Here is a 64,549-nt window from a genome sequence, read left to right as displayed (position 1 = left end):
AAAAAAATTGTATGACATTCCTTGCACCACACAGGCCTTGAAAGATATTTTGTTTCAACGAACCCACTCTTTTCGACAACAAACGTGGACAGCTATGTGATCTCAGGAATATGTCTAACTTTGTTTTGCAAATGTCATTTGCCGACAATCGTTGGCGAGTTAAACACAATGAAAAGTGCCCTGTTACGTCCGAGCTTCCAAACGAAGGGCAGAGCTCGTACATCCATTCTACGAACAAATAAATGTAACGGTCGCTCGTCAAGAACCAGCGGTTGACCCCAAGGCCTTATTTGCTCTTCACTTGCGGTATGCTTTCTTTTAAAATCCCTTGGCTAGACGTTGTGGTGTCTGGTTAATCTCATCAAACGTGCGTGTAACTGTAATAACAATAATACACATGTCGATGGTCGTATACTGATGAACGTCTACGTAACCGTATGAAATTCCGTCTGACGTTTTGCAGTAGTTGCGTATTGAGTTCTTATTTTATCGTACGTCCTTGTTAAGTATTTCGTTTGCTAAGAACGGCTTGGTGGTTGAATGTCAAGTGCACCCTTTGTTATTGAACGCCGTTGTGGTTGGTTTATCGTAACCTTGTTCATTGTAATTTTTATTGTTGTACCAATTTGCCATTGAATTCAATATTACCTTGTAAAATTTGAATTGCTACACTCTTGAATAATAAAATTTAATAACGTAACGTTTTTATTGAAGGTAAAAAAAAAAAGAGACAGCCATTCACAGCTGAGCTTTGTCTGGGGGAGAATAATTGAATGTAGCCGAATAATACCTACGTATACTGTAGTTGATTTCGTGCTCGCATTTACAATTTCGCTGACAGTTATTAAAGTAAGTCAAGTGAAAAAAAAAAAAAAAGAAAAAAAAATCATGTAATCAAGAGGACTAAGCAACTTAAACATCGAATATTCTACATTGACGATCCTTTAGCTTTCGTTATCCTGCACCATCACCAAAGTCTTCAGACCTCGATTGGTCACACCTTCCTGAAACCCTCACGGAATCGGAAGCTTATGATCATCCCCTATCGATACAAGTACAGCATATGCGCGTACAACAATCGATGGCACAAAAAAGGCTACGAACGCTCCGATTTTATATTGCAGTGAAGATTGATTTTCAATTATTGTATACGATACTTGTTGCGGAGCATACGTCACAACAGTTGGTGTTGCAACTGCGAATTTCTCGCACTTTTATGGTATCAGCGTGGATTTACGTCAAAATATAAGAGATTGTAGCATCAGACGGTTGCATACATAGTCCAAATTTCACAACTGCTTTTCTTTGGAAAAAGTAAGCCAGGTACCTTAGATGGCAAAATGAAGTGTAGTGTACAGCATTGATATTACAGTTGCTGTGATCACTCACATTCTTACGAGACACGGCACCAACACACGTGCTGTACTACCCGTTATAGGAGTGATTGGACACTTTCATTTTTTTGTTCGTGCAAAGCTTGTCCTAAAGGACGGTTAGATGAGCAAGCACACATTCATAAAAGTATACAAAGTATGTCCTCGTTACACATGTATACCTATAGTCAACGAGTGGAAACGACAACTACATCGAATAAAAGTTCATAAAAAAAAAAACAAAAAATTAACATGAAACATCATATTACGGCCGTGACGTAAGGGAGGGCAAACGTATACATCCGGTGTATTTTAAAATAAAGGTACCACTGTAGCGAGGATTTATATTTCTATTAGTAATCCAAGAATGGCACGTCACGTTGCTATAAAGCTGTGCGCAAAGTCCGGCGGATCCACGTGTCTCAAGCTGAATCCGCTCAAGCTGAACAGGGAGTATATATAGGTAGTAAAACGCAAGTTTTGCCATACGAGTATGATCAATTATTTTTGCTTTATTTAATTTCCATATGACATATATACCGCACGAGTTTAAAGATCTTTACAATGCGGTTAGTAAATGTGTATTTTTGTGGTTGATTTTTTGTAATAATTTCATGGGTCAAGACGTACCGTATTAAAACCTACTTGAGAAATTTTTGCGTGTTCGTTGGGGTTTTTACATAATTTTTTTGTTCTAGAATAAACGTTTATTAAAAAAAGTCAACAAAAACAGTTTATAAAGTTGAGAAATATTTATCAATGACAGAATCGAAGTTTTAAAACGTAGTCGTAGAACTCAACAAGCTAGTTTGAATTATTACACGGCATGTAAAGTTTTCAAAGGTTCAAAGGTTGTTTGTATGGAAAATAATAAAATCAAAGCTAAAGTAAGCATCAAAATTTACTTTTTTTCAAATTTTACGGACCACTTTATAACCGATTCAACCAGCCCTAAAGACGGGGCAAGTTGTAACAGCTGTAACATGTTCGGTTTATTTTCTAAAAACTGTTGCAACTAACCCCTTGCTCCCCTGCACGTGCTCGGTCTACTTAAGTATAATTTCCGTCGATAACTCGTAATAATAATAATTTGAGACTGTGCTACAACAATCACTTTTAAACCATGTGAAATTCCGATAGCGGAATTAGAAATAAAAAATGACAAGTTTCTTGCTAAAGTTTTAGTTAACGCACATCAGGACAACGAATATACAATCTACGTCGCGACAGGTGCGCGTTAAAATTCAAATCTGACGTAAACAAGGTCGCCTCGTGATAAACTGTATTAACCCAGTGGCAATAGACGCTACGTTTGAGTACAATTAAATTAGAAGGGGGTTACTGCATCATAGGCAAGTGCCGTATAGTTATAAGTTTGCGCTTTGTCACGCAACAAGACGCCAAATACAACTCCAAGTCAAAGTACACTTTGACCATTAGAATTGCTTGTATTGCACCGTACATCGAAATTTGACACATCTGCCTCGGTGTATATAATGGAAATCACGACCATAAATGAGATATCGTACTTCTAAACCGTATAAGGACCTCAAGTTGTTTGCCGTTATGCCTTTTTCAGACGTGACCCTCCCATCTCCTGATGACTCGTTTCAACTTTCGAGTCGAGGCACACACGTGTACGGACCAACGTGACATGATAAAAAAAAACCTTGAAGCTACCCTCGACTTTGGGGGTTGATCCGCGGAAAAACACCCACACTCGTCGGGAAGTGCGAATCGAGGAAACGGCGCCATCTCCCTCCTCCTTCGAAAGCCACGACAAAAAGGGTGCATCGTATACGTTGCACCAAGAGGGTGTATGTATATATATATAGAGACTTACACATACACATCGCATGATTACATACATGTTTACACAATGTATAAAACCGGAGCGCGCTGGCGCATTCGCGAGTGCTTGTATATATATGCAGTATATATATAGGTAAACGGAGACGGGCCAAGGATCAATAAGCCGCCCTGCAACCGCCGCCACCGGATGGATGGATGTGACGTCACACTCGCCGCCCGAAAGACATAGACGCATCATGAGCAGCCTATTATGCGTATATATTCGCTGCTGTTTTATATATTTTTTTTTAATTTATTTTTTTTTTTTTTCATTGTTAATACGAGATTTGCATCATAGAGCGAGCAGTGGAAAGCTACGGAAAGATATAATATAGAACCCACCGGCGCCGAGTTGGCAAAGCTTACCGGTTATTACTATGCGGCGGCACTGTACGCTATACGTGGGCAGAGCAGTTGAACCGATCGATAGTAAGGGATATACGAGAGTTGCTTCGATTGCATATAATACACCCGTGCCTGTACTTGTGGATTTTTTTTTTTTTTTTTTTTTTTTTTTTTTTACACCGGTCGACAAGACCAAAGTAAGAGTGCTTCTATGGACAAAAGCTTCCGCTGTTTAGCCTCTCGAGATTTCGACGATTAAGGGGGAGAAAATGAAAGCGGCGTTTCAGAGGTTCGATAGGAGTTGCGCAGTGGAACCCCTTCGCATTGTCTCGAGCTGAAGCGACTCGTTGTGTTATCAAACAAACATTATCCGACCTTTTTTTTTTTTTTTTTTTGACGAAGCAATTTTTTTTAGAAAGATTCGTAGAATTCATTGCGAAGGTGTAGGTGTACATAGTATATAGTCACGAGGACAAGTCATGAGGCAATGTGCTGCTGTCGATCGATACAACGGAAGTCAAATGAGAGTGCAGACTCGCCTAACCTGGGTTTACACCGCTGGCTGATATCTAATCAACGTTTTGAGAGCTGCAGAATATTTTTCGAAATTTTAACAAACAAGTTGACTCATGTTTCTGGGTAAACTTATACTGTGTTCACTATTTTATCGGTGTCTCGTGGATCAATCGATGTATAACTACCCGTGTCGCGATACCGAAGTAACAATGCGACGTGACCACCAAACTTCATGAGATGGAAATTAGGTATAAATGTAAAGAACTGCCTCGTTTGATTGAATAATTTAAATTTAAATGATTCAACTTCAATAAAAACTTAAATAACACGATACTGTATGCGCGAGTGTCCTCGTGGTACGGCACCGCGTCTTCTGAAGGATCTAGAACAATCGTTTTTTTTCATTCGACACCCCCCCCCCCCAACCTTTCACTCGTCTTTTTTATTGCTTCGTTGAGTCTTTCAAGTATATGATGTGGGAAATGATAACATTTTAACTTTAATGTGTGTGTGGGGCATGGCAAATGTTTTTTGTGTGTATATATTTCGTTGCACGTATAGCAACCTTATCGTGACAACCAGGTTCCCGGTAGTACAAAATAAGCTCGTGGAGCAGTTGATCGACAAGTGGGTATTTTGTATTAGTGGGTAATAAATAATTATTATTTTTTCTAATGGCAATGATCATTCGTTTTGCTCTTTAGTTCTTTCGTTATCGTAGCCCCACTGATTTGCAAGGCCTCAAATGCTTATTTATTCGAGATTCTCCATTAAGGTTATTGCAATCTAAAGCTACTTTATATTAAAAATTGAAATTATATGCACACCGTGGCTTCACTTCGTAATGTCAGTAGAAACGATAGTGAAAATGATAATCGCAGGCACTTAAATGATAAAACCATCGTCCGTACTTATTTTTAATATTTGAAAATTTTTTTCATGGTACATCGTATGTAGCATCCTTAAAACGAGGCAAAAAAAATATGGGCTCACTTAAATTCTTTAATCGACATAACAAATCTTCTTGCGTGTACATTTGTTTGATTTGGTCAAATAGATACTGGAAAAAATTAAAAAAAGAAGTTACAAAAGTGTACTGCTGCAAAGGCTTATCATGAAAAATCTTAAACTCGAATATTAAATTTTACTTTTTCCTTCATAAAATGTAAAAATGCAGTTAAAACTATTGATAAAAAAATTAAGATAACATCAAAATAATATGTCCAATAGATAAATGTAATAATAAATACAACAATTTAAATTTGAATATTTTTTATCACTACAATGTACAAGGCACCGTATACTTGAATAGTTAAGCGTGTCACTTTGAGTAGCATATATTATGCGACTGACATGGTTGGTAGACGCTGGTCTGTAGTAATATACCAACAAAGGTCAGATAATAATTATTCATAATATGTATAACGGATATCGCAATTAAAGTTTTTTTTTTTGTAAATTGATAAACGTAAATGGATGATCTGCACCTATGATTATATGAATACGTTTAATTGTGTACATACAACCGCAATATATATTTTACACATGTTCAAAACGTCTAATGTTCGTTTTCTCTGCAAAAATCAAATATTAACATCACCCATTAAAAAAAAATTCTATTTTTCTTTTTATTAAAGTCGATTTATATTTAACATCATTTTTAAAAACAATCTCAGTGACATTTGAAAAAGAATAAACTCTTTAATCTGAAAAATGGATTTATAGACGCACAATTAAAAATTAAATAAAAAATTTGTGTACGTCGACAGTCATCATTTAATTCATAAAGGCACGGAGCACATAAAAGAGAGCGAAATATAGAGTACGCAGGTGCTGTCAATGAAACAGCAATAAAGTCGACCAAAGTCTGCATCTGAAAAATACTTGCGACATTTTGACGAACAGTCGTAAGAGAAAAATTGCAAGGGAGAAATAGAGCTGCCACAATATTGAAATATGTAGCGTTTGAAAAAAGCATCAACCCTCTAGGACTTTTTGACTGGTACCTTGCACATGCTGATGCTATAATTTAGCCAACGTATGATCGAGGCGACACTAAATCTCGCGAAAAAACTTCCTAAGTAATACAAATGAAATTATTAAGCTTGACTGTTCCACGTTACGAATATTTCGTATTTTTAGCATTAAATGAAAGTCGTTCGAGTTGTATTAACTGTGTGTGAATTATGTACATACCTATGAGTAAGTTAAGAAATGTATCCTGAACATTTCAAATCAAATGAACTTTCCCTAAAGGTAAAAAATAAATCAAATAGAAATTATTTTAATATCTTAAAAAAATACAGCTTTACACAATTTTTTCAACAGTAAAAAAAAATCTGCTTATAAAATTTAGGATTTTAAGGTAATTTACGGAAAGAAGGAAAAAAACTATAAAAATGACTGATAACACCTTAAACTGACATTATTCGGTTACTTAAAAACTATTTCTATTTTGCTGTAACTTATTTTTTCTGTCCTAAGCATTTGTATTAAATTTATTTCGTACGTTACAATATCATTAGTACAGTGATTTTTACTGGTCTAGCCTGTAAAAATTGAGGTTTACACCTAAAAAAGTCCCCGTACAATTGATGACCGACAGTATATAGCGCTTGAATAGTAGTGTTTATATTTTTTTCCTTCAATCGAACTAAGACTTCCAACATTGTGTTTTAGACATTTAAGTTGTAAGAAAAAGTTAAAACCTTGTAAATCAAATATATTTTTATCACTTTCATTATTTAATTTTAAATGTTTTTGAATGATGTATTAAAAATAATAAAAAGTGCTCAAAAATGGCGTAAAAATAAATTTTTCAGTTTCAAAGATAAAACTGGTCAACTTGAGTTATACCTGGTAGACAAAAAAAATTTGTAAATATCATTGAAATACAATGTTTTTTATACAGTATATTTTTGTTTATAAAAAAATCATAGCTTAAAAATTTAAATATAATAAGTCGCTTCTCTATAATACAAGAAAACAAATAATTTGGGCCTGCATGTAGTCGTCAAATGTTGAATATTATAATAGATTGTTACGTACGACTTCATATTATAGCTATGCATCTGTACGCCCCTCCTAGTTTGGGTTGTTGGTTAGCAAGTTATCATTATTCTTGATTGGCAGAAAATATTCACATGACTTACAAACCGGAAAATGACGTTAAATATTACTTGGAAATAGTTTTAAAAAATTTTTTATAATAGTTTTATGTCAATCAGATTGTAATAATACAATGATTTAATAAAGAATAACCTAAATTCTACATCCCATACTAAGCTGCTCTGCCTAGTATAATAGGTCGCTCTTGCAATTTCGATCTTTTTTTTTATTTCGCACCCGATATGTTACACATATTCTTATGTGAAAACTGTAATTTTTACGTCAAGTGCGCTATATTTGATTTAAACGCATACAAAAATATAAATATAGAAACGAAGCCAAATAAATAAATAAAAACTACAAGATGTTTATAAATTAATAACAAAATTACCGTTGGAAAAAAAGTTAATGTATATATTATTTATTATCATTATACGCACATTCTGTCATTTTTTTCAAAATACACATGAGCACTTACGAAGCAGTAAATATTTATCTTTAACTAAAATCTAGACTAAATCGAAATGTTAAATTTTTAAGAATAATTATGGAACTGTGTTATTCATTCATACATTTTTAAATTTTAATCTTTATCTTACCACCTGTGATTTCTTTCAGTTATGTCTGTTGTTGAGTAATTAATCTATGATTCGTTATACATTTAACTGTGTCTTTACTGTAATAACTTTACTTGATTACGACTTTTTTTTTTTTTTTTCATTCAAAACATGTAAAATTTTTCATAAATTGTAAAATTATGAACATTAAAAATAACAGTAAATCCAAGTTTATAGCGCCAAGTTCAGCTTCGTCAAAAACAAGACTACAAGGAAGAGCCATGTAGCGAAAATTACTGCTTCACGTACACGTACCATAAATTATCATTACGCTGTGCAGGCGCTAAAAGATGGTCACGAAGGTTCGCTTACGCTACACGCCTTCATACTTAGCCCGTCATAATTGGATATTTTTATTTCATGCACGTGTCCTTTAATGTATCGTATCTTCTATGGTGCGAATAAATTTTACGCTGACCTGGATGTTTCTATGAAATGTCCATACCTCACTTTTGGGACGCTTTTATTATTTTTAAAAACTAACCCGTGAGATTTAAAGATTTTTTGGACCTGCATTGCAAAAATGAAGATACATTTTTTATTTATGGTTAATTATTGGTTCTCAGTTTGAAAACCATTATTTTTTTTTATTTTTTACCCCACGCTCCTGTAAATTTTAGTCACTTATATTATCTAAAATAATTATTGTAAATGTAGAGGTACAAAATTCGGAACAGAATTTAATAAATGTATTTTTAATTTTCTTGAACAAAGTGATTAAAAAATTATTAGCGATTCGTATTGTGTAAAAACATACAAGTAGACTTTTATATGTTTTTTTTTTTTAATAATCTCATCAAGCTGCTCTCCTTAAATATTAAATTAATGATGGAATCCACTTTTCGAGCTTAAGAGCTAATTTAGACGTGTCCCCTGGTTTTGTTACGATAAAGCAAGTAATCAATAATCGAGGTCAAAGGTCTCTACACTGTAGAGCGTATTGATTTATTAATTGCAAGAATGTCCGTCCCGGGATTTTTTTCCATTATTTTACTCTTAAAAATTTAACTTGCCCTAACAAAAGTAACTGTAGCAATGTAATTTAATTAAATCTGTAATTTTGTATATGAGTATCTACAGAATATTCAAATTTCCTACACAACTTAAATTTTACCTAAGTTCTTTCTTTACTCCTGTCATTTATAAATATAACCATGATAAAAGTTATTTTTACAATTTTATGTCAATTTATTTTAATTTTTCGGGTAATTTTACAGATTTTACGACTGCGTCTAACCAATTATGACAACAATTTCTAAAGCTCTAATAGTACTGGGTTTAAACCATTTTTTATTCCTCATACCTAATGACTTCCAATTAACTTCTTGATTCATTCAATTGTAGACTGTTAATTTTTTCATTCAAGTCAAGACAAGTTTTAATTCACAAAGTATTCATTAAAAATGTTATCAAAACAAGTTTTATATCTTTAATATGGGTATCGTACTTTTAGTATGAAAAGATTAACTTTTTTTTCCAAATTAATATCCAACAGTGATTTTATTATTGAATTATACCCTACATGCAAAATAATTCGCTTTTTCGATCGATTTTGATGTTGTATAAATTATTGCAAAATCTTTCTGTTGCTGTATGGGTCCTTGTTTGGAAGTTATGTAATTTTGCAACTTATTTTGCTTATTTTCGTAAACAGGGTCAAAGAATATTTATTACATTTCACGTAAATTGAAGGAGCAAATCTTTTACATTTAATTCAACAATAAAATACCTGTTGGACTTTACAGTTAGGAAATCACTGTGATTTCGGAACAATTCATGGATACTATTTCATAAAATTTTAACTTCTCGATAGTAACACGAACAATCATTGTAAGTCAAGTTGCCATGTAAGGTTGTAGTCAAGTTATTTTTATAGGTCTGTGGCGCAAGTAAGAGCTATGATATGTCGTAGAAATATGCAAATCTAGTCTCTCTTATTCTTTATTAAATACCTACTCAAAATTAAGTCTTGCCTTGGGAATTTGATTAAATGCGGCAAAACTACAGTGCAGGGCATATACTTATCTATATCTATCCTCTGCGGGAAAGAGGCAGGGGCTGAAGATCACTACCGGGCAAATTTAACGAGACACTCGTCCACTTCGAAATCTCTTGCACAAGGAGGAAGCGGCAGGGTAGTGGTAGATTCGTAGAAATATCTATTTTTTTGTTTGTAATTTTCTAAGTTTTAATTTATACATTAAATATTTAAAATGTGTGATAGTCATTCGTATATGGCTGTAAATCATCAGAAATGTGCTCGGCTGCCCATCTCCAAAGCAGAAGACTATAATATTTATTTATGAATTAACTATGTGATATAATTTCTATTATGTTCATTATTATTATTATTTTTATTGTTATTATTATTATTATTATTATATTTCTTAGCTGCATTCTGAACATCTAGGTACATAGCTAACTTGTTTGAGAACATATTATTATCTCTCCCTTATATGAAATTTCTTCAGATTAATTTTCCACCCACAGTATTATATATTTATATGAATAATATATTATAATTCTAAACTTTTATTGATGACTGACAGAGGGTGAGACAGCGGAGGTCTCCCGCGCAATACAAATTTTTGTTTATCCTTAACATAATCTCTGAACCATGGTAACTATTGTGAGATCTGAACAATGGTATATGGCATATATATATGTTAAATTTATTAAAAATACATGTAATTATATAAAATGATAAAGCTATAGACAAATATCAGTAATTTTACGTTAAAATATGAAAATAATAATAATAATAATAATAATAATAATGTTATTATAAATGTCTTTTTATACTTTTAAAAAATAATGTTAGGAATTCATAGTTATTTGCAGACGGATGTTTCTGATGAAATGATTACAATATACTATTTGTAATTGTTAGATGTATTAGCGACGACAAATATGATGTATGCACACTGTATGTAATACTAATGCACAATCCAGGAAATTAAAAAATTTGTTCAGAATGTGGAGTAATAGTTTTCAATAGATGGCACACAGCAATGTACACAAAAAGTGAGTATTTTAAAAATAAATTTTTTACAAAAAGCTTTTTTGACAATCAATATAAGAACTGAAAAATTCAAATATTCCTTTTTATAAAAACACAGATGGTAAGGGATTGTGCATCATACGAAATTTAAAAGAAAAATAATCATTTATAAAAAAATGTATACGGATTTTGTTTATTTTGTTTATTAATACATTACACAAACTTTTTTTTATTCGATATGCTTTTATCTCCTGAACACTATATATAAACAATGGTTATTTCCTTAATTTTCAACAATTAATTGTTATTAACAAACATTAATAACAAATAGTAACATTGATAATTTTTGATCACAAAAAAAATTCATAGCTTGCTTTGATACATTTTGAACAAAAAACTAATTGCAATGTACACAACTCAAGTTTTGGAGTGAATAACTCTTGAAGTTTGGGAAAATACGTTTTTTATAATTATCAATCACGTATTGCTTAGCTGTTACAGCATTATTTTTAATCCACCGGAGCTTAAAGTTTTTGTTACACATTATTAATAACGAAAAACCGGTTTTACAGACGTTTTTAAATTATTTTCAGATAGATTTTGTAAAAAAAATTCGTAAAAGAAGTATATAAATTTATTTTAACTACTTTTCTTGCAATTATCGCGCAAAAAAATTGGTAGAAATTTTTTTTTAAAAGATTAAACCTAAGCCTTTGGCTGCCTACACTATTTAGCTGATGGAAAAGTGAAACTTTTTCAGAATTTGGTTTTTAGAACTCGTCTACACTAGACGGGATTCAAACCCACGACTTCCATAGTTTTTTCGTTTTTTTTGCATTATATAATTCAACTCATAAAAACAATAAAAAACGTAAAAATTAATAATCTGTAATAAAAGAAAAATATTTAAGGGAAAAAATTTTTCTCGCATAAAAAAATGAATATGGTACTTAATGTACCTGCTCTCACTTCCTCGATAACTACATATTTATAAAATGACATGCAGTCGATGTCAGCTCGATGAATCCTGGCTGAGAACACAGTATTTCCATTACTCGCCCGATGAGTCATGCAAAACAATTCATAGATACCTATATCTTAAGGGTATACTTAAATAGTCCATCAACTATGGCACTATTATCCTATAAGTTTTTTTGTCAGCTTGTATATGACTAAGTATGTGGCAATAATATGCTGTTTTATACTTAATTTTATAATCAAAGTGAAAATTAAACACAAAATAATTATCAAGAAAACCATAAATAATTTTTTGTACTGCTCAACGTCTCTCCCTGCTTATTATTCTCTAATATAATATCAAAGAAACTTAAAAAACTCGCAGCTCGCTACCACTAAATGTATCAACTCCCCAATTTACACCAATGAAAATGATAAAAATAAGCCAGAACTGTCGCATAGACAGTAGATTCGTTCACCTTACAATCCAGGGACGGTCGGGGACGGTGTGAGCGAGTCGAAGACGAAAGTGAACAAGTGCTCTTCTCCGATCGTCCCTGATCGTCCCTGACCGTACGCGATGCGCAGTTGTACACGTTAGGTTAGATTAATGCAAAAAGTAAACAAACTTGTTTGTATTTGCACTTCTTTATTTACAAACTATTGTTTACATACAGCATTAATCTAACCTAACGTGTACAACTGCGCATCGCGTACGGTCAGGGACGATCGCGGACGATCGGAGAAGAGCACTTGTTCACTTTCGTCTCCGACTCGCTCACACCGTCCCCGACCGTCCCTGGATTGTAAGGTGAACGAATCTAGTATAACGCGCCAGCCGTCTTTGATTTGACAGGTCATGTATATAGTCACAACAACAATAGTAGCAGAAGCATATCAACGATTGAGAAGGGAGGGGGGGGTATGCAGACACAGGCTTTGTTTACCATGTCCTTGTTGGTCTAAGCAAAGGCAGAACCGTAGGCACCGGACGCGGTGGTCATCACTAAATGGGAAGGGCGGGATATTTTCAAGACGAATTTGCAGTAATAACCCTTTGACACTTACCTGAGAAGATTACACGCCGAGTGGGCTCCCAGGAGGACGCGAAAACAGCTGAAGCATCCTCGGCCATACTGGTGGTCCGCGTTCCGCAGTGTTCCCTTTAACACGACCTTTCCCCTACTGTTCATGCGAACTTGGAACGAACATTGTACGCCGCGAAATTACAAGATCAACCGATACGCTGATCTATATTTAAACTGATACTCATACTTGAACGGAATAATGATTCCTTTTTTCCATTAGCTTTCAATCAAGACTCCATGTACACGCAGCCTTAATCAATGTAAAATGTAAAATCTTTAAGACAAAGCAAAAAAATAATTCTAAAAAATCTAATGAAAGAAAAAATTAATACATGACGAGTTTCTCTTGGATGTTTCAAGCCTTGTATTTACCACTGCGTTACAGTTATAATCACAGACCTGGTTTCATATAAAACAAAGGGTGCTTTGGAGTATCTTAAGAAACTAATGTAATGCATATCATAGATACAAAAGTTGTGATTCTAATCTCGCGCTGCGATTCGTGCAATTGCAGAATTAAATGCTCCAAAAATCTGACAACTCTGGATGTCTAGCAACAAGCAGCTTTTTTGTAACGAGCACTAATATCATTCCAGTTGGCAATGTCAAAGATTGCTTTCACGTAGTCTGGTCGCACATTTTTGTACTGTAAGTAATAAGCGTGTTCCCACACATCGATACCAAACAGTGGGATCAATCCTGTCGTTGCTTGAAGCGGATCCTGATTGGCACAGGTGGCTATATGCAGTTGCTTATCTTTTTGATTGTAACCAAGCCAGCCCCAGCCAGAGCCTTGAATCGCAACCGTTGCCTCCGACAGTCTCTTTTTCATCTCTTCCAAACTACAAAAGTCCTTTTCTATCTGGCTCAAGAGAGCAGCTGTTGACGAAAAATACAAGGTTAATACTTTACAAAAAATAGGAAAAAAAAATGGAGAATTTTCCAATTTCCTAGGAAATCTTAACAAACGTATAGGTAACAGTTTAAAGCAGAGAAAGCCGAGGTATATTAAAAACCAACCATCTGGCTTGCTCGAGTTGGGTGAAAGATTTTGCCAGAAGATGCTGTGATTCAGGTGGCCACCTCCGTTGAACTTGATAGCAGGTGCCAAAGCAATCTGAGCACTGACATCACCCTTGGCAACGGCTTCCTTCAGCTTTTCCTCGGCAACGTTAAGATTGTTTACATAGGTGGCATGATGTTTGGAGTGATGGAGCTGCATGATTTCAGCACAGATGATGGGCTCCAGGGCCTTGTAGTCGTATGGCAGCTCTGGCAGGCAGTGCTTTGCTCTGATGGCAGTGTCCTTGCATATTCTGAAAATAAGCAGATCTGTCTGAGACTTGAGATTGAAAAATCCATCACAGTGGATGTATAATTCAAAAACTACGCGAAGGTTATGAATTACATAATAACCGGGAGAGAGGCAGCAGGGTAGTTTTCTTTGACTTTAGTTTTCCAAATATACGAGATGGTTGGATTAACAAACGTAAGGAAGGTCGCACTTACCGAGATCCAGTGACAAGGGCTCTTCTTGCCAGGAACATAATGGGAGTATTGTGTTTTCGATTGACGTTTAAAGTGGAAAAAAATGAAACAAAACAAAGTCACCGGGACCGGGTAGTAAAGTCTCTGTTTACTGTCGTTACTGCGCGCTTACTGCTACATATGCAGAATTAATCATTTCGCGCGCGACTTTATCAACGGTGATATTAAGAAGTGCGCAGTGCTGAAATTGTGTACCGCTTATATATTGCGCGATAGTTGCACTTTATACTTCATCCAATTAAGTACAAGTTATCTCAAAGACCATAAGTAATTAAGTATAGATAAACTTAATATGTAAACATACGGATTAAATTTTTTTTTTTTCAAGATTTGAAATTGGTAATTTTAGGTTTGTTCAACCTACACTTGAGCCCAGATGCTTGAGTTCGGAAATATTTGTGCATATTTCTTTCTGGTGAAGAGTTATTGGGTTATTGGGAAGAGTAATTATGTAGTTACTAAAAGCCAGCCGCAGTATAAATCAACGGATAGAAAACAAAAAGTTCTTTAACAATGTGCCACTTGCGGCAAGATAAAAATTTATCTTCTACTCGAAATTTGACCTTTAGAAAAATGAATCAATGGTCGATTTTCTCAAGTACTGAGAAGATAAATTTTAATCTTTTCGCAAATGGCACCCTTCTGAACACATTTGTATGTTCTATCCGTTAGTCAAAATTGCGGCCGGTTTATAAAATCGATTACATGGTGCAACTTTACTTACCACTTAACTCTTCAATAGAATGAAATATGACAATAATATTTTGAATCTCTGCAAATCAGGATATTTATCAATTCATGTGAGAGTGGCGGCTGGTTTAGATTTTTGACTACCCTCGGGCCTTAGCTCTTGGTCTAATAAGGAAATAACGGGAGTAAAAGAAATAACAACAGGAACAAGCGGAATAACGAATTAAAGCCTAGACTTTAAAAAAATTACGCCGACAGCCGCGACTGATATTTTTAAATAAGTGTACACTAATCAATAGTACATCAAACATCAATACGTTATTTTTTTCATTCCCGCTGTTCATCCATGGCCTCTCATTCTTATTCCCGTTATTTCCTTACTCACTCTTCACTCTTATTATGTCTGCGACATCTGGGGTCGTACCATGTAACTATTTTTCAAAAAAAGTTACATGGTACGGACCCTGCGTGTAATAGGTGGCCACCTGACCTGGCCAGTAGGCATACAAGAACTATAGACTACTCGTTCCCATGGTCCTACGTAAGAATGAGCAGTCTATTTCTTGTATGTTTATGGGTATAATCGGTATAATATTGAGAATTGAGACCCATAGAACGCATTATCCCCTAGCACGTCGTTTCTAAGGAGGTGTGCAGTTATAACAGCAGAGAGTTACGGGATTAGTTTTTAGAGAGCGCAAAAATGGCGACGAAACCAAGAGGTCGGTAGACGATTAGTGCCCCAGGATTATCGACGCTAACTACTCTATAGGTGTGGGACTAAAGATTTTCCCGTACCCTGTCCTTTAAATAGTCCCGAGAGACGTTATCTCTCGAGTAACGAAAAAACAAGGGACATTCATCAGCTATACAGTACTTGCAAGGGTAAGTTCGACGAGAGTCTCTAATAAAATCTCGCGTGGCTTTTCGGCTCGCGTTTTTAAGCTGGAGCTGGAGCTGAATTGTTACATATAACAATATAACCTCTTACGAATATGTAAGTTCGTACGGAATCTCGGGAAACAGGAGGTAGTGACGGTGGTGGTATAGTACAATTGCGAGCCTCCTTCGTGTCTATCTATAATATATTCTACGTATAAATACGTTTATGTGTGTGTGCTGTTTATATCTTTATATGTAATTATGTACATCTTGCACATACATACCATTTCATACAGGTGTGTGTATGTATGAATGGCTGCTGTGGTGCTGTGCTGTGTGCAACTGTGTGCAGTTTTATGTTTTATTGCTGGTGCTGTTACTGCTGTTACTGCTGTTGCAGTGCTGTACCCTCTATATATGCATATGTACGCATTTGCCGGCATGGCTACCGTGCGTCGTGCGTGTGTAGCGACTTTCTCCTCTTCTTTGTCGTTTGTCGGCTTTACTTACTAATCAAGTGCATTAGTAGGTATGAAATTATATGGTACGATTCGCCATTGTAAGTGATAAACATTGATAAGGGAGCTCTAGTGGTATTTCTTAGGGTTTTCGTCCCGAAACTCCGGATGACAACCTCTGCGTGGTGTGCTCCGTTTTGAAGATGCTGACAGTTATTGAGGTAGTTGCCATTTAAATTACGGCAAGGATCTTATAAGTTATGTAAGTGTCTTTTATTCACGCTCCTATGTCTGTACTTTTTAATTTTTTGGCCGACAAAGTTTGTCTCGGATCTACAAATCCTATAGTATGCAGGAAGCGCTCCTGCGAAGGGACTACCCTCGAAAAAATATATATCTATACCTCTAAAGGTATACAACACAAACCTGTACATAAACTCGCGTGCTTGTATGAATTTTTTACGTTTCGTTTTCATGACTGTACTTATCTGGATAGTAATAATGTTATACACAATTATTGCCTCATAGGTAGGTATAGTTATGTGTTTGCATTATTATGTATGTATACGCATGTGTATGAGTACCATGGCAGCGTAGTCGAAAAAATCATGCATTTTTTGCTGTACTGTACGCCTATGAGAAGCCGTGTAAGCGCGCGTCCCTTTTCTTCTCGTTTTCTTTTTGTACTTTTCTCTCATTCATTTTAATCCAAGCAACGCTAGTTATCTATCTACACGTTGCGTCCCCTTTTATCACCTCTACCTACTGATAATTTGTTTCCAACGCAGAACTAGTTGGGGTTTGCATACCCAGTGTGTAACAGTATAACTTATTTAAGCTTTGTATTTTTGCGAAGTTAAGCTCTGTTTCACTAAGCTTTCGACATAATTATGATAGTGTTTACGTTTAATAAGTGATGGTTCGTTTTTCACTGAAACATGCCAATCCAGCTGCTTATTGTTTTCTTGGTAAGTAGCTGGAAATAGTTTGAAAGTTATTTCATCTTATTTCATATGAGTCAGGTAAATTTTAGCACAATTTATTGGTTAAATAATTAGTCAAATGCATTGAGCTTACGACATCATACCAAACAGAAAAAGCTATGCCGACTAAAACTACAAATTATAGCCAAGAGTCAGAATAAATCATAAAAATTCGATTACTAGTGCTGGTTATGTTTATCACCGTTTAAATATTGAACTCCTATTTACTCAAAAGTAGAGCAGTACTTTAAACTTTTTTTTCAATATTAAAAAATGTTTAACATCCTGAAGATTCAGAATATTATTTAGACACTGTGGTAAGTAAATAAGTTATGACATATTTCTATCTTCTAACATAGTTGTATTCTGGTTATAAATACTTTAACACTAAAACAGTAAAAAAGTAGTGTTAAGCATCTTAAAGTACATTAGGTAAAACTCTAGTAATTCTTGGCTTCCAAAACGAATCCGATAAAACCATCAACTGATCTGCTTATCTCCTCTTTAATTATGGTTGTTGTGTAACACAGTGTACTCAATATATCAACCACATGTATAGTTACATCCCCAACATATAGAATTATACGACAGATAACTGATTTACAGTTTTCAACAGTGTTCAATTACTGCTGTTATTAAATTTAAAAAATTTCTTGGTAAGTAAAATCCCTCTTACATTTTTACATAAAAAACTTACAGGCTTTCTTTCACAGGTTAGAAACTTAGTATATTTCAGTTTCTTTTTAATCAAAAGAAACGTTTGTTACACTGTAATCTCTAATGACTCTTCTTAGAGATACGTTTATCTGTTCATAATGGAAGTATTATCATTCTGTAGTTACTTTGAAATAATACTGAAAATTACATTTATTAAAGACATTTTAGGTAAAATTAATTTCAATGGGGCTGTTCTGTTACCTTTTAGCAAAGTGAAGATGTTACAACAAGACATTATGATAGTTTTCTTAAAACTATTTTAAACGTAAACATTGTAATAGTTAAAAAATATTGTGAGTGAAATATTTTAAATACATCCCAAATATTCCCTAGTTTTTCATGTTTAAAGGATATTTTGAAAAATTTCTATTATGTTACATATATTATAACTGCTATTTAGGTAGTGGGTAGTTGCATTAATTTTCAATTTAATATGAAATCATAAAAGTTATTAACAAGTCTCTTAATTTTTGAATATTAAAATGGACTGTTATTTGTAAAATAAGTTCAAGTAATTAGTGCAAAATATTTTTAAACAATTCTAATAACGCAATATGTTATAAATATATTAAAAACTATTTTTTTTCTAGGGAACAAAGTTTTTCATTCGTTGGTTTGGAATAAAAATGATACATTGTTAAAGATTATTACTTAGTTAAATGGTTCTAAAGCAATGTAATGTATGACTAGATATTTTCATTATAAATGGAATATGCTGCACATATTTTATTAAGTTACATTTTTTTTTGTTCTTGATAAAACAAAAATTTATAATCTTTAGTACATAATTTTAAATAAATTAATACATATAAGCAACAAATTGTATATCTATATTGAATATTCATACTTACTTTTGATGATTACTTTTGCACGTTTGTGTTCTTAGAATTTGTTTTTTTCAATGTGGCACTAAAGATTTCAGTCTTGCATATTCTATAAAAACACGGTGTTTTTTAATAATATAATTTTGTTTAAAGTTACAGAATGATGTTAAACTAATCATTTGTACTTGACAACTCATTTCTCTAATATTTTATGCAAAGAAAAAAATTTTTTCATTTTGGTTTTGGTCAGCTCCTGTAGAATATCGTAAATTCTCTGTAGCCAGTAAAAATAGTATTCTATTCCTGTAAAATTGTAGTGGCATTGATTTTTTTCTTTTTGCCGAACATCTCATGAACATTTGCTAAGTAGGAAGAGTACTGTGACAAGTACACTAGATGAAGCGAGTTTATTTTATCAAAATTATCTCTGTGAACGATGGCTTTTTATGTTTTTATAAAATGCCACACAGTTAAAGTTTGAAATTTATACCTAGGACTACCATGAGGAAGATGAGCACATTTTTTGATTGACGATCACATGACTGGACTAAATCAGTATTCATCTTTGGATGAGTTTTTGAACCTCAGGCTTAAAATAAGTATTATTTAATAAACTTGGTGATTTGTTTTTGTGATTGCATAAAGATATATCACCCTGCGTTTTCCATAATACTCTCATTAGCCATGTAAAGCGTTTTTATGAAGCGAGAGAACCGAATTTCGATTTTACCTTAGACAAGTCGCGTTGCAAGTAACATCAAATTGGCTATGCTCAAACATTAACAATATGATATTAATTATTTGCAGAGTTGTACATTGTGTGTCAGCATCTCAATTTGTTATTGAATGTTTTCCAGAGAGCAAAGGAACACTGTGCTGTGGTAATAGTTGCTCATCAAACAGAAGACAGGGACAATCGCCATGCAGAACTTTGACGACCTTGACATCGAGGGCCGCAACTCCTCCCACAACTCTGAAGAACAACGAGAAAAGGTAAGGTGTCTCACAAAAGTGGATTAGGTTGTAAATAGTTAAAATTTTTTTTATTTTGTCTTTTTTTTTTTTTTTCTGTTTCGTACTTTTTGTGAAACAATATTGGCACATGCTAGTGCATCAGCAACTAGCTTACAAATCGTCCGTTACTTTTATTTCTATTAAAACGGTTGTTACAATCTTTTCTGCCTTTGGAAGTTCTTTGTTTTGATTCTTTTAATCAAAGTGAAAATAGTACAGAGGCAAAATGGTTGCACAGTTAACTGCCTGGTAGTGAGGTGAGAGAATATAATTGGCCTTATTTTTAATGCCGCGCGATTCATAGTGATTGTGATATAATGATGCATACAAATAAGTTAGTGGGATTCGATTAAAAGTGCTTGGGAAAAGTCGGTCAGCCCACCCTGCGATGAATACCAGCAAATACTTGCTCTACCCCCTGCAAGCTTTTTTTTCATGATTACCATGCGAAATAGTACAAGTGATTCGTTACAATTTTTTTAACGAGTTGCAAAAATCAATTCGTTTGATTTATTAAGTAGTTCAGTTTTGTTTATGTATTTGGATTTTGAATACCAAAGTTGTGATTTTTGTGCATCCGTATGTTGCTGTATAACTGTATGGACGTATTTTTTTTTTCCTACAGGAAGAGAATGATAGAAAGAGATTGATGAGAACCAGCGTGACAGCTGAAGATGGCAATCTTAGACCAGTATACTCAGAGACAGAAGATGGTGATGTTTGGTGCCATATTTGCAACATTGCTCTGTTTGGAGCTCATAAGCTTCTCAGTCATAACATTTGTAATCGGCACAAAATAAAGCTTGAAGAGTGGCCTTATCCAGTGCTACTGTGGTCCAAGTGTGCAGATATAGTGAAAAAGAAGAAGCCCAGCTTAGAAGACGTTGCTCCTGGAGAGCCAATTCCTCCGGGTATGGAGGATCAGATATCGAGGACAACGACCATTCAAAAGAGTCTGGATCGACACAGGAGCTCGCCTCTCGTTGGGCTCGAGTATCTTCTGGAATTGATGGATCCAGACAGTTCTGAACCCAGTTACACGTGCACATTGTGTGACAAGCGGGGCGATCCTCGCACGGTAATGGCTCACATTACCAGTTACAATCACCGCATGACGTACTTGAACCGTCACTTTCCCACGATTTCAAGGGCGATATCGAATCTTCCTCATACCGTTAATTTTAAGCGAGGAGCTAACGAAATTTCAGTGTTAGTTGCCAAAAAAATTGAACAACACTTCGGCAGATTGCAGCCGCAATTGGTGGACAAGGCGAGCTTCGACAAAAACAAAGTGCAAATTATCAAGAGAATATTCCAAGATTATCATTTTAAGTAAGTTAACTTCATTATGCTGTTCATTCATTCATTAATTTTATTTTTCTTTGATTAACGAATTAACTATTTTTGATAGCTTGATTTAATTTTTTTTCTTACCAAACTTTTTTGTTTAATTTTTTTTTTTAATCAATAAAATTATTCTATCAATGTAACTAATAAAAATTTTATTATGTAGAGAAACTCAAGACATTACTTTTATGGAAGTTTATGATGTTCGTTGGACAACGAACTTTGAAGAAAAAATGGCAGAGATGACCGTTAAAGGTTAGTAAATGTATTTTATGAAAACTAGTATTTTCCTTAATATAATACATTCACGGTAATAATCTTTTTAAATTATATTCATGTGTGTGAAGAACAAGAAGAAAAAGATGAAATTTTAAAAAAGGATGCAGTTAAGGAAACGGAAAAAATTAAAGAATCAGTGAAAACAATTGATCCAAAATCAACAGATAAACAATCGTAAGTTTATTCATATATCTAATATTTATGTACAAAAATGTTTATATTCATGTTTCACTTTAAAATTTGTTGGTGATTTCCGTACGTGATATTATTTTGTTTCGCTTTCCTAAAGAGGAAGCTTTGCAATATATGTAAAACCAAATGTTGAACTAACATACTTAATCGTTTTAGTCTTGAAATCCTAAAATGTCACTCTTCTATACGTGTCTGATAAAGTAAATGTGTGCATGTATGTTGAGGTAAATTATGCATAAAAAAGTTTTCGATTTTCTTGTACCTTGAGGTAAATTTTTGTTTATATTTAAACACAGCTTAAAGAATTCACAATTAAAAATTATTTCAAACTAAAAATTGAAAGATTGCTGTAAAAAACAGAAAGTATTTTTTTGTGAATTGGTTCAAACTATTTGACATTAATACAAATTCACTGTGTTAAATTACAGTTAGTTGAAAAAATAATATGATAGAGATTTCATATAGTTTATAGTCATATCACTTTTAAGGTCTCATTGGGAGTATTCTATTTTTTATTATGTTACAATTAACTTTCTCATAAAGCTCTGTCGTACCCTTTATTAGCTTCATAAAGTTTTGCACAATGTGTTATATCAAATTACAGAGTTTTTATCCTTAGTTTCCTTTAAGATTGGTTAGTTTTGTACGTACAATACTTATTTTTTGCTAACGAACATACTATATCTTGTTAAATTGTTATATTTTGGTCAATTATGTGAATTATTTATTTAAAAAACTTTAAATATGAACACTCATAGAAGTTGATATATTACGCTCCTAGTAAGCGAGGTTAAGGATGTTTTAGATTTAAAGTGAACAAACGCGGTTAACGTGAAATTTAATATACTAGAAGGCCAGATATTCGCGACCCCCTCCTCTGGTTGAGTATCACTGAAATCACGTACTTCAGTATATGATTTCAGTGTCACTCAACTCGTCGGAGGGGTCGGAAATATATTGCCGTTTAGTGTAAATTTCTTAGCCTCCAAACGTGGTGCACACATACTGTTTTTCTGCATACCCTCGTCGAAAGAACTGATTAAGGTTAAAGTACGTATTATGGATACAAATTTCGATTGTTACGTTTCATCCACCAATATTAAATAAAAAAATAGTCATATGTCCATAATTTTTGGTTTTAATAGAAGCGCTATGCTCTTCTGAACAAATTGTTATTTTTGAAATGAAATTTAGATGTAAAAAAATAATTTTATAAGCAAATATTGACACGATCAAAATGTCCATAACTATGGAATAGTTAAAAAGTTGTGTCCATATTTATGAGACACAAGTCCCAATTATGAAATTTACATGTTAATTAAATGGGCTCGTGCGTTTCATAAATAGGAACATCACATATTGCAGGTTATGTTTCAAACTGTCCGTATTATGAAAACCGGATTCGTAATAATGTATTTTTCAATATAATAATGTTTGAAATTGTTTACTATTTTTGTTAATTTGATACGGTAGTATTATAGAGATTCTTCAGTATATTTTATTTTTATTATTAGAATTTTCATGATTATTTATTCTTGAGTTTTCATAATAGGGACATGTTTCACGAATAGGTACTTTTACCTTATCTGTTTCGTAGGGCAGATATGAAGCACTTTCGACAGGAGATTGCATAAAATGCATTAGATTTCACGTTAACCACTAGGTTTCGCTTCGGGCGTTCACTCACGTGAAATCTGCGACATTCTTAACCTCGCTCACTACACGGAGGATTATTGTCCTAATAAAAGTCGATTCTTAAAATAGCGTCCTCGTTAATTAATGTGTTGTAACCAAAAAGTACGATGTATGACACAAACATTTCAAGTGCATGCAGCATCATAAAATTAAGGTGTATGTAAACGGTTATATTGCGTGCATACACTGCTAATCTCGATGTCACAATACATACACCAAAGTTTTCAGTGAACGCTCTTGCATTCACTGAAATTTCCAGTGTACGTTGAAGCGGTCACCCAAGTTGAGATTTTGTATCCATATACCATGATACAATGATACGTTAATAAAGTTATTGATACACGGGAAGTTTTTAGAAAGGGTTTGACTTTTCAATAAGTTGCAAGGTACAAAGTTTTAATGATGCGTTTGTGCAACCAGGAACGTTTGATACTCACAACCATATGATACGAGCCACATAACCTGTAAAGTGTCAACTTATAAATATCCTACACGGCACCTTAAGTTTCACCGAGATTTTGGATGCATCCTGCGTCGTACATCGAAAATCTCGGTGTACGCTGTGTCGTACATCGAGAATTTCGATGTACGATATATTTACACGCAAAGTGACCGTGCACACGCACCTTAATTTTTTGTTATCAGTGTACCTTAAAAATAACGTGTCATACATCATACTTTATTGTTCATACATGCTTATTGACGATGCTCTTTTATTGTTCATCGAAGTTTTCAGTGCTTGCATGTGAGAACAGTGATTATTTAGGACAATAATCCTCCGTGTAGATGCGTAATATACTATTTACTACATACCCCCGCTGAAAGTATATGTTGTCTGCGTTTCCTGTATCTGTACAACATAACCTATAAAAAATGTGTCCACACCTCGGCCAGACTACCGCTTGTTGCGCTTCGTTGGAACACAACCATGACTACATTTTACTTTCTGGTATAGGTTCATAAGATTAAAAATAAATATACCTTACGTATAACTTAACTTTTTATTAACTTTAATCAAATAAAATTCCTTGTCTTGTTTTCTTGTTTAAATAGGCAAACAAATGAAAGAGTATCACCCCAAATCGTTTCATTAAATTAATTTAAATATTTCAATTTGGTGCAATTAATATTTTGTTGACGGGTGAAATTTTTCTTTTTTCCGTAAAGAGAATCAAAAAATATGCTGCTCTTTATAAGAACTCGTGCTAGAATTTAATCTTTCGGCAAGAGTTTTCTCGCATTTGTCAGATGATCTTGTCCGAAATTCTGTGGGAAAATGTAAATATACATTCGGTTGAATACTTAAAATCTACTGATTTTTGCTTTATTGTGAAATTGTTCAACTCAGACTTTGTGATAAAAATACCTATTTGCAAAAAATGCAATGTTATTTCTTGACGTTCATTTGCTTCACAAATAATAAAAAAAATAACAATAATAATTATAATCTTTCATAAAATGACGCTCACTTCCATATTTCTTGATAACATAAGAATCCAATTAAAAGGTAGAATAGTTTATAGTTATAGGATATGAAATATATATCACATACATGTTGTCTTCCTTCGAGCATAACGATGGTATTGCTAGCCCAGACTCAGTGCACATAAGCAAATATACACAGGGAGCAAAAACTATTTCAATAACCTTTAAAAACTTTTTTTTTCGCGTCAAAAGTAAAAAGGTCAACGTACCGTAAAAACTTGTGAAAGTTTATCTAATGCAGATTAAACCTTCATTTTCACACTTACTCGACAAGCTGATTTACTGATTTACGTCTACTACATCTATACATTTAGGTAATATAGGTATAGTGGCCAAGAGTCACTGAGAGCGTAATTTTCTTGCGTCTTATTGTTAATTTCAGCGCTATTGTACTATTGTGCAAAAAGATTAGCTAGTGCAACATCTAAACTCGTGTAATTAACATAATTTTAATTAAAAAACTGAATTTGTACACTCAACGTCTCTACTCGTAGGAAAGTGAGGTCTGGCATACAAATCGCTCACTTACTCGTAGCTAACCAGCACATATCCATGTCACATTACAACTGTTGTTTGCGGTCAAGGTTCCATAAAGTGCCATACCAAGTTAAAGAATCATACTTTTTAAAGAAAAAATTTTTTAACTAAACTTTTTATAAGCATTCTGCAGCGTAAAGAAGTGAAACGACGGTTGCTATATATGCATTTAATCATTTTGGGAACCTTCAACGAATTTTTTGTAAATGTGTAATTGAATACGAAACTCATTTTATTTTATTTTTTTACTTACCGTTTTCGAGTAAAACTATACATAACAGCTACTTAATCAACAATTTGATTCTTAAATCTCAGTTTTTATAACGTTTAAATCATTTGAATGGCAGTGATGAACCAACAAACTTTGATTAAGTTATCGAAGTATCTAAAAATATGTTCTATAAATTATATAAAAGATCGTGTTCATCTTAAGGTTATAAAAATTGAAAACTTCTTTTTAATGTGCATGCAAGTGTATAAATGCACAGAAATTTCAATCCTTTTTTATTAGAATTTCTCGATTTTCAAAAAATGGTCCCTTTATTTTTTTTTAAAGTTATATAATACTATTAATTTTTGTATTATATGTAGATGAAGGTTTATAAAAAATACATTTGGTTTTTAAATAGTAGGAATCGATTGAGCCACTTCAAAGCTATTAACAAAAAGACTTCTTTATAATAATTAAGCACCAAAAACTAAGCCTATAAAAAATTTTTTCAAAAGTGTTTAAGAAGGTTATCTACCTTTGGTGGAAGATGCAAAAAAAATTCGACTATTTGCTTCTTTTAAGTTAAAATTGCGCACGCATGACCTATACGTAACATTTAATATTTGAAAACATTTATTAATAACATTTTTTATAGAAACCCAATTGATTTGAATGTTTCTCATACACAATAACTATGTTCTAGTTTTACTATCGATCGTAATTAGGTCAAAATATGGCTGTTCATTTTATTTAAATTTTCAAGTTGAAAATAATAGTCGATTTTCATAAGAATATAAGAATAAGATCAAAGTTTACAAAATTTGTTTTATTAATTTCTCAGTTCAGAGACATCCTAAGGTCTTGAAGCTTTGCATTAATATTTTTTTAGTTTTGTGATTGGTTAAAACTAATCACGTAGTTCTCAAAGCGATGAAATAAAATTATAGTATTTTGAGAAATTGTTAAAAAAGTGAATTAAATTCCTAAGTGAAATGATGATAAAAATAGTACCTTACGTGCAAAGTAAAAAAATCTTGTCCGAAAGGCGGGGTATGTTCTGTTTGTTTGTGCCCAAGGTACGAACGATATTTTTCTTTTACTCATGGCAATACAAAATATGTTTTAAATACAAATTTTTTTGAACCATTGAAAATTGTTTGTTATCAGTTCAGGTATTTAAAAAAAATTGTTTTATGCACTTTTAAGCCTATTAAGTTTGATAAAATGTCTTCTATAACAACTGAAAATCAGTTGAACCAAAAATGAAAAAATCCCAAAAGTGAAAACTTAAATATATCATGAGACCACCTACGAATATATTTAAAGAACATCACATTAAAATTGGTATTAGAGATAAAAATTGTTTACAATAACGGTAAGTCAGATTTTTAAGAATCTATGCACTAATGAGTAAGCAGCAGTTTTTTTACTATGCAAACCATAATATAAATATGGTTTGTCGTTTTCCACGTGTAAGGATACATTTTTAATCTAATTTTAATTATATTGTGAATCATAAATTATCATAAAAGTGAACTTCTAAAGTGATAAAGTTAAAGAAACTGATATGCTGTCTTTTAAGTGCCCTAATATTTTGCAAAGGTGGAGATTCTTAGCTACTATTTAGAAAGTTGAAAAGTAAGTGTGCTCATAACATTAGATATTTTATCATGACTGAAAAAGTAACAAAGCTCTGTAATAAGAAATCACGTAACGAACGTGAACTCAATTGCAATTACTAAAAAAATTTCTATGGATGGTAGATCAATATTTTTATACCTCCGAAAAGACAGAAAAAATGTAAGGATGTAAAATCATCATATCTTCATCCTCCTAGTTTTCATATTTAGTATGATACATCAGTAATCACGTGGTATTTAGATTTACAATGCAGTAGGTTTTCAAAAATGCGGTAACTTTGGCACTATTTCATCATTAAATGGCACCAATGCACTTGCACGTAGTAAATTCGCTGTGAATACAATTTTTTCCTTCAACTGAAAACCCGCCATGTGCAAACACTTGCACCATCTAACGGCTGAATTTTGAGCCCAGTGGCTCCAATATATATATATATAGGATGATTTCGTTTATAAATAATGTTTCTAATATTATATCTAGATCTCTCTCATTGATCAACAATATTAATAATAATCGTTAAAGACTTACCGGTAAAGTGACTCCAGAGGGCGATGCCATAATGTAGTTGGAATCATAGCTTTGCAGTAGAGCAGTAAATTTTTAGATCTAACTTGCAAGTACATGCGTAATTCTTTGTAAAACATCACCAAAAAAATTATTTATTATATCTTGAGTTAAATGTTCTCTCATGATTTTCGTGAAATCTCGATAATTACCTTTGTTTCAGTGGAAAAAAAAATCTCTATAATTGTATGGCATGTCATTAATTTAATAAACAACAGTTTTTCAAAATTTTTGATACCCAAATTTTTTTTCGTACGGTATTGTTTTAATGCTTTTTAAGAGTACGTATATGTACATAATTTCATATAAAATTATTGACGCTAAAGTTTTGATTGTTAATTTGAACTAAATTTTTACATGTGAATTTTAAATAATTAACAGTTCTATACTGGGTGTAACATTTAGTAATCTTACTATACGTATGGATATCAAATTTGAATCTGGTTTATTGTAAACCCGGAAGAGAACTACTGGATAAAAAAAGTAGATTAACATTTATCTCCACACATTTGACATGAAACGTGTCAAACAAAACCCATATAATGTAAGTAACGAAAATTCATACAAATTAGGAGAAAAGTAACCCAGTAATTTAAGATTAAACAAACCAAATAGCATAACTTTTTATTATATCTATTTAATAAATGTATTTTGCTTTAATTTTTCCTGCAATGTAATGCAATTGATTTTTGAAAAATCTTGCCAAATAATACACGCTCGATCTATTTCGACTAATCACACAATGAATAAAAAGGCTTCAGTCACGTGATAATCAATCTTTTGAGATATGATTATTGAACCTAAAAAAGATTGCTTAATTTTTGCGAATTTTGGATAATTGTTCTCATTAAGTATCATATAAGTACTAACGAGTTCAATCTAAAAGTTAATTGCGCAGAGCTATGCCCCAACGAAATATGGCACCATCCATGGGACCGGAATAGCCGTACTTGGACGGTTTGAGACTTTTTTAACTTTTCTGACCTTGGCTAAGATACTGTTTATATTTTGAATTTTTTTTCCATATTTTGCGCTATTGGTAATAAAATAGTTTTTGCCATTGTCAAAATCACGAATGTTCTTCGATGCATATTATGTTGTACTCTCGACCCAGAAATTTTGGAATAAACGACAGAAAGTAAACATTGCATACGCTACACGGGAAAAAGAATGGTATCGACTCCCTACTGTTTGCCTCCTGAGCCCAAGGCGATTTTGCACCTCGCCTTCGGTCCAGGAAGCAATTATTCATCCAGGAGGGAATGCCGTTCTTTCTTCCAATCGTGGCTTAATATACGACAGTGACAGTTGTATAGAAATTGAAATATTTTTGAGTGTGCGAAGCACACCGAATCTGTCAAGTTATCCATTAAACATTTAGCTACATGCTCCGTGTATACATACGTATACGTAGACACCAGTTAATAATTTTTTTCATCAATACTAAGATACTTTTTAAGAAGCTTATCACCTTTATTATCATGCATCTCTAACTTTTCAACATGAGATTTTTCTTTAATAAGTTGTAAAACAGATTTATCTCTCTATGTTGCTTGTGTACGTGTAAACTACATTGCATGTGTTAGTAGCTTAATCTCTCTAACACATTCTACTACCGCATGCTATGTAGTTCACGCGTTCAAGCAACGAAAAGAGATAAATCTGTTTTACAACTTACGATGAAAAAATCTCAAGTTAAAAATATATTATCAAGTCAAAAAGGTAAGAGATTCTAATTCGTCATGAGACGCGTGGGAGATGTTTTAGTTCCAGTTATTGCCGTATGGTGCTTCTTTACATTGTCGAATGGCGCTAAATTTTCGCGTTTTTCTTTTGAACACGCAAAATGATAGAGGTTTTAGTTTCAACTTTAGCCACTTCATTTACTTTTGTAAGGACTCTTCGGCGCTAGTAGCCGCGTCTCATGACGAATAGAAGTGATCAGCTTATTATAGAATACATTTTCTCGTAACCACGCGGGAACCTCAAGTCACAAGTTAGCACTAGTATTGCACGTGCATGGAGCATATTAAAAAGGTTCACTGTACCTTATTTAGGGGGTTTAATTGAAATCGATTTAAGATTAAAGATCGCAGTCTCGTACAACTCACGGTTGTATATTAAATTAATAAAAATTATAAAAATTAATTCAGTTAAAGTAGAATTATAATTACTTATAAATATATTTGTGTGTATTAAATAAGAATAATAATAAAAAAATAAAAAATTACCCTTTGATCAATGGAAATATTGATTGGACAGTTTAACTTGGTGGTTACGCATAACTCGGTCACTCTTATAAATGATTTGTCTGTTGAAAATTTTGAAAGATTTTTCGAAAGTTAAATGTAAAGAGTTATCGCGTGTAGGCGTGGACCCTTGCCGTTAAATTCGTAACACTAATTGTCAATACTTAAATATGCACTGTTAAAAGGACGTAGGAAAATTAGGTTATGTCAAGCAAAAATGACTGCTATGTCGAATCTTTTCTTCAAAGGTTTTTGCCGCACAGTGTGCGGAAAAGGTGTGTGGAAAAGGTTTTGCCACACACCGGAAAAAATTTTGCTACACACTGGAAATGAAAATTCAAACCTATTTTGTACCTATTTTCCTCACACATTGCGAAAAAACTTGTACGCAACTCGTGCGGGACGATTTCCCGCACTCGTGGCCGGTGATGGTAACTCGTACCCCTCGTGCTACGTACTCGTGTGCTCAACTGGTACTCGTGTGAGTCAATCACTACTCGTGCGGGAAATTGTCTTTTCCGCCCTTGTTACGTAAATAACTATTATCAGTTTTTATTGGACACTTTCAATTGGGATAGTTTCCAACGAGTGAAGGGAGGAGGGGCTAAAACCAGCTTAAACTTGGGAACGTATAGTTTACCCAATAACCCCTGACAAAGAAAAGTACTTAACTTTTCGCATGATGGTTTCCTTCGTTTTTGGCTTAGAAAGCAATTTTCAAGAAGGAAACATGACAACACTTTTCTGATAAGTAGTAAATGCGATTCTTACCTGATAAATTATGTTGCACCCTCCGACTTGTAATGAAGAAAAAAAACAAGGTTGTCAAAGAATTTTTCTTCACGCTTTGTAGAAAAAAAAAATTTCATCTCTCGGTGTAAGATTGACAAAAAAACGTATACAATCCATGGGATGAAGTAAATAAAAAGCCTCAGATTCTTGTCAAATGCCAATGATCTGAACCTTTTTTTATTTTTTCACCCTCAGCGAGTAACGCACTATATTTCACTGTATGAAGGAAAAAAACTATTCGCTCTGTGCAAGTGTGGTGCTGCACAATTTTTTTTCCCTCTTTTACTCGAAATAAAAGTACGTTTAAAAGTGACACCCGCTCTTCTCTCCAATCTGATGCACGGAGTAAATACGCGACTCCCAGATGATTGCCATCGTTGCCTTCAGCTTGAGCAGCAGTCAACACCCGGGATGGAACTCCGTACTTTCGCCCGTCGTGGCGTAGTAAACTATATTTTTCAGTTTTTAGATCAAATTTTCTACACCTTACTTACTACACTTGAAATTGAAAAAAAAAACACCGCTCCACCATCCTCTTGAGTGAAAAAGTTTTTCAAGCCGACGTACTTGTCTTTTTGCTGTGTTTTAGTGGCTTCAAGATCCGCATCATGACCAAGGACAAGATCAACGCCAAGGCTGAGAAGAACCAGTCGGGAAAAGGCCCCGACAAGCCAGAGAACGACCTGGAGGACGTAAAGTCCCTGTCCTCCTTGTCGAGCATATCGAGCAGTCCGTCCCCCAAACGTTCCGGTTCCCGTTCGCCCGATCGAAACGCCCGCAACGCCAGCCGACCCACTGAGCACGTCAGCAAGACCGCGGCCCCGGCCCCGACGAAAACCACTTCGGAAACGGCAGCCTACCGTCCTCGGGGCCGCTCGCGGTCCGTCGAGCGCGACAAATGGTTCAAGTACCGGGACCAAGTGAAACGCGCCGAGGAGTCCCTGGAGCGCCAGCTCAAGTTCCACGAGAAGAACCCGGAGAAGCACCCGGCTTACCCGGACGAGTGGAAAAAGTTCTGGAACAGGCGGTACAAGGAGCTACAGGCCGAGGGCAAGGACCCCAGCAAGCACGACTTCAAGCCCGAGTGGATCGAGTTCTGGAACAAGCGTATGCGCGAGCTGCACGCCGATCAGCTCAAGGCGCGCAAGGAGGACATCAAGCGGAAGCTCGAGGTCGTAGGTGAGGAGCCGCCCCTCCCTCCGTCCACCTCCTCTTCTTCGCGCGCGGGCCAGACATCGTCGCGCAACAAACGCTCGCCCAATGGCATCTCCAAGAAGACCGACGGCGACGCCGAAGTCGAGTACGTCGGCACGCTTAAGAAGCCCAGCGGTGCCAGCGACCGGTACCACGAGTCGCGCTTTAGCTCGCGCAACTACGACCGCGAGCGAGAGCGCGACAGGGACCGCGACAAAGAGCGGGACAGAGAACGGGACAAGGAGCGCGACCGCGAGAGGGACAGGGAACGCGACCGAGAGAGAGACAGGGAACGCGACCGCGAAAGGGACCGTGACCGGGGCCGCGACAGGGACCGCGAGAGGGAGAGGGAGCGCGAGCGGGAAAGGGAGCGCGAGCGAGAGAGGGAGCGGGAGAGAGATCGAGAGAGGGAGAGAGATCGAGAAAGGGATCGTGAGTACCTGGGATACGTGCCACGAGGTTCCCGAACCGGCTACAAGTCCTCGTACTACCCGGTTCCGCCGCCGCCTCCCACGTCCTCGGCGTCGCGGGGTAGCCGGATGAGATACCACGCGTCGTCTTACTCGATGGTCGAGCGTGCCAAGTCTCCGAGCCCAGTGAAAGAGGACATGAACGAGGACCTGGAGATAATTGGCCTGCTGAGGCTGCTCACGGCTCTCGAGTCCCAGCTTGGCTCACTGGGCCCGAAGATCGTGGCGCTGCTGTCCAAGGCTTTGGCCGCCGAAAAGCTCAAGCCCAACTCGGCCGAGGAGCTGTTCTACGACGAGGAGGTGAGTGTGCTTTTCGAGACGGTCAAGGAGAAACTGAAGGGTCAGCTGTTTGCAGGTACGATATCGCATTTCGTTCATTCTTTTTTTTTTTTTTTTTTTCATTTCTTTGGTCGAATGTCATCATAGGTTGATGGTTTTTACCGTGTTCGCAGGAATGATCGAGAAAGTAGCCATACCTCCGACCAAGAACGCCATACAGAACATAGCGCGGTTACTTCACAATGCAACCGAGACGAAAAAGAAAATGGAAGAGGAGAAGAAGAGGCAAAAGGAGCTACTGGAAAAGTCGAGGTCGATGTCGAGCTTCATGTCGCGTCCCCTGTTCACTCGTGCGCTGAACATTGAGCCCATGGTGAAGTCCGAGCCAATGAGCGTCCCGGGAATCGGGACCGTCGACAAAGTAGCCATCGCTCAGAACATTGCGGCCGCACTCGTGGCTCAGGGAAGAACGAATGTGTCGCAAGAGGAGCTGGAGACGCTCATCAATGCCGTGGTTGGCATGGCCGAGGCTTCGAAAAACAGCGACAAACCGGTCACCACGGCTGACTTTGTCAAAGGCCTCACGGCTAACGCCAACAATACCAATAGCGTTGTCAATAGCAACAGCACCCCCGTGAGCAGTGGCACCTTTGTCGGTAGCAACAGCAACAACTCCAGCAACGACAACTCCTTGGGCATCAACGACAACTTCCGTGCCAAGACACCTGAGCCTGAGAAGATTGACAAACTTGACAAGTTTGAAAAAATCGGCAAGTTCGAGAAGTTTGACAAGTTTGACAAGTACGACAAGTTTGAAAAGTTCGACAAGCCAGTAGATCACGCAGTCAAGATGGAGAGCCTCTCGGACAACGATCTGAAGGCCCTGCTGCAAAACTTCAAGGAACTTAGCACTGATGAGCAGCACGGGCTGATTAACTTCCTGAAAAAGCTCGAGGCGACCGATCCCGCGCGAGTCGAGAAGCTACGGGCCTACGTGAACCTCGGCCCGGCGCCTAGTGCCTCGCCAGGGCTTCGTCCCATATCGCCGGAGGATCGCGAAGAGCCACCGTCTCGGCTCTCGCGGCGCAGTGCTTCGCCGTTCTCGATGCGCAAGGGCACCCACAATCCCTGCGACGACGAGGAAAAGTGGAAGCCGAAGCTTGACATGTTCGCCGACGAGGAGGAGGAGGAAAAGCGCAAGAAGGCCGACGAAAAGGCCAAGATAACGAAACTCGACCTGTCGGACGACGACGACGACTACACGTTCGAGGATATCTACAAAGCTGCTGATAAGAACGTCAATGAGCACGAGAGGGCGAATAAGAGGCCGTTTGGCCGCTCCAAATCCAAGTCGCCGCCCATATGGTCGAGCACGCGCTCGCGCTCCGCCTCACCGCCTTTCAAGAAGCCAGAGTACTCTAAATCCAACGACCCGAACGTCATACTCAACGACGCGAAGCAACTCATCGCCAACATAATGGGCGGCCTGCCGGGCAGAATCGTGCCCCAGACTCATATCTCTCCACTACCGGAAAGCACGCAGCTGGGCGTGACGAGTGCCACGAGCATCCCCCCAAGCAGCTACGGGCAGAGCTACGGTCTGAATCCGCCCCAGCCGAGCAGTGCCCAGTTGCCCTACACCAGCACCCAGTACCAGAGTTACCAGCCTCAGCAGCAGCAATCCTTTGCCAGTAGCTCCTCTGGCTTCCTCAAAAATGGCTACAACTTTAGCCAGAGCTTTGGCGGTCAGAGCCAGTACGCTGGCATATCGTCGAATCCGTATCCACCGTCTCAGCCGAGTTATACGGGATCGACGTCGTTCGGGGTTCCGGCGACGGGAGTTCGCGCTCCGACCTCGTACCCCCAACAGACGTCGATATCACAGTACGGCGGCTACCAGCAGCAGCCGCAACAGCAACAACAACAGCAGCAGCGTTTTTACTAGTGATGAGAGTAGTATTCAAGTAAATACGTGTATATTTAGTGAATATGTGTTTTCTCGAGTACAAATTGCAGGTTCCTGGGCTAAGGGACACTAGTGCGTGAGTCAGACTTGTACGTTCTTTTCTCCCTCAGGGATCGTCATTTGTTTCCAGCGATTATTTTTTACGAAAGCCGGTAGCGGCGCTTTATGGAACTCGTATGGGAACGCTCGATCAAGGTTGTTTATCGAATTTGTTTGAATCTTCGTGTACATAAAACTTAATTGTGTAGCTTTTCATGCATACATTGTATAGATTTTGCGCTAAAGCTGAATCTTTGAACAAGGCTCTTGTGACATATAATTTTTTTGTACAATAAAATGATTGTGGTGACCGTTTTTTAAGTTTCATTGTTGAGTTTTCTTCTTTTTTTTTTTTACTCTATAAATTATTATTGATTAGGAGAATACTCAAGTATTTCAATTTTGTATAAAAGTTACGAACTCGCTACGCTTTAGTCCGTGTTCTAAAAATAAATTTGACATTAATGGTAAAATGAACATTTACGTTAAACCATCGGAAGGGGGCCATCTGAATCTGCGGGGCTGCGTTGGTTTTTTTTTTTTTTTTTTTTTTTTTTTATCTTAAAGAAATTATTAGATAATACACCGTAAGTTGTAGGTATGCCAATATTTTGATGTAGTTATACTTATGTATATTAGGATATTGTCAGGAGTTTGCAAAGATTTGATACCTATGTTGCGTAGGATTCTATGGTCTTGGTCTCTTTTTTTTTAATCATCGATATGAATATGAAGTACTTGTAAAATAAAATTATGGATTTGAGAAATAAATAATTTTTTGTTTACTTCCTTTAGTTTTTAGTGAAAAAAATGTCTTCATGATCCATCAACTGGTAATAAATTGACAACAATCCACAACTAAGTATATGATTAGATTTAATTTTTATATTTTTTAACTTTATCTTAAATATTAAGATACTATTGTAAGATACGTCGATAATTCAATAAATTTACAAAACTTAATATAAAAATAGAGCGCCCAGTTATTTATCATCTTTTCCAGTCCTAAATATATAACATTTCTCATACTTCCAAACTTCCCTACCTTACTCAATATTACAGTATACAGGGTTCAAAAGCATTGTATGATCGACTTGAGCAGAAAACTTTTTTTTACTTACAAAAGATTTTGCTTTTTTTACAAAAGAAACCTTGTAGCTGTTGAAAATAAAGTTTTGTTTAATCATATTTTTTGTATTACAAGCAATCAATTTAGGTAATTTAGAAAATGTCTAAGTATGTGATAATGATATCTCAGAAGCTGCTAGACCAATTTTAATTAACCAAGGATTAAGATTTTTTTATTTATCCTTGAATTAGTTCAACGTAAATGTAGAGCTGTGTTTTATAAAGGTCCTTATAACGATTCTTAGACTTATAAAAAACGGTTTTTTGCGATTTTTTTAATTTAACATTTTTTTTCGATTTCAAAAATAATGGCAGCTATCATTATAAAGTATGATGATAACTTTTCCATTTTAAAACGACACTTACTGAACTTTTTTGCATTTGACGATTATCATAGGTATCACTTATGAGAAATTTTTGAATCTTGGATGTCCAAAATTGAGTAAAATATCGGAGCAGTACTAAATCGATAATAATTGACAAAACGCTACGTGTGTAGAAGGCCCGCCAGAAGAAGGGAATTCTTGCACATCTGGAATTGATTGATTGAGAATGCGTCAATGAATCTATGCTTCTGCTGGAATCATCTGCAAAGGTAATCGGTCGTTGACCAAATTGTCATAATATGCCGTATGATCTTAAAACAACTGATTCATCAGCGAACCCTGACATCGTGAAAACGTAAGTTTTTTCTAAGGAGTTGTTGCGTGGGATTCTGTGGTCTTGGAGTGCTCACTAAGTAAATTTATCTTTATCCTTTATCTTTTTTAAAGATGAAATTAAAACGTGTTGGGAGAATTATTTCATTTTTTTTAGTGATTTCATAATTTTTCAGTACACTAGTTATATATTAAACGCGCTTGGCTCGTTGTTCGTTATTGACACTTTTTTTGTAATACCATTTAAATATTTATATATTTTACATTTTAATTAATAAGTACACATTATGCTTATAAAAAAAAGTACACAATTCTTACATTGTTTCTCTCATTATTTCATCTTAGCAAATGACCGCACTACGTCTTATACAATTTTTATTTTGCCATCAATCATTAAATTCTCTTTTTTTTTTATTTATATAATAATATAACATTTTTGGTGATTTTAAAACATAACTGTTTTTATTGTTTAATAATCAATATTTCGACATTACTCTAATGGCCTTTTTAGGATAACACATCATTACGCTGTTGGGATAACAAGCAACTTTGTCCTACGCTCTTAGAAATTACACATTATGAAAGACTTGGAACATTATAAAAAAGAAACTACGAAGAGAAAACATAATTCACAGTCAATTAATCTTTTTTATTGTTTTTAAATTTTATTTACACGAAAAACAATGATTAAAAACATATTTTTCATACAAATGTTTACGTTGTATGTTAAAGATAATGGTATTCAGTTATATGATTCATACACTTTCGATAAAATATTTTTCGAACTGGCGACCAAATTTTGTCAAAACTTCAGGTAATACTTTTTTCAAAAATTAAATTTAACCAATTTTTCAACTTTCTTTGATTAGTAGAAGCATATAAATTTGATGATGTTGGTAAGAAATTTACAGACTCTCGATAATACGTTATTACCCAAGTTTGTTCTTCAATATTTTTGTTTCTGCCGACCAGATCGCGCGTTGATTAATATGGGTGTTGTAGAAACTTGACTAAATAATGGATTCCCGTATAAACATATGATAAAAGTGGACTGTTCATACAGAAAAAGTAAGCTTTCATCATACGTCCGTAGGTTCTCGTGTTTGCATCCCAATGAGGACGTTGGAGTAAAATAGCAGGATTATGTAAGAGGGAGATATCGATATCAACTTTAGGAGGCACAAGATATAATTCTGCATGTCACAGGAAGAGAAAGTGAACAAGAATAACCACTTTGTCGTAGGATTTTCTCGTCTGCCTCGTCAGTAGTCCGTGTAGTTGTGGATGACGAGGGGTATAGTGTTGGTATAGTGTTATCGAGGTAAGTTTCAGTAATGCATGCAACGTCGATGTTTTTTTGTCAGTAGTAGCAGGAGCGTTAGTATAAAGTTTCGCGTAGTGGATTCTGACCCTCTCATTGGAGCGTCTTAGGGACTCAATTATTTGATCGACTTTCTCCAACTGACTCGGAAAATCGTTTAACATCATATATCTTTTAAGTATTTTCTCCGTTTACTTCTGACTCGAACCTAATTGATTCAATTCTATTGGTTACTGTCATCAATTTGATCCATTTGTCTGCTTGTTTTTGTCTCTAATGCTTCAAAGGTTCTACTTAAATTTGAACATCTGGTGGAAAACTTTTCCTTGGACATCTGGATACGCTATATGATGCCACACTCAGATCCTACCACCATAGAAATACAAAGTTGTGCTTATCATTTTTATTTGAAATTAAATAGGTAAGTAGTAATTAATGGAATGCATGGGATAAGTTAAGCAAGTAGTGATTTGAGTTTTATGGGCAAGTTGGGTATCGAAAGACGAGTCAGGACTTTTATAGTCCCTGGAAAGTCTTATTTCGAGTTTCTCCTGTTTCCAAAGATTAATTGCAAATCCGACAGATATCTATGTAGCTTCTTCTTAAACCATTTTAAATATCTATGATTCAAATTAGTGGGGCTTTACCCCACCTCTTTGTTCCAATTCCGCTTCACGTGCCAATCCTTCTGAAAAAAAATTATTAATGTCATTATTTATATTACATTTATTACCACTGTTACTATTACTATTGTATTTTTGAGTCACAAATTCATAATTTAAAAGTTATTTGATACAGGGGGCTTTAGTAGCCACAGCCATACCTGCATGGTGTTTTCTAGGAAGTTACACTAAACTCGCCTTCACTCGAAGAATAACGAAAAATTAGTGGGAAAAAAAAAAAAAAAAAAAAAAAGTTTTCCCCAGTATTTATTAAATTTTGATGAGTTATGTGGTTTTCCCAAAAGAAATTACAGCTTTAATAACAAGCCTTAAAGTTATCTGGCACAGACGGAGTGAAACTTCGAATTTGACTTTTGGTTTTGTTAGAACTTTTCAGAAAGTAGTTGTTACTATATCAACAAATAGACAGTGAATCGATAAAATTTTAGATTATAAACAATTTTTCAAGTTTTTTTTCATCTCTTTTTACAATTTTTTCATAACTGCTCTTTTTATAATAATTTTATGGTATAAAGTAAAAAAGTTGAAATTTCTTTTAGATTTTGTGTTAAAAGACAAAACTTTGATCAATCAATATCTCGAATATTAGGCAGTATATCTTCTCTAAGCTTTGAAAAAACACTTTTCTGTGTATTTTTAACGAAATAAAAATTTTTCTTTAATTTTTTGGTCTTTCTGAACGTATACATAAACACTATACTTACTAATTATACAAATATATTTTTCAAAAATAACTAGTTTAAATGCCATATCATTATAAAGTGGTTCAATAATAATTTAAAAATATTCTTTGTAATAAAAACTTATGCGAAGTAGTATAACTAATGTAAGGGACATTTAAAAATTACTTGTATTTCTATTTCATCCTTACTTCCATCAAATGAGGTTTTTTGTCTAAAAATTTTTTTCTTTTGAAATAAAACAAATCAAGTAGACTTACTCTTGATTACATCTCTAAGATAAAGTTATTTCATTTTAATTTTTTTTGCAATTTAATGCAATTGATTTTTTTTTTAAATCATCGAACAATACACTCGATCTGTTTCAACCAATCACATAACTAATAAAAAAGTTTGAGTGACATGACAATCAATATTTTAAGATACGAGATATCTTAACCAGATACAAAATTATATAATACTACATTATGTATTTCCATATCAAAAGTACCAACTCATATTGCTAAAATACTACTGCAAAATTTTACTTTTCAACTTTGGGTGTTTTTTAAACTGACGATACTGCCACAGAGATGAGTAAGTAGGTATGACTGAATAAGGTATACTCGCCCTGGCGACGTGCGCCACCAGGTACGAAAACTACCATTCAACAAAAATTTATAACTTATTTCGCTACGAAATAAAAAAAAAATTTTGGAATAAACAATAAGATTGTCTAAGTATATTATATGTATCCCAATAGTCATAAATTCATCAGTTAGCGGTGCCTCAAATATAAATTAAGATTTACGATGGACTTATTTAAGTAACCAATGAAGCCATGAGCCGTTACACTCAAGTTAGCACGCAATAGAATATTAAAAAAAACAATTGTGTAAAATACCGAGGAATGCATATATTATTTAAGAAATCATTTATAAATAATAGATAATTTCATAAATACCTTAGTTCGTGCGAAGCTGAAGTACTATTAGAAAAACTTGAAAAGAAATCCACTCACTAAATGTAGCAATGCCTGCACAAGTACATGTGATTCCGATCAAAGAGTAAACTAGAAATGCAAAAATAAAGCATGGCGATAAAAATTATTGATTTTTAAAATAAATGTGCTTACAACAAAATAATATTGAATAATTAAATCGCTAACAGGAAAAGGCCTTTTTGCTATGTACTACAATACCATTGAATTCCTAACATTGTATAGGTCTCGAAAAACAACAACCATTAGTACACAGTTTACGTCTAGATAATATAGATTCGTTCACCTTACAATCCAGGGACGGTCGGGGACGGTGTGAGCGAGTCGGAGACAAAAGTGAACAAGTGCTCTTCTCCGATCGTCCGCGATCGTCCCTGACCGTACGCGATGCGCAGTTGTACACGTTAGGTTAGATTAATGCTGTATGTAAACAATAGTTTGTAAATAAAGAAGTGCAAATACAAACAAGTTTGTTTACTTTTTGCATTAATCTAACCTAACGTCAGCGATGGGATATAGTTCCGGCCAGCGATCTTAAAAGTGGCCACCGATCAAGCGCGCGAAATTTAAATATGGTACTTGCAAAAAAAATACTAGTAAAAATTAAATTATTGATCAAATGATAAAAGAAATACAATTGATAACGCAATAATTATCCAAGACGCATTCGAATCAACATTTCTCTTCTAAAATCTCAAATGCAAACATATATGAGTATACGCTGAGTATCGTAATGATAATAAATGTCATTGGTTGAATGGTATTACCAAAAACTTGACATTTTTTTAGTCAATACTGATAATTTGTTGACTCAATAATTTTGTTTAATAGTTTCTATTACAGTGTAGAACATAATTATCATTAAGAGCGGGTGCCTGTTTTACCATTAGTGCTACGCAGTATTATGAAGTTTATCGACCGTGCAGAAAGTACGGTCACATGAGTTTGCGTGCCATGGAATTCTCGCTTTCCGGTTTATCAATAAATTTCGCTTTATGAATAAGTTTATTACTATCACTCTTTCCTTGCTATTGCCATTATGTATTGCGTAATAATAGATCCTCACTAGTATTGTGTATGATTACAAGAAATAATAAAAATATTTTTAAAAAAATTAGTACATAAGCAATTCTGTCTTTATTGGAAAATAAGGTAAAAATATAAAGTATTGTTACAATAAAATACTGAAGCTACTTCTAAATTGATTTGAATCATAAACTCATTAATATAATGTGTAGTCAATAAAAATAATTCTTACTTTTGGTAGAATCCAAAGATCTGCCAATTAAACCTTATTTACTGTATGAAAAAAAAAATTTTCGAATAAATTGCTTACCACTAGCCTAGGATTTTACAGTAACATGTTATTAGTACAAGTTTATATATAATTAACATCATAACCTGTTTACAATATTTAAAATTTATTGATGATAATAATATACTATATTACAAGGTTCAGAAAATTCGTAAATACAATAAAAAATTTCCTGTATCTTCAATAACATTTGGGTTACCGGATTATTTATCCATTCGTAACACACTTGAGCTTCTTGTCTAATTTTTCTAGAAGAATAACTATCGTACTCGACCTTCAGCATATTTGTTTTTATAATATCTACCTTTCATGCATTTTGTTATCATTGATTCTGCCGGTTGAAAGGGGCCTCCTTTAAAAGTATTAATATGCTGTTGAGCTCGCAATGCTCCGTCAACTGTTTCGACTTTTAATAAATTCTTATTCTTGGTTTTGTAGTTATTCATTGCACTGAAATCTCGTTCTGTATCGACGCTTGAATGAGGGACAGATAGTGCCATTAAAGCTAGAGACGATATTCTTTCAAAAATATAAACATCATCGACATGCATAGATCTGATATACCACCAGAATTCATCGATTTTCATATCGTACACACGGACGCTAATGTCAATCGCTAACTCTGGAAGTAGATTCCACTCACTTTGAAGTTGTAAAAGATGCTCTTCGTCAACAATCATTTTTTTAAAATAATTTGTAAATCTAATAAGTGCATCTGGATCTTCGAGACGATACTGAATCGATAGAGCGTTCAGTGGTAACAAGCAAGTTACTGCACTATGTAGCTCATTATTAAAGTTGTTGAAGCGGTTTTTCATTTCTAAAGCGATAGACAAGATAAAATTAAATGAAGCTACGCAAAATGAACTCATATCGTTTGGTCTTGAAAGTACTTCGTGCCTAACGCCGTCACCCAACTGAAAATCTATGAAAGGTAAGTACTCCTTACAGTTAAATAAATTTAGTTTACCAGCTGGAGTTTCAACCACGTATTTCCGATTCATAATGGAGGAAACAATATTTTTATACGTTTTTTTTACGAAATAATTGGCTTCATGAAGTACTACGTCACTCCTTTGAAAAAATAAATTCAGAGAATTTAATTGGCCCAATGCATGCTGCAACATAAAAAAATACGACTTCATGTCAGGTTTGTCCATTGCAATTACTACTTTTGTAGCCAACTCATCGCCCTCATCAGCCAGTTGTTTTGCAAAATAATAGAGAGCTGGCCACTGCTCTATATCTCTATCGACAGATTCCTGCAATGAGAGCCAACGCGTTTCAATGTAACGTTTTATGGCGTGCTTTTTAACATTTAAAAGAGTTTGCACATTTTCAAAATCCCGCAATCTATTTGAATGTTTAACCATGGTATAAAAATTATTGATTAAATCAAATACATCTTTTGGTATTTCTTCCATCGCGTGTTTGAAACAAAGATGCGTGATATGAGATGGACACTGCACACTTTTAATGCCTGGAATCATTTCTTGCAAACGAGCTTTAACACCACTAACTTGGCCCATCATCGTTGAGCAACCGTCAGCTGCAAATGCAATTATATTTGTTATTGGGACCTCAAAATCAGAGAACGATTTTTCAATGCACTCGATTAAGCGTGATGCGTCAGCTTTGGCTTTTGCCCCGGGAATAAAAATCGGATACAGGTCCCACAGTTCTGATTTAATTCGCCTGCTTTGGGGATCCGCATATCTAACTCTTATGGCTAAAGATTTTTGTTTCGAGTAGTCCGTGCTTTCGTCGATAGAAATACCAAAATATATTTTTTGCAGTAATTTAGCGAGGTCCTCTTTAGCATTTTCACCAATTACATTGACGATTAAGTTTCGCGTCCTGGCAGGGCTCATGTGCAACTCAGATATAATTCCATCATTGACAATGTTTTGCATATCTTTAAGTACTTTAGGAGCCGCCTTAAACGGTATATTATTTCTAGCGATCAGTGCAGCGAATTTTAATTCAGCAATAGCTTTCTTCCTTATTATTTCGTTGTTAATTTTAAAGTCAGCTTTAGTGAACCGTGGTTTTTTTCCTAGTTTTTCTTCCAATTTTTTTAAATGCCTGGTTGACAGTGCGTGTTTTTTTATATTATAAAACTTGCCAGCTAGGCTTCTTTTACATAAATTGCAGCAAAATTTTTTGGTGTTCATTTTCTCAAATTCGAGCCAATCACAGAAAGCCGGCACAGATAACCATTCCTTTCTACCTTTCCGTTCTTTCGGTGATTTCAACTTTTTCACATTATCATCATCACGTATTTCCCGTACCTATATAAAACAAGGTATTCATTTGTAATACGAGTTATATATTTGTTTCATTTATTTATTGATTAACACATATACTGCTGTACCATTTATAGGTATAATACGTATTAAAATAAGGATTCCACTAACGGCGAACAAAGCATAGTTGATTAATACTATGTTACTAATGATAAAAAATTAAGTAATTAAAAAAAATACTAGTTATCCTACGGTCTTTGTAATAAGCCTTTAAAGTAATTTGAGAAAGAACTGGCTTTGATTCATTCTGGGAAAACAAGAGTCTATTATAGTATTAGGTCTACATTGATTTTTCAAATTTTGAGGCCTCTACATACTTTCAAAAAAGTAAGAATTAATTCCAAAAAAGCATTAAAAAGTTGTTAATAATAATTTTTTGTTTGATGATAGTTTTGTTGTATAAATTGATATTTTTTTTTTGTTTAATATCAGAACAAAAAAAAATTACTACAAAACATTAAAAGTCTACCAATAAAATTATTTTGCTATGATTTTTGGCAAACTTCTTGCTTGCATCGAAATTCAGGAAAGCTCTTTATTTTGATATGCTCGCACAAACTAAGCATTGATTGTATAAGTTACATTGTCACTGAAACGAAATTACGTAATATAAACTGGTTTAGTACATTTTACGTTGCAACAAGGGTACATATAAAACTATTATTTACTATATTTTTACTTTGAATTTATTAAAATTTACTGTATTTTCATGGTTGTCGGAAAGACACGCCAATGCCACGCGAAAATTCGAAGCCACAAAGTAGAGCATCAGCCTCTATAAGGAGAGCCTAGCTGGGTGGAGACGCATAGCTGGGGCGGAAAAAAAAACTCATCGACAACAAGAGCTTCAAGAAAATCGAGCTCGGTTGCCGATGCCACAGTTAAAAGGCCAGGATCCAGCCAGACCTATAGCCCTCGTCAAGGTCAACGTGAATGTCCAGGAATTAGAAGTGGTGCTGAACAAGACAGCGCGCTACACACAAACATAATAAAACAGCTGGCATATTACGGAACATTGGTCGCAGAGCGTCCTACGGTACTTCAGCAACGTAGCAAGATCGCCACTGGTAAGCGCCAGGAGATAAACTCGCTCTGAGTGGAGGTGAAGATGATAGTGCCTACGACGAGGCCAATGTATTAGCGCTTCGTTGGCAACCAGGCGTCCGTAGCTACTGGGTTGGACGACAAAAAAAGGGAGCTATAGGAGATGGTGAGATGGCCAACTTTAAGCGTAAGAGGACTTTGGTAGAGGATAGGCAGTTAAGCTAAAAAACTATAAGAGGATAATGCGACCTATAAGAGTCGCTCCTGAAACATCGACTAGAACAAAAGGACGAGTCATTTGTGAGACATTCTTAAAAGGTAAGAGAAATACTAGGCTTCGACTAACCGTGATATCAAGCCCTAGAAGGATCTGATACTGGCCTCGGAAGCTTACCTTGAAGAACTGGAAAACGAGTCCAGTCATAACAATTCTGAAGCAGGCGGGTTCTGAACCACGAGAGTCGTTGCTTACCTGGCCATGGCTAAATAAGTTACTCAGGGAAAATATAAAGTGTGCCTACAGAGTCGAGTTGCAGATGATGCTGGGCTACAAACGGGACAAAGGCCGACTCGAGACGACGTAGGGAAGACTCCGGTAGCTTGGATAAGCATTCAGAAGTAAGTATAAAACGATCTGGAGTATTCTCAGGTCACCCAGATCGAAGACGACGTCTGGAAGCCGACAAATGTACTTTTTTGCTCTAGGGCACAAAGTGATTACAAGCGTGCAAAGTGCGGCTCGAGTAGGCCAATTAATCTACGAAAAAGATGAAAAAAAAGTTGACCTCCAATGCCGAAAAGTTAAATGACAAAGTTGTAGATCTTAAAAAAACCTATCGATTGACGTGCGTTGAATATAATTTGAATGCGTAGTTGCTGAGAAAACTTGAAAAAACCATCGAAAATCGTCTTTTTTTAATTTGTTAATAACTTTTTTTCTTTTGAGATTTTAAAGTTGGTATTCGGTCAAATTATGAGTTTTTGGTTCACAAACCTTCAGTTGTTTTTTTAGCCAAAAATATTAAAAATTTTTCGAAATATCGCATTTTTTCGAAAAAAAACACCTTTCGTAAAAACTTCAATAGACGTCAGGAAATAATGCTGGAGCGATTTTTCAGGGCTTAATCTCTTCGTCTAGACTTATTCTATCATGCAATGTTTGTAGTAAGTAAAATTTTTTAATTTTTGATGCCGAAATCGGACTCCGAAAAAAGTACTTTTTTTTTCTATCGGTTTTTTACATTTTTTTTACGTATTTTGATAATTGCACGTATATAACTAACTGCAATGCATTGTACTTATTTTTTTTACGAATTAAAAAAAAAAAATTTTCATGATACGACCATGTGGAGCCAAGTTAGGTTTTTTTTTTTTTAAAAATCCCTATGCGACGGTGAAAAGCGTAGAACTCTGAAACTTGCACACTTTACTAACAAATACCCATTTTGCATTAAAAAAATTATTCGCAATCGTTAACTTTAGCGGAACGATGGGTATGATAACGTTACAGTTGAGCAGCTGCATGAGGGGAGAACATCTTTCTCTCACCACTCCGACTCCATTTCGGAGCCGTATCGGAGCGCCCGAGTAAGAGCAACCAGCCAGACACACCTCATACCAGCGGGCAGTCGATGCGCGACGCGCAAAAAGACTCAACTGTAACGTTATCATACCCATCGTTCCGCTAAAGTTAACGATTGCGAATAATTTTTTTAATGCAAAATGGGTATTTGTTAGTAAAGTGTGCAAGTTTCAGAGTTCTACGCTTTTCACCGTCGCATAGGGATTTTTAAAAAAAAAAAAACCTAACTTGGCTCCACATGGTCGTATCATGAAAATTTTTTTTTTTTAATTCGTAAAAAAATAAGTACAATGCATTGCAGTTAGTTAAATACGTGCAATTATCAAAATACGTAAAAAAAATGTAAAAAACCGATAGAAAAAAAAAAGTACTTTTTTCGGAGTCCGATTTCGGCATCAAAAATTAAAAAATTTTACTTACTACAAACATTGCATGATAGAATAAGTCTAGACGAAGAGATTAAGCCCTGAAAAATCGCTCCAGCATTATTTCCTGACGTCTATTGAAGTTTTTACGAAAGGTGTTTTTTTTCGAAAAAATGCGATATTTCGAAAAATTTTTAATATTTTTGGCTAAAAAAACAACTGAAGGTTTGTGAACCAAAAACTCATAATTTGACCGAATACCAACTTTAAAATCTCAAAAGAAAAAAAGTTATTAACAAATTAAAAAAAGACGATTTTCGATGGTTTTTTCAAGTTTTCTCAGCAACTACGCATTCAAATTATATTCAACGCACGTCAATCGATAGGTTTTTTTAAGATCTACAACTTTGTCATTTAACTTTTCGGCATTGGAGGTCAACTTTTTTTTCAAACGCGAAAAAAGTGATTTTCGGACTTTCACGAATTTTTTAGGTTAACTCAGCCACTGAATAACCGAAAAAACAAAACGCTATGTTTCTTGAATCATTTTCTTCTATATCAACGTATTTTTTGTTTTCTGTTAACACTAATGTCAAATTTAACATTGAGCCTTCGTAGATTAATTGGCCTATAAGGCTCATCCTGTAATCGCCTCGTGGTCTTACTCAACTTGTCTATTTCTACTACAATAACAGTTGGCCTTCCACAACCTGTCGACGTCTCTCTTATGTTATCTTTACAAAATAAGATTTGGCCATATGTATTGGCCATGCAGATGTTACTATGTGGATGCTTACACGAAAGCAGGCGATTTAAAGTCTCGTTCAAGAGCTATAAATAAAATTTTTTCTTCAATAGAGAAAAAATCTCTAAAACCAAAACCATTTCCAACCCCCTCCTCCCTGTCTAGATGGTTTTTCGTCGATATCTACGTCTCCAACGACGTGATCTTAGACGCTTTTTGTAATATTTCTAAAGACGTCTTTGGAGACGTCATTCATGACGTCTTTTAATACACCTTAAATTGGAATAGGGATAATTTAGGGTTAGGATGGTCATTGAGAAAAAGTGACGTATAGCAATTTTAACAGCAAAGGAGCAAGTACATCATAGTATTCCGCGATTTTCAAACGTACTGTCACGGACACCAAGCCGTGACATTAAGTACATAGGGTACAAATTACGACAGCAACCGGCGTTTTTCGTACATGCACGTAACTGGATCAGCTGACAGCGGCCGCCCGGGTAGTAATCTCTCGCCTTCCATGTATTTACCATTGGAGTTTTTTATAACTTTTTGTTTAGATTAATATTGTTAACTAATGTTTTATAAGGTACCTATTTTTTTCACACGCAACGGTCGTCCTCAAAACCATTATATCCATACCAACTTTTATTTACGTTTAAAATACGGTATTAACTTTAAAAATTGTGTCAAAATGAACTTTGCATATCCTAATCTTTATTATAAATGACACAGCAGTACATTGTTACTTATTTTACAATAAGATTATTAAAAAATACATACGCTACAGTTGCTGCTCTCATCACTACTGATTAAGTCGCCAATTAAGCTGGTTATTATGATTAGTAACGTAATTAAATACATTATAACGGTTTACGCAATGATCGAATAATTCAGAATTAATAACAAACTTCTTAATAATTCAATTTGTCTCAATTTATTCACTAAATCTTCCAAAAACGTGGAACAAAAGATTTTTAGCTGTACCTTCGACAAACAAAAGCAATAACCTATGAGCAACTGTGAAGGATGGATTGCGGATTATCTTATACCGACTGCAGATGTTTTGTTCCTAGTTTCAATGGAAATACTGCAGATGTGCAGATATTTGTGTTTTCCAGTAGAATTTTATTTTATTACTCTCCAACATGCATTCATACAAACCGGAACAAACATTTGATATTCTACAATGGATTACTGTGCATTTACTACAGGGTTCGATTTGTATTTACATTCCAATCGTTTCTAATCGTATCCCCAACAACAACTCCATCTCTCCGAGTATATTGTATAATATCTTATGGGTCTATATAATGTGTGTGTGTGTGTGTGTGTGAGAGAGTATACAACCTAAATATTTACATCAAAACTAGAAAAAAAAAAAAACATGTATTATCCTATAATCGGTATTATGTATGTATCTTGTTTGATCAAATTGCTACATATTATCTCTTTTCGCATCTGTGAATTTAATTTTGAATGCATGCATGCATGTATGTACATACATAAGATAGTACACAAATTTTGTGTACAGATGGCGTTTCAGTTAAGGATAAAGTTGGAAAACGATTGGGACACGAATACGAGTGAACCGAACGTTGTCACCGAATTCATGTTTATGTAGACTCTACCTAATGCCTTCTTTCTTGTGCCGTTTTGTTTTTATTACTTCACTTGTTTGTTACAACGGTTGGTGATGTTTCAGATTCACTTAACGTATTAGTAATGTAAAGGATAATTGTGTTAACAGACTATTGTTTTATAACTAAGTATAGGCTTCAGTGAAGGTGTACTAAACAGCTTTTATTTCAGAGTGTACTGCGTATATATACACATACACGTGTGTATCTTCCACGCCGTTATAAATGGTTAGTGCATGCACCTTTTTTTGAGATTTTAAAGTATTATAGACAGCACACAATTATCATTATGCACGAAAATCATTGCACACTTTTTATACCTGAATGAATGAAATTAAATGTACATTGACGTTGGGAAATGCCGTGCTACTGTAGTAAGAAAAAAAAAATATTTATAGTTAATAGTGATATATTGGTGCATTTTTGCGCACCCATACTGTGGAGGAAATATTGTTTCTATAGATATATACGAGAGGCATTTTTTACATCTTTGAATGATAGGCGTGCCCTCGGTAGCAAAAATAACGTTCACCATATAAGCGCTATCCAACCGGCATAGTCCCGGCAGCAATGGCAATAATGTGACAACAAAAACTACTATTAAGAAAAATTCCTTAGGCCAGTGGATTCCAGGGTGTACCTAATCCATATAGCCACATTTGTAGTACAATGGTATCAGTTCACTAAAATTCAAGCTGCATAAAATATGCCCGGTAGCTCGTGCCATGTCATCGCACGCGGTCCACTTTTTCCCGGCACCTCTAGCCGCTCGTGCGAGACACCTTTTTTTCGCACTTACTACATAATATAATTTTTCTTACTTTGGGCGTTTTTTTAACCTTAGGACGTTTACTGCGCTCTTCGTAGGAAAAATAGAGTTCACTCCTTGTGCACATCCAACTTGGGCAAGCACAAGGAGTCCCTCTGGCCTGGTACTTGCACCTGCGACGTACGCCACCAGGTACGAAAACTACCATTCAATTGCTTATGTGAAAGGCTTCTTGAATTTTTTTATAAAATAACCCTTTCTTTTCATTCCATCCAAATAGGGTCAGATCGTCTGAGAATTATCATCCAAGGAGAATCCGAGGATGGTAAATGGATGATCAGAGACTTATTAAATTCCGGTCATGAGTCGTATATAATTTTTAGTTCCAGCGCAGCGGACGGAAAGTTTGACTTAGAGGAAACATTTATTTTTATAATTCCATTGATCAGGTGACCTAAATTAACATCGATTTTGTACCCCCACTTTTTAAATAAATTTATAATTGTGCTGTAAAATGCTTAAAAAATTGCACCCAATAATTGACACTGAGTCAAGTTTTCTGCAGTGGGCCACCAAAACACAGCATATCGAATTTTCTATTTTTTTTGGCGATAATTTTTTATACATATGTCAAATGTAATCTAAAATTTTTTTTTTTAATTTTAATTTTTACACAAGTTATAAACTTATTAGTTTTTAGGTTATTTTTTTTTTAATAGCGATTATTCAGCAAGTTTTGAATACAACTTTACCAACATTTAATAGTGAGTACATTAGCAAAAAAAAATAATAGTGTAATCGAGCGATTAAAAAAATGTAATTTATTTATAAAAAATTAATTTTGCAATACACAATTTGATATTCAAGCAACTTCTGCATGAGAAACACAATATTTTTTATTTATTTAAAAGCTTTAATATTAAGCTACTGATATCTGCAAACAAAAATTTGGTATCATCCATAAGAAACTAAGTAATGAATTTTCGAACATTGTCGCGTAAGCACTGCAGGCGTGTCGCTCGCGATCGCGCCTCGCTGGCGAGTTTTCGTCAACTATGATATGAATTTTTCTACTCTTACGATTACGGAATAAATAAAACTTATGAATATACGCATATATTACTTATTATTTGCAAACTTGCAATGGCTTGAAGCAATGATATTGCCGAGTTCCTTTTGTAGTTTTAGCAGTAGAAAAACGTAATTCTCATTCTTTTTTATGTTTTTCATATTCGTCAAAAGGAACTAAAATAAAAGTTAATTTTTTTGAAAAAATCACGAGCCCATTTATAAAGTTTTTTTGTTGTTACGATCGTTTTATTTTGTAAGCTCGTACGCTACGCGCTCCTCTTTACGCGTACACCAATACCATCACAGACGCCCTTCCCGTGTGCCGTATCAAAGAATGGCCACTTAACTTTGACGTAAAAATCTTTTTCGTGTGATAATAAAATTAATAAATTGAATCGATTTTTGTATTGCGATCCCGCACCATCAGAGAAGTAAAAAAATTTTATCACGTTTTGGGCGTCAAATTTCGATTTTAAAAATGTTATCATTTTCGAACTGTAAAGATGAACTCCAACGACATTGTAATTTTCATATTCGGAAAGAACTACGTAGGTTATATTGTTATTAGTTATTTTTTTTTAAATAAATAACATAAACGTGTAACGTAGCTTGATCCTTACTCCAGTCCTAAGATTAGATTGTATCTTGCAATGAAAGGAATAATTTTCGGAGAAGTCTAACGTAACAAGAAAGTCACCATCAGCTAGTAAGTTTTTTTATATGTTCCAAATAAGATGTTTGAGATTTAGCAAGGAAATCGTGTTTCAAAATATTTGGTAAGTCAGATGCAACATTTTTTGTAAAGATGTTAGTACTTTCTGTTTGTGTAAGCAATTGACACCTGAAATTTACGTATATCATCGTCATCTGACAATTTTAACTGCAATTTTTTCGCAGGTGGTGCAGTAATCACTTCTTAATATGCAGCCACAGTCCTCACTCTTTTCATTTTATTATACATCGCTTGGCATACATAATCTTTATCTTTTGATGATCCGGATTCCACTTCTTCCAGTTCTACTTCCTCTACTTTTTCTTTTTTTTCTTCTTCTAAATTTTCTTATTTTCTTATTGCATCTTTCATTGCTTCAAAGTAAACAGACTTTTTATTTTGGTTAAGCTGTACTTTACACACTGATGTTTGGTGGGCGACTTCAGAAAACTTGACTCACTCTAAAAATTGTAAAATCAGAAATTTGTTAACATACTTAGGTACTTATACCTACTATTACTAGAATGCATAGGAGTTTTTTAATACTACTGGTTTATCTACATGACTCTACAATTGCCAAAGTTTGTCAAAAACTATTTAAATGAAACGAATTACTTATTGTCATATTATTTGGTATCAAAACCGAGTACTTGAACGAATCACTGATTTTTACAATTTGTATACGGTGAAAGGGGTGTAATTTATTTCGGAAATCAGGATAGAAAATCGATTAAAAATAGCTTATCTTCTCAATAGAATTATAATAGTTAAATTTTTATACTTTCATACTATTATGAAACGCATTATTTATCGATTCCAGAGGGATGGCTAGCGTTGAAAGTAGGGCATTATTTCCCGGATGTCTCCCACGGAAGTTCTGTATAAAAAATTCAAGATATATTGCTATGAAATGCTTAAATAAATACCTATCATAATCACTGCAGACAATTTATAAAAATATTTGATGTCAATAACAAGACTTTTTTTTCTGTTAGTAAATAAATAAGAGGCATGCGTGCGTGTATTCAACTATTTTTTAATACTTCAGTCAATTATTAATTTGTGCTACAATTGCCACATTAGATCTAGTATTTAAGTATCGTAAATGGCAAAGACGAACCCAACGTAGTAATTTTTTTTTTTATAGGTAACATACGACATTGTTTAATGCTTAAATTAGTTGCTGTTCAAAGAAAATGAAGACATATGATGGTTATACAATACAAGGAAGTAATGATCAAAGTCGTATACGTAAAAATCGATTTTGATTGATTTTTTTGTATACAACACGAATATGAATTCATGTATGGTACCTGTAAAAATTGCAGAGCTCGTGGGCTTAAGAAATATTGGAAATAGTTGCTACATTAACGTAATAGTTCAAAGTTTATTCTGGACACCAGAATTTAGAAATCAAATATTCTGCCACAAAAATGAAGACGGCAATAATATTATTTTAGAATTACAGAAACTGTTCACTCTCTTGCAGGTATGTACATTATATCCCGAGTTGCATTCTTAATAATTAACACCAAGTGAACTTTTACTTCGTTATACGGAAAAAAATTTCTACTTTTACGCAAAGAGTCTTTCCCAAAAACGCATCCTTACAATATGCCACTAAAAAATCAATTTATGTCACCACATGTGCATAAAATAGTTACATTTAAAAATTTTTCAAATATTGTTTTATTGTTGTAATACGGTGTATTACACTTATACTTACATTACTGTACATGATTTCTACAGATAAATGACGATACAGCATTACCTACATCATTTATAAAAACATGTGGGTGGGAAAGTCCTCTTCAAGAAGATGCCCAAGAATTATATCTCGCAGTATTGAGGAAGCTGTATGATTATTTTGCCGAAAAAAGTTTGAAAAATACTATTGAAGATCTATACGAAGGTACGGAGTTGTTGAACATGTTATTTTTAAATTTTTGATATGTTAAAATTCGGAAAAATGGAAGAACTAATATTTTTACATGCACATTTTTTATATTACTTTCCAACTTAAATACACATTTACTTTACTCTGGCTATATTATTAGACTTTCAAAGAAAAAAAGTAATCTTTTAATCAACTTGACAGTGTTAATTTAAAAACACTGATCAATCTTGTCAAAGAAAAGGATGTAATTTAATAATTTTTGTTTCATCAGAATTTTTTCATACTTGGATACTTTTACAGAAACAAATTTCTCTGTTATCTATGCAAATCATTGATTTTTATGACATCTAAACAATACAGAAAAACAATTAATATAAATATGAATACGTATTCACGTTGCATGAGAGCAAGGCCCCAGAGGCCTCACTGCTTAGAGTTTATAGGGCTGCTGGCGAGACAGACCCGCTTCTTCTCGTCGTCATAAAGAAATGTAGTCTCGAAGGAGACGTTTTAGAGATGTTTAAGACAACAAGATATCGTCAAGGAAAATAAATGTAGCATTAAAACTTCTTTTTAGGCTACAAGGACTGATACGTTTGCTCGAGCTTTCTAGAGAAAAGTGAAATCCTGTACATGCAAGCAAACTTCACAGAAAACAATTTTTTTAACAAACTGAATATAGCCTCAGACAAAAGACAACGTAATGTGTCTGACTCAATCGACTGTTTCTACTATACAAAACATCCTTAATTCTATGAAGCCATCCACTAAAAAACCTTGCATTAACAAATTTTGAGTCGGAAGTGTTTTTAAATAGTGTACGTAAATTTCCTATAAAAACATTTTAGAGACACCATCAAAGAAATATACAACGTGGCTGTAAGATAAAAAAAAACGTCTTTAACACAATGTCAAGCTTTTAAAATTTTTATTTTTAGCGGCGTGTGAGGCAGCGGAGTTCGTGAACCCTGTTTTTGAAGTTTAGAATGATAAAAAATATGTTTTTAAAAAAGTACGTAAAGTTGTATTTAAGAAGCCGACTTTTTACTCTTTTAAATTATACGTGATGGATGATTTTTTCAAATAACATCATAAAGCCTTCAATCGATGAGTTTTACCGTTTTACAATTTGTAGTGTACAAGTCTATCATCAAGTTTTTTGCAACCCAAAATTCACGTGTGGCTGGTTATACTATTGTCGTAAACAGCTTTTATCCTGGTACAATAAGCAGTCATTATGTTACGCTCTTTATCTTGACACGATTTCACATTTTAATTAGATAATCTCAGCAGGTGAACATTTAATGTTGAACACTACAGTTTGTTGCTAAACTCCAATTTGAGGCTTCAGACTCACCATTTCAGATTTTTGATTGTTTTTGAAAATGATATTAAAATCAATTGAGATTTCTAAAAATAGCAATGAAGCCTGGACTTTAAATTGCCTGCAACTTTGGATCGTACAGAACGGAAAAAATAAATTAAAAATTTCAAAAGAATGAATTTGAAAAATATTACCTTTCACCCCTACATATTTTGTTTCTTGCAAAATCTTCCGTGTATGATGAAACTCCTTATTTTTTAAAGTTTTCGTAACGTGTAACTGTATGGTATCAAAATAAACGTTCACTTCGAAATACTAATATTTTTAATAAGGCACAAACAACAACAACCCATATATTATTAAACATATTTAAAAATTCTTGTTAGTGTCATAATTGTGCTTTAATTTTTATATTAATTGACAGTTTATTATATACTACAATGCTTCTAAAGACTGATCTTAATGTGCACATATTTGTAGGTCACATACAATACTCTACGACTTGTTTAACATGCAGAAAAAAATGTATTCGCCACGAAAATTTTTTGGACATCTCATTACCTGTAATAGATGCAAGTGGGAATTCTTTTGCCAGTTTGGTACATATATTTTTTTTGTTGTGTATTACTATTCGTAATCATATTTGATTTGCTTACACTGCTTGTGTTTTTATAAAATATTACATTACAGAAAGCAGCTCTTACGGACTTTATGAAGCCCGAAGTTATGCAGCATTATTGTAAGGAATGCGATGAAACTGTTTATGCTCTGAAAGAACAACTGTTGACACAAGAGCCTTATGTACTGATTATCCACTTGAAAAGATTTAATTATGACCAAGAGAAAAAACAAAATATTAAATTAGAAAACAGGTTAGTCGCATTCATACAAAGTACGTAACAATTTTATAAATTGGGTTTTATTGTGAATTCAGAGCTCAGATACATATAAATGGTTGTATATATTGTACATTATTCAGTTACTACATTTTCAGTAAAGCTTGAAGTATTACACATTTTTAATAATTATTTTGAAGTAGTTTTTCTTCATCCTACAAAAATATTTGTAGTTAGTAGCTCATACTTCTGCACTTAACAATCTAACACTCTATTCTCGTAATTTTTCTAAAAATTCCCATGTATTTATTTGTTCTTCAAAAAATGTTGTACTCTAATTTGAGAACCCCCTCCCCTTAAAATACATTCATAAACAAGTAGATCATCGTGTTATACTTTGAGAGTAGAGATGGTTTAAATATCAAAAAATCTTTTAAAAATAATTTTACGAGTACCACGAGAATACGGGTATAATATAGACGTAATTGTTGCGGTACAATAATTTTATTTTATTACAGGCTTTTATTTCCTGCATTTCTAAGTTTGCATGGGATCCAGAGAAATTTAGGCAAGAGTCAACCCTGTGTTGATAACATAGAAACAGGTAAACAAGTTTTATTAATTTATGTACGAATGAAAATGTAATTATAAAGCTCTAAAATATAAATTGGTTCTATACGAGTTATGTGAAACAATAAGAAACACACACCTATATTACTTTTCCTCCCTGATTTCATGGGCGCAAGGGCTACACTCCCTCTCAGGTAAAGAATCGCATTTACTTCTCACAGAAAATGTTTTTGTTACCCTCTGCATTTCCTCGCCTTTGGCACGGGAGACAATTTACACGCAGATACTTTCCCATACAGCAGTAAATGCGATTTTGTTCTCAGGAAGTTATGTAACACTTCCTTCCCTTAAATTAAAAAAAGTCGTATTTTTAGCGGTCGAAGAAAAAAAATCGTATACGCGACTCGGGAATACAGTACGGCATCAACTCCTGGGTATTTTCCATTCCTACCTTCGCGTCAGCTGTGGGGTGTCAACTTAGACCCGGGAGGGAACAACATATTTTTCCCTCGTTTCTTAGTGTACTATTAAACTTTTTTATAAAATTTATTTTTGAACCGTAAGTAGCATAGGAGAAATGAAGAAAAATTTTAAAAACTCAATTTCAAAAATATTATTGTACATCTCAAAATATAGGGATTCTTTTTTGAAATGACATACATGTATGTACAATGTACAATGTTAGTCGAGTATGACGTAACACCGCGTATTTGATGCGCAAAAAAATTTAATCTCGTATTTACATTACAAAAAAGTACATGCTACGAAACATTTTACGAAAGAAATATTTATTGAAATTGAAACGCAAAATAATAAGTTTCTACGACTAAAGTAGATGGAGAGCTTTTGAAAGTAAAACGATAGATTACACATAATTTTTTAACAAAGCCAGTGTTTGCTCGAACCACCAAACAGACTCCTTTTTTTCATTGTTTGCTCTGCAATACAGAATCAACTCCCAATCTTTCGATACTACTATGTAATACATGTTCGAACTATATATATGTAATACGGAATAGTTGGGAATTTTTAAACTTTATTCATATATAAGTACTATTTTGAAGCATATGTATTAAAATCTGTAAAAAAAATTGCACTAAAACATTTTTGCAACATTCCGATAGTATAGGTATAATAAAAAGCTGTCTAAATAATTTGAACAAACACTGAGAAGTTAATGTTTAAATGTACAACCTGATAAAAAAACAGTTAAAAAAAAGAAATTAAGCTACACATCAAGAATAAAGCAAATTTACAAAACAAATTAAAATAAAAGTTTTTTTTGCAACTTAAGGTAGAAAATCCGTCACCACTAACAAATCAAATTTTTCTTGAATTTGAAATATGTTATACATTAAATTTTTTTGTGTTATCAAAAATTTTTTAAAGGTAACGTATCAGTACTAATTTTTTAGATAATTGAGTTTAAAACATGTTTTTTAACATGGGCTGTAATGAAGTACATCAATAATAGCTTTAAAGATATACGTAACAAATCAAACATTTTTATAAAAAATACTGTACAAAACTTCAAAATTAGTACTTAATTTTAGTCGTTTTAAATTATGGGGGGATGGCACAAAATAAAAATCAGTTTGTTGATTAATATTTTTCCCATTACAAAAGCACACATCCATAACCTATAGGACTGTCATAATACGGTAAATGACGCACTTCACTCGCTTGACTAACTTGGTCCAAAGATTATCTATCTTAATAGCTAGTGCACCAAGTTTTCGCTGTAGACACAAGCATTCAACGTGCAACTTTGAACATTTAGTAATTACGATTTTAAATTTCTGTAATATTTAACACTTATATTTTAATTCTGATTATAGACAGTTACGAATTGTTTTCTATCATTATTCATGATGGCAATGCTTCCGAAGGTCATTATTACGCATTCATAAAAGATCTGGAGACAAAAGTATGGATATGCTTCAATGACGAGTCAGTTACGCTGGTAATGTATTATATTAATATTAATGAAATAAACTGGTTATTACTTGACAACAGAGTAAAATAAGTACGCAGTCGACGAATCTTATATTTATTATTTTTAGATGAATTGTATATGGGTCATTCTACGAAAACCGGAATGGACGGATACTGAAGTAAAATGAATTTTTAAATGTTAAAATTTTTTTTCGTATTTTCCGTGACCATAATACCGTTTTCGGTAGAATGACCCATAAACGTTGATAATAACTATGTATTAGCTATTCATTACATTGATGGTCTTGATCAATTATCCGACTGAACACACGACTAAGTACAAAATGCACAATCTAAGTGTTTATAGTTCTCTTCATTTTAATTAAAACAATATATTTCATTAGCCGAACACGGTGATATGAGATCGTACAGCATTTCTGTTCGATTCCTTTTTTTTATTGTTTATAGTAGGCATGTGCTATATTGAGAAATGCAACGAGACCTTCTCGTCTCGGTGGTCTCGAGGAAGATTTTTGAAATTTTCGAATTTATCCAGTGATTGGCAGAAAGCTTGGACTGCGGTCACATGTGTGTACACAGATTACAAAAAAGCTCACACGAGACAGTTATACGGGTTCAAAAAGCTTTTTTCGTATACATTACATGTGCATTTCACAATTTTGTAGACGTGCACGGCAAAAGTGTTAGGCCGTTACTAAGTTGCGTAAAGCTCATATAAAATTGTGAGAGTAAAAGAAAGGTCAAGGGATTTAGCCTTTCACGTATCTCCTCCTCGCTTCCAAATGTCTCATGAGCTTTACGCATGACGTAGTGACACATTGACGCACCATGTAACCCGCGGTCTACCACCTTTGCCGTGCACGTCTCACTCGCTCCCGCAGGTTTAAACGTCTCATCCATTGCCGCTCCGTCAGAACGCGGCCTAATACTGTGGCCACAAAATTTTAAAATCTACATGTAATGTATACGAAAAAAGCTTTTTGAACCCGTATAACTGTCTCGTGTGAGCTTTTTTGTAATCTGTGTACACACATGTGACCGCAGTCCAAGCTTTCTGCCAATCACTGGATGAATTCGAAAATTTCAAAAATCTTCCTCGAGACCACCGATACTCCCCAAAAAGTCTCGAAGGTCTCGAAAATTTTCTTCGAGACCTTCGAGACTCACAAAAATATCGTAGGTCTCGAAAATTTTTTCCTGGAGTCTCTAAGGTCTCGGGAATTTTTCGAGACTTCGAGACGAGACTAGACTTTGGGAGGTCTGGTCTCGTTTGGTCTCTGTCTCGGTATTTTTTTATCGATACCGTCTTGTCTCGTCTCGAAGGCGGTATCGCTTAAGCCTAATATATAGTAAAATCTATTTATCATATTATATTGGATCTTGTACGCGAGCTTCAGAGTAGTCAGCTGCTTTCTAGATCAGTACAAATAAATATAATACTTTTAGTTACAATATGGAGGAATAAGGAACAATATAGCTGTCCGCGACGCTGTAAGGTTTTTTTATACTTTTATACGCCCTTCCGTTTAAAATATTAACATATAATCAGCAAAAATCACAAAAAATGCCATGATACATGTTTTCGTATTAGAACTAATATTAAGTAACTGTATAGTTTGTCTGTTGATTAATTATTATCGTATTTAATGTTCTTGTGATTTAATTGTACCAATATTTTTTAGTTCGTAAAAGAAAGATATTCGTAAGTTACACTTTTGCAATGATTACTGCAATATAAGTTTATAATTTTTTTTCTATCGTACATCACCTACGTGATTTTTACGGCCACTCTTTATCATCTTAGCGTTGCAGATGTTTCTTCTGAACCTGATGAGTAACCTCTCACCCCATCCTCCATTATCCAAGTAAACTCAGTACTCTGTCCCAACTTCCTGAACCAACCCTTCTTCATTCCATGTTTTTTCAAAAATGTTTGTATTTGGCTTGAGAATGTATACGTGCATCATTGACGTTTCAAAGTAAAATGTTATGTTGATTAAAAAAAAAAATTTAATGGTAGGTCAATGCAGAAGATATAGAAAAAGTATATGGAGAAAAGGGGACTACCCATATTGACCCGAAAAAGAGAAGTACTACGGCGTACATACTAATGTATAGAAGAGTGTGTCGAAATAACGAAAGTCCCATAAAGACTGCAGATCTACCAGATCACATTCAGGAGTTACTAGTAAATGTAGGTGTTTAGAACACGATAATGATCTTTGGCTACTTATTTATTTACATCTTATAATGCTTAGAATTTCCGCTTTAAAAAGTCATGTTACTAAAAGAACTTTGCATTTTGTAATACTATATCAATAAACACACGTACATATAAATTGTACTGTTTTTCTAATAATGTAGTAAATGAGAGTGAATTTGAATCAATTTTTTATATTGTTTATTTGATCACCATTACAGCTACAAAGCTTCCAACAAAAACTCGGACCACTAATACATAATAACGTGAAAGTAATTGGGGACACAGTGGAATCGAAACACAATTTCAAAGAAAATGAAATCGTTTCGTCACAAGCTATGCTCGTAGAAGAATCCAAAAACTTGATACATAATAAAACAAAACAGCCTAAAATTATCAATAAACAGAAATATGATACGAGCCAATCTTCAGTGCAGGTAATTTGTATTTTATATACGGAATTTAGCGAGATAACAAGAGTACTCTTGATATTATCTAGTATTGTTTTGGTTTTCGAGCCAAATTTGAGACAATACGCTATTTGAATTTTGAATACAATAACTGGATTACAGTTCTCAAAAACATTAATCTTGACAAGATTCTTGCAAAGTTTTATGTTTAAAGAAAACCAGCAGTAAAAATAAAGGTCAAATCAGTTCATATATCTTATTGAAAATATCACATAAATAAAAATAAACAACATTGAGGTAACATAAATAAGCTATTTAAAAAATTCAAACAATAATTATGTTACGTAAGAAAAATTCGGGAAAAAAATCAATTTAATATATGTTAGATTGCACAATGCCTATTTCTCTTTTTACGAAGTTACCATCTCTTTGTTGTAATATTTTTAAAAGAAGTTCTTTTGTTTGTCACAGTTAATGAGCTGTATGAAAATAAGCAGTCGGCAGTAACAGATTTTGAACTTGTACTTAGTAAACCTTTAGCCATGAAAGAAATTTTTGGATAAATGTAAACGGATGTTTTAACCATATCGAAATATTTGTATTACTTACCATATTTTTATATTTTTCTCCAGATAGAAGCTTAGACACATTTTTACATATGAAGCAAATTTTTCATTTTTTCTGAAATACGCGATATATTTGGGGCAACTGTAAGATTACACTACAGTTCAAGATTCGTCTATCACAATACTTGTTAAGGTTATGTTGAAATGTTATGACAAATTATAAATTCACTTCAAAAGAATATTAATATTCAAAATTAGTCTTTATTGAACATTTGGTATTTTGTATGTCAATATCGTAACTTAAATCTTCATTTTTCAGAGACTCTAATTTATCACACAGCCATATAACTTTTATTATAAATTATGAAAAGTGGCTTTCACGTAATAAAAAGTTGATGTATGTATTATTTTATAATTTAAATTAAAAGTAACAGTTCTACAAGACAACACCAAGACAATATCTATTCGTTCTAAGATTTTTCGAGCGTAGTAACGGATCGTTGCGAATCTTATCTAGTCCCGACTTTAACATAGTTACAAATATATATTATGAAGGATATTCGATAATGCAATTCTTGAGTATTTTTTTTGTTTCTGTCAGCAAAAAGTGTGGACAATTATAAATTGTTTTAGTTTCAAAATAAAACTGATTCTTAAAGTAATGTTAAAGGGTTCAAAATAAGTCCTACAATTGGTATTTAATTTAATTATCAAGATCACTTCGCTTTCGTTATCTTAGGTAATAGCAGATAGTGTAAGGCCTCACGAATAAATTATACAAGAAAATGATAAATTCTACAGTTGTAAATCTAAATTATGGAAGTTCTGTCCAAAAATAAAAAAATGTTACGTCACCCTCAAAAAAACGTAACGGTTTTTTTTGAACACTATTATGTGCACGTAAATTTTTTCATTATTTTTTTTTTTCAGGCGTATTTTCGAGAAAAAAGTCATTTAATTTTACAATGTAACATATATGGTTCACTAATTGAATTGTATTAACTGTAGTTTATTTGAACATTTTTTACGTGGTTTTTTTTTTAATAAATAGCTTATTTTCAATTAGTGTATTTTCAACTAGGAGAAAATTTTGAACTGCTTTTAAAAAGTTTTGATTTATTTTAATGGTAGTTTGAATACAATTTAATTACTGATTCACATAAAACATGTTAAACTGTGTAATTAAATGAATTTTTTTAGAAAATATGTCTGAAAAAACATTGAGAAAATTCATACGCATATAAAATTTTTTTACAAAGAACGTAATTGTGTTTTAGCATTATTTAACATTTTTTATTTTTTGCCGGAGCCTCCTGAAACACTACTTTGTTGAGTAAGGCATTTTTCTGTATATTGTACTTGTAACGCTCAAAACAAGGCTAATCAAATTTGAATGTCCTATAACTAGTTGTAAAATATTAAACATTGTTATTGACATTTATAGATCACTAAACAAAATAAATTATTTTATAATTAAATCATATAATTGAAATTAAAATTTTGTCTCTGGAATTCGATATTTTGGTAGTGATTTTTATGAAAAACCGTAGTATTTGATATAAATGTAATCCCTTCTTTGTATTGATGAGAAAGAATGTGACCTAACGTACGCCTCCTCATACTCGCTCAATCGATTTATGTTGTACCATGCTACTTTAAAGGAAGGAGGGTATAAGCTGTTTCACAAGTGGACTGTATTGCTCGTAAGGTCGACTGATTATTTTAAATAATTATTTTCCTTGAAGTAGCCAGATTATCTGTGCGTTATTGCATTAACGTTTACCTACACAGTTGTTTTTTTCAAAAATAATTTTACACACGAGACCCAGTAACATTTTGTTATGACTATGCTAACAAACATAATTAATATTAAAAATTTCGTCTGATTTTTAAAAATAACATATTTTTCGGTAGTTACCTACAGAAGAAATCAATTATTATGAAAAAGTATTATTATGGATGGAAAATAGCAGTTTCGTTATTGAAAACAGTAATAACTCACAGCAACTAATGAAACTTCCAAATGAAGTTTACTACAGTGAAACTTTATTAAAGAAGAAAAGTAAATTATCAAAATTATTATTATTATCTGAGGATATGATAAACATTGACATTAACAATGGCGAAGGTAGTACACCATCATCATTCATGTCCCCTCACAAATACGATTCCGAATCAGAAGCAGTGCTGAAGAATGATAATGAAGAATATGCATACACTGAATTGGTAAATGGTATGTAGTATTTTTGAAGTACTATTCATAACAATTTTTTAAATAAATAATATATACAACAGTTTGCAACTTGTTCAATTCTATTTTTCATGACTATGGAAATGCAAGATGTGTAGTATACATCACAATTATTTTTAAGCCGAGAACATAAAACGTAACTATTCGATAAATTCCTGCATATTTATATTTCCTTACAGTAGAATTTTCTTATAGTAATTGAAAAATTTGGAACTTGAAAATTAGAGAAAGATTGCTGAAAGCAAGAGAATAATGTACCTTACAGTGAAATGAAATTCGCATGCCAACGACCGACTCTTCCCTCGTTGCATATGAGTGAATTGTACTTGTGATACATCAAGTACTGCTTGAAGATCATATTGTTTTGTTTGCGAGCGAAACAATTTTGTATTTATTGTGACGAAAAAATATGATCGCTACAAATACCTTAAATAGGTTGCAACCGAAAATACTATACCTGTAGTTATTTATCGATTTATATTACTTGGTTTATTTTGTCCTAAACGTATTTACAAATGGAAACTGGAAATTGTATTTTATTTGATTTACTTATTTATTTTATTTTTTGTTGTAGATAATAACTGCAGTTTGTCTTCTGTAGTTGAAAACCCCGAAGTTTGGTAAGTAA

At 33.9% G+C, this 64,549-nt stretch overlaps 3 protein-coding genes across 3 annotated transcripts; 1 reads left to right on the top strand and 2 right to left on the bottom strand.

The window, feature by feature from the left end:
* Window positions 1-13,213: 13,213 nt before the first annotated feature.
* Window positions 13,214-14,727, bottom strand: Sod2 (superoxide dismutase 2). Its single transcript, XM_014360369.2, has 3 exons — window positions 14,366-14,727; window positions 13,877-14,172; window positions 13,214-13,735 (listed from the first exon to the last, which is right to left on the bottom strand). Exons 1-3 carry the CDS (start codon window positions 14,401-14,403, stop codon window positions 13,407-13,409), a joined length of 663 nt encoding a protein of 220 aa, XP_014215855.2. The 5' UTR covers window positions 14,404-14,727; the 3' UTR covers window positions 13,214-13,406.
* Window positions 14,728-15,690: 963 nt separating this feature from the next.
* Window positions 15,691-35,458, top strand: LOC111642729 (uncharacterized protein CG7065-like). Its single transcript, XM_089595864.1, has 7 exons — window positions 15,691-15,979; window positions 19,816-19,951; window positions 20,598-21,304; window positions 21,486-21,574; window positions 21,667-21,772; window positions 31,554-32,983; window positions 33,081-35,458. Exons 2-7 carry the CDS (start codon window positions 19,880-19,882, stop codon window positions 34,850-34,852), a joined length of 4,176 nt encoding a protein of 1,391 aa, XP_089451990.1. The 5' UTR covers window positions 15,691-15,979; window positions 19,816-19,879; the 3' UTR covers window positions 34,853-35,458.
* A 7,318-nt stretch (window positions 35,459-42,776) lies between these two features.
* Window positions 42,777-45,507, bottom strand: LOC149373702 (protein ZBED11-like). The gene is made up of 3 exons (XM_089596082.1): window positions 45,500-45,507; window positions 42,863-43,762; window positions 42,777-42,795 (listed from the first exon to the last, which is right to left on the bottom strand). Exons 1-3 carry the CDS (start codon window positions 45,505-45,507, stop codon window positions 42,777-42,779), a joined length of 927 nt encoding a protein of 308 aa, XP_089452208.1.
* Between the last annotated feature and the right edge of the window lie 19,042 nt (window positions 45,508-64,549).

Source organism: Copidosoma floridanum, unplaced genomic scaffold (genome assembly GCF_036245765.1).
Source record: "Copidosoma floridanum isolate Cflo_tuat_1 unplaced genomic scaffold, Cflo_Japanese_pri ptg000029l, whole genome shotgun sequence".
Taxonomy (NCBI): Eukaryota; Metazoa; Arthropoda; class Insecta; order Hymenoptera; family Encyrtidae; genus Copidosoma; species Copidosoma floridanum.
The sequence above is the reverse complement of the archived record's forward strand: the minus strand, read 5'-3'. Positions and strand labels throughout refer to the sequence as shown.

Coding starts and splice junctions, on each gene's coding strand:
- Sod2 (XM_014360369.2), bottom strand. CDS start 14,403: ATGTTCCTGGCAAGAAGAGCCCTTGTCACTGGATCTCG. Junction 14,173..14,365: donor GCCCTTGTCACTGGATCTCG/GTAAGTGCGACC, acceptor GCTTATTTTCAG/AATATGCAAGGACACTGCCA. Junction 13,736..13,876: donor CAACTCGAGCAAGCCAGATG/GTTGGTTTTTAA, acceptor TTTCGTCAACAG/CTGCTCTCTTGAGCCAGATA.
- LOC111642729 (XM_089595864.1), top strand. CDS start 19,880: ATGCAGAACTTTGACGACCTTGACATCGAGGGCCGCAACTCCTCCCAC. Junction 21,575..21,666: donor GGCAGAGATGACCGTTAAAG/GTTAGTAAATGT, acceptor ATGTGTGTGAAG/AACAAGAAGAAAAAGATGAA. Junction 21,773..31,553: donor AAATCAACAGATAAACAATC/GTAAGTTTATTC, acceptor GCTGTGTTTTAG/TGGCTTCAAGATCCGCATCA.